Below are 72,089 nucleotides of genomic sequence, written 5' to 3'. Positions count from 1 at the left end.
GAAGAAGAACATATGTGTTTGATGTTCGGTCGTCTGAGGAGGAGAATCAGGTGTTTGAGTTGGGTTCTCAGATAGAGTTGCAGAGGGAAAGGGAGAAAGAGGGAAAGAAAGTGGTTTTCATTTAAGATGAGGGTAGGTTAGGTATTAGACAAATAGGGGGTATTTTGGGGATTATGAAAAAAATAACTAGACTCGACAGCCAAAACTAACAGTTGGGGCTGTTAGATAGCATCTTTTTCTTGTAGGGGAGGGTAATGATATTTTTGCAAAGTTGGTGGGTCCAGTTAATATTTCTCCTTAGTTCAGGGGAGGGGAGTGAAGTTTAGCCAAAAAAACAAAAAATCTTAATGATTTGAATATTATCTAACTATCTACGCTCTTTGAATTTTTTTTTTTTTTTAATACCGGCGTAGATCTTATTAATTTTAGTTTTTTTTTTTTTTAATGAACTAATAATTTCAGTATTTAGGGCTAAAAATAAAATGTGGTTATTTCCAAACTGTTGATTTACCAATATCAGTTGTACCAAAAAAGATTACCAATAGCAGTATTGTTTATGGGTAAGAGATCGCAGCCTAGCTTTGTAGCCTCTGACCAACATAGGGTCAATGAGAGTATGTTCAGGAGCACGGGGTTGGATGATAATTTCACATACTTTTATGTCTAAGTGTAGAATCTGTGTGACCAAGTAGTGCTATTTTCCTCTTTTTTTTTTTTTTTATTGAATTGAGTTTTCTTTAAGACATGGTGAGGGAAAAAGCCATTGCACTTGGAGGCATGAGGAACAATGTAGTGTATTTTGAAACTCCAATATATAAGAAGAGTAATGATAACAGTAGATTTGCGAGTGAAGATTTCAAATTAGAGATGGGAGGGGCATATTTCGATGGAGGGAAAACAATGGGATGGAGTGTTTAGGGTAGGAGTTAGGCAGTGGTAGAGGCTTGGGTTGTCAATCCTGAACCCCCCATCGGTAGGCCCGACTGAGCCCAACTTGGACCAGCCCAATTAGTAAATGTGTCCCGATACATTTATAAACGGGCATTCACAGTGCAAGTAGCTAGCCCGTCGGGCACCCGACTGAGCCCCGCACATTATGGTCCAAATTGAACCGATCCGTTGCAACCCGACTGAGCCTGACCCCCTTTAATACTATATAAAATTTCTATTCTGCAAGGGCCTCCCTTGTGATGTACTTGCTTTTCCAAGTAAGAAAGAAGAAAACACACGTTGACATATAATGATTATAACCCAACTCGGAGGTTCACAATTTCAATTCATGGAAATCTTGCTTAGAAATTGAGAAATTGCAATCATTATTTCTTGTGGAATTTAGTAATGTCAATTTTCTAATGGAAAATCTGGTGTTATAGTTCTTCGGGAGTAATGTTGATTTTCTAATGCGGTCAATTTATAATGACTTATATAATGATTTAATTTTCAAATTGAACTTTTCTGAGCCTTTAACCCCCTTAAGAAAAGAATTTTAGGGTCAGTATGTTTAAAGCCTGCTTTGAGCCTGTTTAGACTTAAATAGGTTCGTAGCCCAGCTAAGGCCCATTTAAGGTAGCTCAATTAAAGCCCAATACCGATTGGCTCGATAATAAACTGTAACATGCCCCCCAAAGCTAGGCCCGTTTATTTAAATGGGTATTTACGATACAAGGTTTCCAAGTGGTCAAGCACGACTAGGCCCGACCAAGACCGACCTGGCCCAACTGATTGAAGAATCCAATTGGGTTAGTAAGAAATCAAGGTGGGATTTAAAAATTTCATAGCCATTTTACTGGTTAGGATTCATGTTTTAGAAAAGTGGCACCATAAAAAATCAACCTAAGTCTTCACAAGATTTTTAAAATTTTATTAAGGGAAATTTACATCCACCTCTCCTATTGTTTGCCTTTATTACATCCACCCTCCTCGTGTTTCATTTATTACAAATAACCATGCGCAGTTAACACCATGAGTGAGGTGTTAGTTTTAAAATTGAAAAGACTATTTACCCTTATTACATCTTCAACCCTAAAATCTCAAACTTGGTCTTTTGAACCCTAGTCGTTGCCCCCTTCACCTTTGTCATCTTTGTTCACACCAGAAGAGGGTACCAAAAGAATCAAAACACAAGCCAGTTGGGGAGAGGTGACCTCAAATCTAAAACCCGATGACAACAACTGCGACAACGCCCATAGACCTATAAGTGGGAGCACTAACCGCGGAAGCATGGTGGCAACCTGCCGAGACCACTTATGTATGATGCATAGTATACACATTATCCTCTCACCCATACTTGTATTTCCCAAAATGATAAAAATCAACGGACCCCAAGAACAAATAACCGTTCTTCAAATGGAAGCAATCCACCCACTTTCTCTGTCAAAACAATACCTAAGAACCCTAACCTTAGTTCTTCACCAGATCCTATCCTGATATCATCACATTACCATCTGATACATAAAAAGGATGAAATAATCACGACCAACAAAGATACCCAATTGCCCAAATGCATAGATTATAAGAAAAACCCTGATTCCCCAAACCCCCAAGTGATAAAACCGATCGAAGCTTACAGGAAGTTTGAATGGTTGTTGTCAGAGCTGAAACCATAAGGGTTCAAGGTGCGAAGAATGATAGATAATCTACCCAATAAACACAGAAAAGGTACATGAGAGATTTCAGATTTAAGAAATAGGCATCCATATAGGCATATAAACAAACCCTAAGTTCTAGGTTTGGTGTCTTTGCTCTAAGCGATTGTTCCCTCTTTCGTTGTTTACCTATGACAAAATTTAATGATAAAACTCCATAAAGAAGGTGACAAAGAGAGAGAAAGAAGGTGAGGAGGAAAGTAGTTGAAGGTGAGTGTAAGGAACCTATAAAAATGGAAAGACTCGGTATTACGCAATTAAGACAAACAATTAAGTTTAAATTAGTTTGCTTGTTGAGATTAAACTCGCAAGCCACTATGAACAGAGACGATGAAGGTGAAAGAGGGCAGCAGATAGGGTTCAAAAGATCAAGTTTGGAATTTTAGGGTTGAAGATGCAATAAGGGTAAAATGATCATTGACTTAGGATGTGATAACCTACTTTCTAAACTCGGTCTAATTACTCGTATTGACTTGGTTTGATCATATAGGGGTTGAACCGGAGGGAACCAACACAGGTACCATATGGAATATGACAACAAGGGTGACCTTGAACTCGGGTTGGCCTGACATGACCAAGCGGATACCAAGTGTAATACGTGCACCCAAGCCTTGCACTTGCACGCATCACAAGACCTTGTACAAAAAGTAAAGGTACGTACTAGTAATTGTGGGTGCCAACGTAATTTAATATTATGTGGGAGTTAATTCCCATTGAAGCCCACCTAATATAGCCCACCTGAGATTTAGCCACCTTAGATATAGCCCACCTGAGATAAACTCACCTGAGATGTACCCACCTGAGATATAGCCCGCTTGAGATATACCCACCTAAGACAGCCCACCTGAGATAGATCACCTGAGATTTAGAAGATATTTTGGGGGCCCAGGTATAAAAGGGGAGACATTAATTGTCTTTTCCCTCATTAATGTTAGTTGGTCGCTGGGAGAGTAAAGAAGAGAGAGAAAGAAGAAGAAAGGAAAAGAGGAAGAAGAAGAAAGAAGAAGGAGGGGAAATCGACCGTAGAGCTTCACCGGAGCTGGGTCTTGGTATTTTGAACCCGGATTAATGATCAGTTTGCCAAGGTCTTCGAATTGAGGTAGGTATTGTATACATTCCAAAGATACTTAGGAAAACCCCTTTCTTAAACCTTCTTTTTTATTTTTGGGAAAGAATCCACTTGGATCTTACTATCTTGCTAATCCTACTTGGATAATCAAATCTAATGGGAGGTGTGCATAATGGTTTCGACAGATTTAGAAAGAGTGTTGGTGAAGATATAGAGTATTTAGAGGTTCTTGAGCAAAAGAAGTGAAATTTGGGGTTTCATTAGTGTTCATGAGAAAGAGGTAAGAACCTTCATTTTCTTTTGATTTGATCTTATATCTAGGTTAAGGATATATGATTGGACCTTAGATAAGTGGTTTGAATCACCGGATTATCCCCAAACAAGTTTCCTAATCTGGAGGAAAGTCGAGAATGATGTTGAAAAATTTTGCTTAAAGACTAGGGGGTATTCTAACCCCACCAGTCTTCTGGTTTTAGCCCACCTGAGTTCCCAGAACTCAGTTTCTAGTCTTTGGAGTAACTGGCGGGCTACATAGCCCATCGGTCTTCTAGTTTTAGCTCACCTGAGTTCCCAAAACTCAGTTTCTAGGCTTTGAAAAAATCGACGGGCTAAAACCGATAGGCTACATAGCCCATCGGTCTTTGGCTCTAGCCCACCTGTCTTTCTAGAATTCCCAGAATTGGACCAAATTTGATGGGTAACCCCCATTCATGATTCTAAAGCTGATTTTAGTGTTTAAAAATGATGATTTTGACCCCAAAATAGTGAAATGATAAACCATTATGTTTATGATAGGTTACACTCAATATGCGTGAACCCACACATCGGATCTTTTTCATACCGGATACAAGCATCGTGTACATATACAAGTAAATGAGGAGTAGATTCTGATTTAAATTCAAAATATTATGCATCATTTAACATGTGTTAGTTTAGTCATGTTATCATATTACTGTGTGTAGACTAGATATCACATATGCCATATCACGCATTGTATGTGCATTTACAGAACATGTTACGCTTTGCTTTATGATGAATATCCTTTACGTCTTGATGTATGTGATGAAAGAATTTCATTTGGGCATAACGTATATGCTAGATTTGATGCTGTAGTCAGCTTGGAAATGAGTGCATGGTGGCTCGTGGTATGGGATGCAGCGCCATCGTGTAATCGTATTATGCTCATGTAGAGGCATGTGGCTAGGCTATCATTTACCCTTGTGCTACGACCCTTCCCAGCAGGGGTTTACGTGTTAGGGGATCATTGGGGGAAAACATCAAGTTACGGTTGTTGAACTCCTGCAGTGGTTAGAAGTATGCATGGCTGATTGCTAGGACAGTCAGTAATCCCGGTGGTATATTCAAAGGGCCGATCGTACTGCTTTTATTTTGGGTGGAGTCATCCAATTACTTTGTCATTCAAATTTGTAAGGAGTTAGCTTGCATTTTAAATTCTGGTACCAATAGTGGGCCTTCTCCGATAATCCTATGGGCGTATCACGGGATGGGGTTCATGGCTCGTACCTGGGGTATACACAACTGTGGTTGTGAGTAGCACATAACTTATGACCTAGTAATGTTATTAGGCTAATAGGGTTAAAATGAATTGCATATAGATGCATTTGTGTTATGACTGTTCGTGTTGTTTGCCTTGTGTGGTCTTCCTTTCCATTTACTGGGCTAGTGAGCTCATCCCAGGTATACAACTATTTTTAGGTGATTTTGCAGGTTACCCGCCTGGTGATCAAGAGCTGGGCCCCACTGTGGAGTTTCCATCTGAGGACTAGTGGGTCCCTGACGAGTTCGAGCATGGTACTAATTGCACGTGCAAGGATTGTACTGCATGATAGTTGTGACTCCTGAGTGATTCTTTTGATTCTTTTGATGTACTCCCTTTTGTTACTTGATGCTTAAATTGTAATACCCTACTTTTTAAACCCGGTTTGATTTCGTGGTTGACCCGATTTAACCATGCAGGAACCGAACCAGAGGGAGTTAGAGCGGATTCCTTATGGGCTATGATGGCAAGGGTGACCTTAAACACCGGCTGGCCCGACAAGTCCGAGCCAGTGCCAGAAGAGTCGGGAGTGCCCAAGCCATGTACATGCACCTACCATAAGGCCATGTATGGATAAAGCAGGTATTATAGCCGTATTTTAAGGTATATATGTATGCTACATCGTATGCCAGCAGTGGGGTTCACGCCAGGCCCGAACTCGGTCAAAATCCCAAGTTTTGACCCTCAGGTGGGCGGACAGGTGGGTGCACCCACCCACCTGAGTGACCCATCAATGTGCACTATTCACTTATTTAGGAATTATATATATAGCATTTATGACTTTATTTTCTTTTCATTTATGACCCCGTACGTTGGTGAGAAGAGTAAAGAGGAGAGAGAAAAGAAAGGGAAGAAGAAAGGAAGAGAAGGAAGAGGAAGAAAAGAGGGATTTCAGCGGCGCCGAAGCTTGATCTTCCCATTCCGGCGCCGGAGGAGTGATCTTCAACTCTAGATCTACATTTGGAGGTAAGCAAAGTCGAGTTTCTTGAACATTCACCATACCCAAGCTTAAACCCTTGATTCGAGTAGGGTTTCTTGAGATCTTGTAAATCCCCTTTGAAATGATGAATCTTAGGTTTAATGGATGATTTATGTGTTGATCTTGAAGGATTTGAAGAGGTATTGACAAGGTGGAAGAAGTATTGTGGGTTTGAAGTGATTTGGAGGGTTTGAAGTGATTTGGAGGGTTTGAAGTTGTTCTTGAGCAAAGAAGGTAAGATGGTTTCCCATTCCTTGAATCTAACCTAGATCTAGGTTAGAACCATCCTATAAGACCTTGAAGGTGTGAAGAATGGATTGGGAAAAGCCCCCATTTGAATCTCCAAAGAATGGAGGAAGTTGGGAAGAAACGGTGGTTTTCTCGCCAAGACCGGTGGTTGCAACCGGTGGGCCCCTACCCGCCTGTGGGCACCCACCTGAGAGGGCAGGGGGCCTTCGGGCCCAATCGGCGGGCCACCCTACCCGTCGGTCCTAGCAGGGGCCCCTGGCCCAACCAGCGGGTGGAACCGACAGGCCCTACCGACGGGCCCCTACCCGCCGGTCCAAACCGGTGGGTAGGATCGGTGGGCCAGACTACCCACCTGTCTGACCCACCCGTGTGGCCCCGAAGGTGATTCTTACGTCCGATTGGACCCAAATCGGACGTGTGACCTTCTTTTGACGTTCTAAACATGATTTTTTCTTCGGATTTCATTAATTTTGATCCTAAAATGGTGAAGTACTAATCCCGCTCAATTATGTTAGGTTCACCAAATCCTACCCGATTCGCACCGGATCTCTCCCGTACTGAACGGGAATCCTTGTACGCTACAAGTAAGTGGGGAGAGGACGTTTGGCCTTGTTTGGAATTCATTTAATTATATCTAGTCTAGTCATGCCATTATGAATATGATATGTAGATTAGTCATTCCTCACATTGTTATGCATATGTGCTATGTTTACTTTCTAAATGCCAATTGAATGAGATGTTTATATGTGGAATGTGGACATCATGGTGCATGATGCATTGATAGACTAGATGCCGTAGTCGGCTTGGAAACGAGTGCATTAGTGGCCCGTGGAATGGGACACGGAGGCACTATGCAATCGTACTATTGTCATATAGGAGCATGCGGTATTAGGATTTTCACCATCCCGTGCTACGACCCTTCCCAACAGGGGTTAAGGTGTTGGGCTATCATTTGGGGGGAAGCAGTGGTCGCGGTCGTCGGGTCACTGTGGCGGTTAGACATAACTCTCGGTGGGTCATGTAGGACAACCGGCAACCCCGGTGGTACATTCAAGAGGGCCAATCATACTACTTTTAAATTGTTGGAGTCAGCACCTTTATTTTCAGTCATTTACATTTCTGTTGAGAGCCGGTGGACGGCATTGTCTTTACTTTTTCGAGTACTCACGGTGGGCCTTCTCCAACAGCCCTATGGGCGTATCGCGGGAGGGAGTTCGCGGCTCGTACCCGGAGTATACGCGCACTGTGGTTGTAGTAGCACTAAAACCAAGGACTTAGTAATGTTGCTTAGGTGGATGTGATTTAAAATGTACAGCATGGCATGTAGTGCATATGATGTGTTGTAATGTGTGGACTGCTGTGTGGTCCATCTTTCTACTTACTGAGCTAGTGAACTCATCTCACGTATACGCCCCTTTTTAGATGATTTTACAGGTCATACATCTGAGGAGCATGGGGTGGGTNAGGTTTGGTGTCTTTGCTCTAAGCGATTGTTCCCTCTTTCGTTGTTTACCTATGACAAAATTTAATGATAAAACTCCATAAAGAAGGTGACAAAGAGAGAGAAAGAAGGTGAGGAGGAAAGTAGTTGAAGGTGGATGTAAGGAACCTATAAAAATGGAAAGACTCGGTATTACGCAATTAAGACAAACAATTAAGTTTAAATTAGTTTGCTTGTTGAGATTAAACTCGCAAGACACTATGAACAGAGACGACGAAGGTGAAAGAGGGCAGCAGATAGGGTTCAAAAGATCAAGTTTGGAATTTTAGGGTTGAAGATGCAATAAGGGTAAAATGAAATACTTAGGATGTGATACCCTACTTTCTAAACCCGGTCTAATTACTCGTATTGACTTGGTTTGATCATATAGGGGTTGACCCGGAGGGAACCAACATAGGTACCATATGGAATATGACAACAAGGGTGACCTTGAACTCGGGTTGGCCTGACATGACCAAGCGGATACCAAGTGTAATACATGCACTCAAGCCTTGCACTTGCACGCATCACAAGACCATGTACAAAAAGTAAAGGTACGTACTAGTAATTGTGGGTGCCAACGTAATTTAATATTATGTGGGAGTTAATTCCCATTGAAGCCCACCTAATATAGCCCACCTGAGATTTAGCCACCTTAGATATCGCCCACCTGAGATAAACCCACCTGAGATGTACCCACCTGAGATATAGCCCGCTTGAGATATACCCACCTGAGACAGCCCACCTGAGATAGACCACCTGAGATTTAAAAGATATTTTGGGGGCCCAGGTATAAAAGGGGAGACATTAATTGTCTTTTCCCTCATTAATGTTAGTTGGTCGCTGGGAGAGTAAAGAAGAGAGAGAAAGAAGAAGAAAGGAAAAGAGGAAGAAGAAGAAAGAAGAAGGAGGGGAAATCGACCGTCGAGCTTCACCGGAGCTGGGTCTTGGTATTTTGAACCCGGATTAATGATCAGCTTGCCGAGGTCTTCGAATTGAGGTAGGTATTGTATACATTCCAAAGATACTTAGGAAAACCCCTTTCTTAAACCCTCTTTTTGATTTTTGGGAAAGAATCCACTTGGATCTTACTATCTTGCTAATCCTACTTGGATAATCAAATCTAATGGGAGGTGTGCATAATGGTTTCGAAAGATTTAGAAAGAGTGTTGGTGAAGATCTAGAGTATTTAGAGGTTCTTGAGCAAAAGAAGTGAAATTTGGGGTTTCATTAGTGTTCATGAGAAAGAGGTAAGAACCTTCATTTTCTTTTGATTTGATCTTATATTTAGGTTGAGGATATATGATTGGACCTTAGATAAGTGGTTTGAGTCACTGGATTATCCCCAAACAAGTTTCCTAAGCTGGAGGAAAGTCGAGAATGATGTGATGTGATGAAAGAATTTCATTTGGGCATAACGTATATGCTAGATTTGATGTTGTAGTCAGCTTGGAAATGAGTGCATGGTGGCTCGTGGTATGGGATGCAGCACCATCGTGTAATCGTATTATGCTCATGTAGAGGCATGTGGCTAGGCTATCATTTACCCTTGTGCTACGACCCTTCCCAGCAGGGGTTTTCGTGTTAGGGGATCATTGGGGGAAAACATCAAGTTACGGTTGTCGAACTCCTGCAGTGGTTAGAAGTATGCATGGCTGATCGCTAGGACAGTCAGTAATCCCGGTGGTATATTCAAAGGGCCGATCGTACTGCTTTTATTTTGGGTGGAGTCACCCATTTACTTTCTATCATTCAAATTTGTAAGGAGTTAGCTTGCATTTTAAATTCTGGTACCAATAGTGGGCCTTCTCCGATAATCCTATGTGCGTATCACTGGATGGGGTTCATGGCTCGTACCTGGGGTATACTCAACTGTGATTGTGAGTAGCACATAACTTATGACCTAGTAATGTTATTAGGCTAATAGGGTTAAAATGAATTGCATATAGATGCATTTGTGTTATGACTGTTCGTGTTGTTTGCCTTGTGTGGTCTTCCTTTCCATTTACTGGGCTAGTGAGCTCATCCCAGGTATACAACTATTTTTAGGTGATTTTGCAGGTTACCCGCCTGGTGATCAGGAGCTGGGCCCCACTGTGGAGTTTCCATCTGAGGACTAGTGGGTCCCTGACGAGTTCGAGCATGGTACTGATTGCACGTGCAAGGATTGTGTTGCATGATAGCTGTGACTCCTGAGTGATTCTTTTGATTCTTTTGATGTACTCCCTTTTGTTACTTGATGCTTAAATTGTTGTATTTTTGTATATATTCATGCCTTCGGGCCCAAATGTATGTAACTTTTATAACTCAATTTGAGTATCAAGTATTTGGGAAAAAATTACAGGTATTATTATGAACAGGTCTTCCGCTGAAAATACAGGTCTTATCTTAGGTTAGTGGATGTATGTTATATCGCAGTTACTGCATTATTGATCCTGGCAGATTTGTGAGTTAACCGGTGTTAACTCGGTCACTAGCTCAACTTTGTGCGGGCGAGGTGTGATATAGGATGATTTAGGTAACGATATCTTAAGGTTAAAATAGTCTTTTCAATTTCAAAACTAACACTTCACTCATGTGTTAGCTGGGCATGGGTTTATTTATAATAAGGGCAAACACTAGGGGAGGCGGATGTAAATTTTCCTTTTATTAACCACAGATAAATTAGAGGAAAGAGCTAAGTAGATTGGTATTTCAACAATCCCCAATAATAAAATCCTTTACCTTGCAGATGGATGAGAGTGGAGATAATTAGATATGCAAGTTATTAAGGGGAGAGTGGTAATTAGTTATCGGTGGATCATTCCATAAGTCAGTATTGCATCCATTATCTATATTACGCCATATTATTTTGGAGAGGGTGGGGAGGATACTTACAATATTATTCCATATGGCAAAGCCTCTCTTCTTCAAGGTTGGGGGATGAAAGTGGATATGTTAGGAAAAAATTTAGCAAATAAAAAACCTAAACCAATAAAGAGTCTTTTTCATAAAGTCTCTAGCCTAGCTTCAACAAAAAGGCTTTGTTTTGAGTATCTGAGGTCCTTAAACCTAACCCCCCCCCCCCCATAGATTTGCAGTTTCAAATTTGATGCCAACCGATCAAATGCATTTTTTTTATCCTTCATGATTCCATTCCAAAAATTTGAGTAAATAGAGCCAAATTTGCAAGTAAGTTTAGGAAAGGCAAAACAAGACATAAGGTAAGATGGGATGGATGACAAAACATATTGGATTAACACTGTATTTCCTATGAAAGAGAGTAAGTTAGCCTTTCGAGATTGATAACAAAAGTCCTACTTAACAGGAGTCCTATTTGATCGGTTCTCAAGTTTGAATTGGTCTCCTCAGAATGTTAGTTACACACAACAATCTCAACCCTTATCCTCTCAAGGGTTGAACGATTCTCGTGGGTATACGTTGTACACAACGGTCATGTATAGTATCCCTAATATCTTGTAACAACTCCTCAAAATATGTAACGTCCTACTCCTATATAATCAATGTAATCTAATACAAAAATCAAGGGATTCAAATTAAAAAACAATGCTCATTCTTTCATTGTATTAGAGCTTCAGGTTTCATATTAACTCCAAAGACTTAAACATGGCTTCTTCTTCTTCGTCATCTTCCTCTAGCCCCTTCCTGATCACAAATCTCTCCAATCTTATGGTAGTCAAACTCGAACTCAATGGAGACAACTAACTACTCTGGCATGATCAACTTGAATCCATTTTTATCAACAGCAATCTCCTTGGCCATGTCAATGGAACAATAGAAGCACCACCTCAAACAACATCAACAACCCCTCCAACACCAAATCCAGAATACCGTCTCTAGTTCAAAACTGATCACTTTATGCGAGTATGTGTTAATGCAACTCTTCATCCATCATTATCATCTTATATACATGACATCAAAACCGCAAAGGCAGCGTGGGATGCCCTTGCAACCCTCTTCCAATAGCAGTCTATGGCATGCAAGTCTTACGTTTGTTCTGAATTGCAAACCATTGCAAAGGGCTCTTCCACCATCACTGACTACCTACATCGGATCCAATCTTTGGTTGATTCCTTGGTAGCAATTGACAACTACGTACCTTATCAAGATCTTGTTGGTTATACATTAAATGGTCTTGGTTCAGATTACACCCAATTTATTATTACCATTGAGAATATGATCCAATCCATTTCCTTTCATGAACTTCGAGCAAAACTTCTCACACATGAACAAAGACTAAAATGTGGCTATAATACCCAAACCAGTCCCTTACCTAATACCCAATCACAAACAACTTTATACACCAATACCAAAACTCCATACCAATACCCAAAACAAAAGAACCGTCCTCCAACCCCTTCTCCACCACCATATCCTAACACCCCACACTGTCCTCCTAATTTGAACTCCAATTTTCAATATCAGCAGCCCATATTTCCTAATCTCTAGTAGTACACCCACCTAATCCCAACCCAAACCTAATTGTCAAGTGCCAAATTTGTGCCAAACAAGGATGTACTGCCAATAAGTGCTATTTTCGCTATTCTCAGAGTCAAAATAGTGCAAACTTAGCTCCTCCTTTTGCTGGACTTCACACATAGCTGCTAGATCATTCATCATTTATTCTAGCACAGCCTTATGCACCCAATCATTTGAAAGTCAGTGGATCGCCGACACTGTAGCTACATCACACATGACATTTGATCAATCTACCTTACATCATACTCTTCCTTATACAGAAACTGATAATGTCTTGGTTGGAGATGGTAAGACTATTCCAATATCTAGAATTGGTAATTCCCTAATCTCTTCCTCCAATACATAGTTGAATCTTAAAGATGTTTTGCTAGTTCCTTGTATTGCTAAGCCATTGGTTTCAATTTCCAAACTTACTAAGGAAAATAATGTATCTATTGAATTCTTTTCATGGGGCTTCTACATCAAGGATCTTTGCACAAGTCTAACCATAATGATGGACAACTCAAGGAAGACCTCTATCACTTTCCAGTCTCGACCGTCCCATTCAAGGCTTTCTTCAGCACAAGGTTACCTTCTACAATTTGGCATCAACGTTTAGGTCACACTTCCCAAGACATCCTCAGACAAATTAGAAGTCACCAAAGCATTTCTTTTCCTAGCTTTACTTAATTAAATAAACTGTGTATTGCTTGTCAGCAAGGAAAAAACCATAGGCTTCCATTTTTTCCATCCACAAAACCTTGTAACTCAGCTTTAGAGGTAGTTCATTGTGACCTTTGGGGACTATCTCCTTCAAAATCAATTTCAGAATTTAATTATTACATTATTTTCATTGATGAGTTTAGCCATTTTACATGGCTATACCCTCTTGCTTCGAAATCAGATGTTGTACACTGTTTCAAGCACTTCAAAGCAATGGTTGAAAACGTACTTTCTCACTCAGTCAAATATTTTCAAAGCAATGGTGCACTTGAACTCACTGCAGGGGCCTTCAAACGATTTCTTGATCAATCAGGTATTATGTCTTGCATTTCATGCCCTCACACCTAGCAACAAAATGGTATGATTGAGCGTAAACATCAGCATTTCACTGAGATGGGACTTTCACTGCTATTTCAAGCTCAAGTACCTCAAAAGTACTGCCTTTAAGCCTTCAATACTGTTTTTTACATTATAAATTGGTTGCCTACACCGATATTGCAACATAAATCCTCACATGAGGTACTCTTTGGAACAACACCAAATTACAGCTTTATGCGAGTCTTTGGCTACAGGTGCTTCCCATATCTAGGTCCATACTGAAAAAACAAGCTGGCCCCAAAATCATTCCCATGCATATTCCTTTGCTATAGTCTCCGTCATAAGGGATACAGTTGTCTCCATCAACCCACACAAAAAATTTTCATATCATGCCTTGTGATATTTGAAGAAACATGCTTCCCTTTTGCTCAACACCAACAACCCCAAAGCTCAAATCCACCACCCCCCCACCATGGTTATCTTATCAATCTCACCCACATTGAACACCAATACCACCACAACAACATACCTCCACCACCACTCTCCCCACGACTATCACAATCACCAACACCACCACCACCACCACTTCCAATACAACCGCCCCCATCTCCACCCCCCACCAACACCACCACCACCCCAACCCACCCATTATATGATAACCCGTAGCCAAACCGGTACTCACCCAATAAAATAACCCTTTTCCATTCTTCATACCTAGCATCCCATAACCCATGCATTCAACACCACCACTTCCGCTGTCCTCCCCTCCATGAACCAACATCCTTCAAGGAAGCAAGCAAAGATAAAAAATGGGTGAGTGTTATGGAGAATGAGTATGGGGCTCTTGTTTCAAACCAAACATGGTCTTTAGTACCTCATTCTCCTAACAAGAACATTGTAGGATGCGAATGGGTGTACAAGATAAAGACACATAGTGATGGATCCATTCAACACTATAAGGCAAGGCTAATAGCAAAAGGATATCACCAACAACCTGGGATTGATTTCATAGAGACTTTTAGTCCAGTTATGAAACCAGCAACAATCTGTATAGTTCTTACTATTGCAGTTTCATGTAGATGGCATATAAGGCAGCTTGACGCAAAAAATGCCTTTCTACATGGAACACTACATGAAGAGGTATTCATGCAACAACCTCTTGCATTTGTTGATCAAACGAGGCCATCACATGTTTGCCAATTGAATAAAGCATTGTATGGTCTTCATCAAGCACCCCGAGCCTGGTTCAAAAGGTTTAGTGGCTATCTCCTTCAAACTGGATTTAAACAAAGTGTGGCTGATACATCAATGTTTATATTCCACTCACCTAAAGATTTGATAATTCTCCTTTTATATGTCGATGATATCATTATTACAGGAGATAACACTGCCTTGATAGACTCAGTCATTCAAAATGTTAGCATAGAATTTGTAATGACTGATCTAGGAAAGTTGCACTATTTCTTGGGAATAGAAGTCCGCCGCTCTTCAGCTGGCCTTGTTCTTTCACAGACTAAATATGTTGTTGATCTTCTACAAAGAACTTGCATGACTGGATGCAAACTGTGTACCACCCCTGTTGTAGCAGGTTCCAAACTATCTTCCCAACAAGGAGAACCATTTATTGACCTCCACGAATATAGACAGATTGTTAGGGCTCTACAATACCTACCTATGACACGCCCTGACATTGCTTATGCAATCAATCAAGTGTGTCAACACATGCACTCCCCAAATTTTGATCATCTACAGGCGGTTAAAAGAATCATGCGTTATATCAAGCACACTGTGGGTGCAGGAATCTCATTCAAACCAGGACCACTGAAACTTGTCCTCACATTCTCTGATGCTGATTAGGTAGGATGCCCAGATACCAGATGCTCTACCACGGGATTCTATACATACCTTGGCCCTAATCTCATCTCTTGGGGATCCAAGAAACAGCCAACAGTATCACGATCAAGCTCAGAAGCAGAGTACAAAGCATTAGCTATTACTATATCAAAAATGCAATGACTCTCCTACCTATTAGATGACCTCAAGTTTATAGTGGAGTTTCAGCAACATATATGGCGACAAATCCAGTACTTCATGCCAAAACCAAACACATTGAAGTCGACTATCACTTTATTCGTGACTTGGTAATTAACAGCAAGATCAAGGTTAACTTTGTCCGCTCAAGCAACCAACTAGCAGATATCTTCACAAAGGGGTTACCATCTGACTTGTTTCACCATCATCGAAACAAACTGCTATGGTTACAACCATCATCAGTTTGAGGGGGGATGATAACAGAAGTCCTACTTAACAGGATTCCTACTTGACCGGTTCTCAAGTTTGAATTGGTTTCCTTAGATTTTCAATTACATAACAATCTCAACCCTTATCCTCTCAAGGGTTGAACGATTCTCGTGGATATACGTTGTACACAACGGTCATGTATAGTGTCCCTAATATCTTGTAACAACCCCTCAAAATATGTAACATCCTACTCCTATATAATCAATGTAATCCAATACAAAAATCAAGGGATTCAAATTCAGAATCAATACTCGTTCTTTTAGAGATGAGAGTTTTTTCCCCACTCTATCTACAATGTGTTGAAATCTATTACATTGAATATGATCGAAAAGAGATTGGTACCAAGGTAAGCAGAGTTGGTATCCATTTCCTTGATTCCACTCAAATTACAAATATTACATGAACTACTGATATTAGAGCTAAAGGCTAATCCACTTTTCCTAAGATTGATAGTCAAACCACAGAGGTCAGAAAAAATCTCTAAAATACATTTAATCAGTGAGACCTATTGATTGACGCAACGTCGATGCACGAGATGCTAAGTTTTATGGACACCTATTCGGGGTATAATTAGATCAAGATGTGCAACACCGATGTCCCCAAAACGGCATTCGTGATGGACAAAGGATTATACTTCTAAGAAGTAATGCCCTTTAGACTGAAGAAAGCAGGAGTGACGTACCACAAACTTGTTAATAAAATATTTAAGGAGATGATCGGAAAAACCATGGAGGTATATGTCAACAATATGTTAGTTAAAAGGTAATAAGCTGAGCACCACATCTCCAACTTAAACCAGGCCTTCTAGGTGCTCAGGAGGTACAACATGAAGCTAAACCAACCCTATGAAGTGCACTTTCGGTATGACATTTGGAAAGTTTTTGGGGTTTATGGTGTCGAAAAGGGGAATTGAGGCAAACCCTACGAAGATTTGAGCCATGTAAGAGATGACCTCCCCACGCATTATGAAGGAGGTGCAAGTGTTGATGGGTAGGGTGGTAGTATTGGGTCGCTTTATGTCCCGTTCGGCCTACAAGTACCTCCCCTTCTTCAAAACCCTTAAGGGGTCAAAGAGGTTTGAATGGACCAAGGAATGTGAGAAAGCTTTCGAACAACTGAAGAGATAATTGGCTACACCACCCTGGTTGACGAAACCAAACACGAGGGACATACTTCCAGCTATATCTTATAGTGTTGACTGTAGCAGTGAGCAGTTCTACTAAAGGAAGAAGGGAAGCAGCAAAGGTCAATATATTACATCAATTAGATGATGCTCAATGCAGAGATGAGGTATAGAAAAATGGAGAAGGTGGCATATTAACTAGTGATAACAACAAGGAAGTACAAGCTATACTTCTAGTCGCACACTATTTGTGTATTAACAGACCAATCCCTAAAGAAAGTTTTGCATAAACTAGACACGTTGGGTCATTTAGTCAATTGTGTTGTAGAATTGGGAGAGTCTGATATTTAATACAAGTTGAGAATGGTGATAAAGGCCAAGTCTTAGCTGATTTCATAGTAGAATCAACCCTCCCAGATGAAGTTGAACCAAAAGATGCACAGGATATGGCATGGACACTGTATGTGGATGGCACCTCTAATGCAGTAGGAAGTAGGGCTGGACTCATCCTCACTAGCCTTAAAGGATTCAAAGTGGAGTACGCCCTGCACTTTGATTTCAAAGCCTCAAATAATGAGACAGAGTATGAGGCATTGATAGTCGAGAATATTGGCATGAAAGTTAATAGTCGACTCCCAGCTTGTTGTCGCCAAGTAAATAGGGAATACAAAGCCCAAGAGCTGAGGATGATGGAGTACCTAAAGAAGGTACAAGAAAAGGTTGGTCATTTTGAGGAATTTGAGTTGTGGCAAATACCACATGTGGAGAATACCAGTGCAGATCCCTGTCACAACTAGCTACTTTGAACTTTGCAGAGCTCGAGTGAATGGCTTATGTAGAGGTACTCTATGCAGATCGAAGAAAGAATTGAAGTGCTGCGTATAGAAAGGGAGGAGTTATATTGGATGGATCACATAATTGGATACCTGAAGGAAGGAACATTGCCAGAAGATATGGATGAAGCAAGGAGGGTGCGGTTCAGGTCAGCACACTTCATTAGATGGTGAAACGTTATACAAGATAGGCTTCACAACACCCTATCTCAAGTGCCTCAAGTCCTCAGATGCCTAATATGCGCTTAGAGAAGTAAAAAGAGGGATTTGTGGACAACATCTGGGAGAGAGGGCACTAGCCCATAAAATTGTAGTAAGGTCTGTTCTGGCTGAAGATGCGACAAGACCCTAAGAGTTTCGTTAAAAAATGCATGAAACGCCAAATCTTCTCGTCAATGCCACAACAACTTGCAGTTGAACAATCGTCCCTCTTTAGCCCATTGCCCTTTGCCATATGGGGGATAGATATACTGGGCATTTCCTATAGGCAAGTAGGTAAAGGAAATTTGTTGTAGTTGTGGTGGATTATTTCTTTATACGGTAGAAGCTGAACCATTGGCAATTATAATTGAGAAGAATGTCCTGGATGTCTTCCAACGAGCGGCGATTTATAGGTTTGGCATGCCAAGGATAGTGATCACTGACAATGGAACCTAATTTGCCAACCCTATTTTTAAAGCATTATGTGACTCCCTCTACATCGAGCATAGGAAGACCTCGGTCGCATATCCCCTGACAAATGGTCTGACCAAGGTCACTAATCGTACCCTACTCCAAGGAGTGAAAAAGAGGCTCAATGAGAAAAAAGGGCATTGGGAAGATGAACTACAAAGTATACTATGGGCATACAAAATGACAGATAGGTCCACAATAGGAGAGACACCCTTCCACTTGGCTTACGGCACTAAAGCTGTGTTACCAGTTGAAATTGGAGTCATGACACATAGGGTCCAAAACCATGATGGAGCTACTAGTGGTGAGGGCCTATGAGCCACTCTTGGTCTATTGCATGAAGCAAGGGAAAGCTCACAAGAAAGGATGGCGGCCTACCAATAAAGGATGGCGAGGTACTACATCTCCAAGGTCAAGAACAAAGAGCTACATCCAGGAGACCTTGCTCTGCAAAAAATAGAGGTATCAGACCCAGGACACTGGGGAAAGCTAGCACCAAATTGGGAAGTATTATACAGAGTCACCAAGGTTATCAAATGCAACACCTACCACCTGAGACCACCGGGGGGGGGAGAGGATATCCCAATCATGGAACTTTGAGAATTTTAAGAAGTACTACTAGTAGCCAATAGCTATCTTTGTTTTTATTTCTATATTACCCCTTCTATTTGAAATAGTATTCCATTTCAAACTTTGGGAATTTCAATAAAAGTTGATTTTTTTTGGCAAAACATAGGTGTATAGATAGCAATACAAAATATATAATCCTCAGTTAGGACTCTTACCAAGGCAGAGCAGGTCTAACCGAGCGGTCTCTTAAAACATTGGTTGGGAGCTCGGCCAAGGCCGAGTAGACCTGATTGAGAAGATGCCAAATACCTTTGAGAAAAAGCTCAAGTCAAGGTCGATGCAAGGAATGACAATGGTATTTAAACAAAATTTTAAAAGTAAGACAAGGGCCAACACCCATAAACTATTTCCATTAGAAAACCCTAACAGGAAAAGTTACAAAAGGATCGACTATAACCAAAAGATAAAACAAAAAGCAGGAAGGCTATACCCCAACCACTATTAGTTTCTCTCTTCTCAAAAGGCTATGTCCTCTTTGAGGTTCAGTAGGTCCAGATGACCAGAACCACCATGATCAGGGGTGACAGGCAGTTTTTGAGACTGCTTGGCATCATCTTTAACTAGGTCTTCAGCCTCATCTTCGGCCACCTCGATCGTTGTTGGAACAAGGTTCATTGGCATATCATCCTCCAAGATGATGCCACTTCCCTCAAAGGAGATCTCCAACTAGTGGTCTCAAAGCCAGTCTCGCACCTCCGTACCCTAGGCAACATACCTGAGCGTAGCCTTGTCGGAGACAATCCTCCTACTTTGTTAGACTGCTTGTGCTTCTGTATATTTTTAGTTTCTACAGTCTAAAGCTTTTCCACAATCATAGCCTTTAGCTCCCAAAGCTTTTGGTCGTGTTCTTTGCGAACTCAACCCAAGTTAGTCTCCAAATGCTTCACCTTCTCTAGAAGCACGATGCACTCTTTATCAAGTGTGGACCTCTCACGTTTGGATCGCTCGAGGTCCTTGGCAGCTCTTTGACCTAAAGTGTGAGCTGGGCAACATGGTTGTTGGTCCACAAAACACCACTATACTTAGTCAAAATCATGAAGATGATTAAAAGAAGAAGAAGGGTTTCATTAAAGAATTACCCCTCTAACATGATGCAAATATTGGTAACCAGGGCCGAGGAAGCTTCTCCCTAGATACCAGCAATGTACTTCAGAAGGTGCCCCTTTTAGGTAAGCTCGCAAGCCACCCATCCGATGACATAAGTCTCCTCTGCCTTGATAGACCACTTGGGGTTGAAGCCCACCTCGGTCCTACTCTAACCCTTGTAGGGCTCTGAAGTTAAGTTTTTGTATTGAGGGGGACTTCAAAGAAAGGGATCCGTAATGACCAAAGACGGTGAACGCCTGGATAGCCATTGAGGAAGGATCAGTGACCTTCACTTTCTTCTTCTTCTTCTTCTGATGGTTGGTACTAGGACACTTCCTCTTCTCCCTCTGCTTCTCTCGTTGATTCTGCAACTGCTGCTCCTTCAACATAGCCTGTGGACGAGCTATGATGGCTTATAGTCAGATCTGGTGGGTTCCACTGTAAGGAAAAAGATGGAAGGATAAGTCACACAGAGAAAAGAGGAGAAGGTGGATAAAATAGGGTCTTGGGGGCGCCTAAGACTCACTCGAGCTAAGCCTGAACCCGGACAGAACATTCTCGGACTGAAGATGTGCAGATTCGATCAATGGATACTGTAGCTTATGCTTGGCCATCACCACTGATTCCGCATCTATCTTGAGGAGGGTAAGGGAGGAGTTACTGTCATCAGTTCAAGAAAATCCCTGACTATGATAAAGGGAAACCCGTTTGTTGATCCCACGAGGAAGAACTTAAACTTCCAACCATGGATCGAGGGGTGGTATCGGTTCAACAATTTAATGTCCTTACAAGGACTAATGTAATACAAGCCCGAGTCCTCTTGGCTAGAATGGAGGGCAAAGCAGTTAATGAAAAGAGGCAATATGAGAGCCTCTAATGCAAGGTAAAAAATAGAATAAAACTTAAAATTTGTTGGTACCCATTTGGCGTAAACTAGGTAGGGCAGACACCAGCCAAAACATTGGGGTGAAAAATTCATGAAATGGAAGCCGAAGCCTCATTTGAAAACCTCCTAATAGAGGCACAACTCTCTGGGATTCTTATAGCTGACCTTGTCAGTAGGTGCGACATCCCTCAAAGTAAAGGAGTTTGGGACCCCACAAAAGACCCTGATACATTTTTAACTCAAACTCGGTCATGATAGACATTCTCTCTCGGGGTGTCAATTTCAAGGGCATCATCATTATAAGCCCTAGACTTGAAGATATCTTCCCTTAGGATCCCATCATCCACACCCCCTAGGTGAGCGAGGGATGGACGTTTCTTCACACCAAGACAATGGGGAAGAAGAGTCATGAGACGATAGGGGCTCTGGGAAAGAACCTGAGAACATGCCTTGAACACTCCAAGGATAGCGTCTTCCATTGTTGAAGTAAGTCTGTTCAGAGGATGAGGACTCACCACGCGAGTAACTAAACATGGGAAGTTAATGAGGGAGAAAATTACTGCTAAGAAAACCGAAGGATGGCTAAAGATGGAAAGACTAATGGAGAAAAGGGAAGCTCTGTGAAACTCAAAGGATCCAGGAATGATGCAAATAAGGAAGGTAGCCCCACGTATATGAATGGTTAGAAGATCCGACTTCCCTTTGCATTTATGACTAAGTCATGTTAGGTGGCTAGGGGAGTACTCAAGGTAGCCTTACAAATCCTGAGACAGTTGCACATGTGAACAACCGTGAATGATATCTAGGTATGATGAGCCCTCGATCCAATTTGTGCAACCAAAAGTCACTCTTCTCACTTTGTACGCTTAGTTGGGGGTCAGGCTAAGGCTGAACAGATCTGACCGGTTGGTTACCCTTTACCGTTGGTTGGGAGCTCAGACTAAGGCCGGGTGGACCTGATTGAGAGGATACCCTTTATCCTCAGTTGGGAGCTCAGCCCAAGGTCGAGCGGACCTAACTGAGAGGCTACCTCTTACCCTTTATTGGGGGCTTAGGCTAAGGTTGAGCAGAGCTGATCAAGAGGTTACCTCTTACCTTAGGTTGGGGGCTTGGGCCGAGGTCGAATGGACTTGCTCGAGAGGTTACCTCTTACCCTAGGTTGGGGGCTTAGGCCATGGCCGAGCAGACCTAACCAAGAGGTCACCTTTTCATACCTTTGGTTGAGGAGGCATAGGCCACGGCTGAGTAAACCTAACTAAGAGAACTTTTCACACCTTCTGTTGAGAGGCACAGGCAAAGTTCGAGCATAGCTGATTGAGAGAACTTTTATACCTTCGGTTGAGGAGCTTTGGCCAAGGTCGAGAAAATCTGATTGAAGGGTCTGAATAGACCTTCGGTTGGGATCTCTAGTGAAGGCCAAGTAGATTTGATTGATGGGTCCGGATAGGCCTTCGGTTGGGATCGATGGCCATAGCCGAAGAGGCCAGACCGAAGGGTCTGGATAGGCCTTGGTTGGGATCTCTAGCCAAGGGCGAGCAGACTTGACTGAAGGTCCTGGAAAGGCCTTCGGTAGGGGCTCAAGTGAAGGCCGAATGAACTCAACCGAAAGGCCAAATTAGCCTTAGTGGTGGCCCAAGCCTAGATTGGGTTGCACATGCACCATAATAAATTTACTCCCTCATAAAACTCATCGCTTAAAGCAGCTGACACGTGGTACCTGACTAATCATCATCTTGCCTATAAGGAAACTAGGAAAATTCGTGAAAAGAAAGCAATCTTTGATCCTGAGATCCAAGGGAGATCTAACCTTTCTTTGACGTCAGAATCATGGGTGAACTCTCGATCTCTCAGTAAAAGGAAGGCTAATGCGATTCTCCTAAGAATGATGGATATTCCATACCAAAGAAGGAAGGTCGTAGGACACAATCGTTCAACCGCCTCAACTTACCAAATCAGGATGACGTCTCCCAGTAGGACTCTACTGGATTTGGTGCTATAAAGGAGAGGGGAGAGACTAGGTAGCGGTAAGTTCACAATTCCACTCACCATCGTCATCCTTACCTTACTACTATTGCATGAATCCCTGACTTGGGCGATAGAGGGTTAATCCCAGAGTCCGCTTCGGACCTCTTACCCCCTCTTTCACTGTGTAGGGTAGGCGCCACATCGCTGATGGATCTCTGGCAAGAACATAAGGTGTGTTTCGATAATGGGTGCATCTCAGATAAGAAATTTGAAACTATGTTTGTAATACCCTACTTCTTAAACCCGGTCTAATTACACGGTTGACCCGGTTTAACTATGCAAGACCCGAACCGGAGAAAGTTAGAGCGGGCTCCTTATGGACTATGATGGCAAGGGTGACCTTAAACACCGGCTGACCCGACAAGTCCGAGCCAGTGCCAGAAGAGACGAGAGTACCCAAGCCGTGTACATGCACCTACCATAAGGCCATGTACCGATAAAGCAGGTATTGTAGCCGTATATTAATGTATATACGTATACTACATCGTATGCCAAGGGTGGGGTTCGTGTCGAGGCCCGAACTCTGTCAAAATCCCAAGTTTTGGCCCTCAGGTGGGCGGACAGGTGGGCGCACCCACCCACCTGAGTGACCCATCCATGTGAACTATTTAGTTATTTAAGAAGTATATATATAGCATTTATGATTTTCTTTTATTTTCATTTATGACACTCGTTCGTTGGTGAGGATAGTAAAGAGGAGAGAGAAAAGAAAGGGGAGAAGAAGGGAAGAGAAGGTAGAGGAAGAAGAGAAGGATTTCAGCGGCGCCGAAGCTTGATCTTCCCATTCCGACGCCGGAAGATTGATCTTCAACTCTAGATCTACATTTAGAGGTAAGCAAAGTTGGGTTCCTTGAACATTCACCATACCCAAGCATAAACCCTTGATTCGAGTAGGGTTTCTTGAGATCTTGTAAATCCCCTTTGAAATGATGAATCTAAGGTTTAATAGATGATTTATGTGTTGATCTTGAAGGATTTGAAGAGGTATTGACAAGGTTGGAGAAGCATTGTGGGTTTGAAGTGATTTTGAGGGTTTGAAGGTGTTCTTGAGCAAAGAAGGTAAGATGGTTTCCCATCACTTGAATCTAACCTAGATCTATGTTAGAACCATCCTATAAGACATTGAAAGTGTGAAGAATGGGTTGAGAAAAGCCCCATTTGAATCCCCAAAGAATGGAGGAAGTTTGAAAGAAACAACAGTTTTCCCGCTAAGACCGGTGGGTAGGACCGGTGGGCCATCTGGCCCGCTTGTGAGTACCCACCTGTGAGGGCAGGGCCTTCGGGCACAACCGGCAGGCCAGACTGGCAGGCCAACCGGTGGGCCAACCTGCCCGCCGGTCCAAACCGGTGGGCTAGACAGGTGGGCTGTCTGACCCACCTGTGAGGCCCCGAATGTGATTCTTACGTCCGATTTGACCCAAATCGGACGTGTGACCTTCTTTCAACGTTCTAAACATGATTTTATCATCGAATCTTGTTAATTTTGATTCCAAAATGGTGAAGTACTAACCCTGCTCAATCATGTTAGGTTCACCAAATCCTATGCTTCTCGCACCGGATCTCACCCGTACCAAACGGGAATCCTTGTACACTACAGGTAAGTGGGGAGAGGACGTTTGGCCTTGTTTCAAGGCATTGTTTGGCATTCATTTACTTGTATCTAGTCTAGTCGTGCCATCATGAATATGCTATGTAGGTTAGTCATCCTCACATTGTTATGCATGTGTGCTATGTTTACTTTATAAATGCCAAGTGATGAGATGCTTATGTGATTGAATGTGACATCATTGTGCATGATGCATTGATAGACTAGATGCCGTAGTCGGCTTGGAAACGAGTGCATTGGTGGCCCGTGGTATGGGACATGGTGGCACTATGCAATCGTACTATTATCATATAGGAGCATGCGGTTTAGGATTTCACCTTCCCATGCTGCGACCCTTCCCAACAGGGGTTGAGGTGTTAGGTTACCATTTGGGGGGAAGCAGTGATCGCGGTTGTCGGGTCACTGTGGCGGTTAGACATAACGCCCGACGGGTCAATAGGACAGTCGGCAACCCCGGTGGTACATTTAAGAGGGCCAATCGTACTGCTTTTAAATTGCTGGAGTCAGCACCTTTAATTTCAGTCATTTACTTTTTTGTTGAGAGCCGGTGGACGGCATTGTCTTTATTTTTTCGAGTACTCACGGTGGGCCTTCTCTGACAGCCCTATGGGCGTATCGTGGGATGGAGTTCGCGGCTCGTACCCGGAGTATACGCGCACTGTGGCTGTAGTAGCACTAAACCGAAGACTTAGTAATGTTGCTTAGGTGGATGTGATTTAAAATGTAATGCATGGCATGTAGTGCATATGATTGTGTTTTGATGTGTGGACTGCTGTGTGATCCATCTTACCACTTACTGAGCTAGTGAGCTCATCCCATGGGTACCCCCTTTTTAGATGATTTTGCAAGTCATACATCTGAGGAGCATGGGGTGGGTCCCACAGTCGAGTTCCCTGAAGAGGACTGGTGGGCCCCTGAGGAGTTAGAGCACGGCATTGACTGCTCGTGCGGGAGTTGTGCTGCGGGACCGCAGTTCTGATGCCGAGTTGAGCTCCACTTCTGAGGCCGAGCTGAGCTCTACTATGTGATGCCGAGCTAGGCTCAACCCTTGATGCCGAGCGGAGCTCTAGCCCTTGATACTGAGCCGAGCTGTGTACTCTGATTATTTTGATGGTTTCCTTTATGTACTTGATATGTGAATTGTACTTTTATTGTGTAAATATCATGTCTTCGGGCCCACATGTATATAACTATTGTATCACAATTCGGGTATCGAGTATTATGGGATTATCCACAGGTAAAACTTAATCTTCCGCTGATCTGATGAGTTTTTATTAGTCGTGTGTATGCTGTGGTGGAATACAGTATCAGATGATTCCTGACAGGTTTGGGTTAACCGGTGTTAACCCGGTCACTGGCCCAGTTCAGTGTGAACGGGGTGTGACAATGTTCCTCGACCAGATTTCAACGCACTTGATCAAGGATTTCGACTAGTTTGTTAGTGTAGTACTCACTCAGGGATTCCGTTCTCGGGTATCGGTCGACTTCCGATACCAATTTAGATCGATCTGTGTTAGCCTTGATCAAGGATTTTTTTTTAGTACCAGCACTTGATTTGACCGATTCAATATCGATACTTACCCTGATACTACTTAAACTGTATATTCTAAATCACTAGTTTATAAAGGATGAAAAGTGTTTTCTATGGAGGAGTATGTCCCTTGCCACAATATGACCCTCTCACTCACATGAAAGAGAAAATGACTCTTTAATGAATGCTTCTTTGCTCCCATTAGCTCTCGCGCACATGTAAAAACCACACTCCCTCACAAAGAGCGCTTCCCTATGAAAGAGATAAAAAACATGACTCACCACGTTCGGCTAGATCAACTCACCAAATATGTAAGGTCAAGATTACAAGTGCACAAGCATGTAGAGTAAACCTTTTGCCCTTTGCAACAAAAAAAAAAAAAAAAAAAAAGTTTTGCCTTGACTTTTTCCATCTTCCAAATTGAGTCAGAACCGCCCTGAACCATATCAGACCAGAGTACCAGACCCATTTTCGGTTTGGTGTTCGGTTGAGTTGGAAAAGATATGAAAAGATATGGAACGAGACCTTTTGGAATAATTGTCATCAACAGCTTTTGGTATAAACTACAGGGCAAAGTGCCTATAACGCAATTCGGAGTAGCTTCAGAACATTTTTTTTTTTGGGTAGAAGTAGCGTCAGAACTCGATCACCACAATCTACAAGGCTTGCAGTTACGGGAGCAGGAGCAGATCAGCAGGCAGAGAGGAGACATGTCTCAGTCAATTTTCTGCATAAACCCTCCCAAAACCTTCAATAAGAGAACTTCACTATTGCCGTCCTCTGCATTCCCTTCTTCTTCTTCTTCTCCGTCTTCTCTATCTACGAGAATGCCAACGAAATACCCTATGTATCCACTTGAAATTGTCTCGTACCAACAGCCACCGTCTCTCGAAATCCTCACCAGAGGAGGCTCTCGTGACGAGGTACTTAACTCCATTCGGAGAGCCTTGCCTAACTGTCTCTCCGAAACCCACCTTCATGAAACCGTTCCTGGTCTCAAATCCAAGACCAGAGGCAAGGTATGCTTCGTTTATTACAGATTTGTCTCACAAAAAGTTATTTGGAACTCTTCTTCCTCTGCCAACCCTGAATCCGTTGAAAAATTAGGAACACATGATACCATTCCTTTAGATCTTTCTGATAGATTTTTGATAATTCGGATTGGTTTTTGCAGGTGAGGGATGTCTATGATGCTGGGGATTATCTCGTACTGGTCACTACCGATCGGCAGAGTGCTTTTGACAGAATTCTTGCTTCTATTCCCTTTAAAGGCGAGGTATGGTATTAATTTGTGGTCTCATCGCTTCTTTTTGTGTATTCATTGCTAGTATGTCACTTACTAGAGTCAAAATGAGCCATTTTGAAAAGGAGAAAGCCATAATGCAACTTATATTGAAGACCTCTAGGAACAGATTGTCGCCGTATGTGACAGGGCAATGGGGTTTGGTATCTTAATCCATTAGTTCCTGTTGATTTGTCTGATTTTGATTTTGTAATAACCAGCTTCTTAACCCCCCGGTATGACTTGCAGGTTCTCAATCAGACGAGTCTGTGGTGGTTTGACAGGACTCAGCACATCACTCCAAATGCGGTGGTGTCTGCTCCTGATAAAAATGTTACAATTGCAAAGAAATGCTGTGTCTTTCCGGTTGAGTTTGTTGGTGAGTTATGGTTGGAGTAAGGATCTGGTTTTATTAGTAGGATTAAGTCTAGTAGGTATTGGAGAGGTAAAATCTCGGTAAGTGCTTGGAAAAAAGGGAGGTACTTCCCTTTAAGAAGTCATGTACTGCAGTATAGACATATAGGTAGCAAAGGAGTGTCATTGTAGACTGAAACAAAATCACAGCATTTCATTCAATTATTCAGGCTGTGCATTGTTTTTTGCGTCAATAAGCTAACAAAATATGATTTCTGGGAAAGAAGCCAACATTTTAACCTACCTAAATTTTTTTTATGAAATTTAGAAGTTTAGTGACTGAAAATTATTTGTCCTTCGAACGCCTGGGACCTTCCAGGGTTAGATTGAAAGTTGAGAATATGCATTTTTTTTAGACCAAAGGATCTATTTGGATGCCTCTTAGTGATGCAGGTTGATTTTGGCATTACATCTTGGAAATTCAATGTTAATCTTCTTAATGCATAAGGGAAATTTGCATTGAGTGTAATCTATTGCTAATTAATTGGACATGAGTGTGCGTTCAGTTATGAATTGTATATTCGTCAAACTATGATTCTCTCTGATTCATGTTACCCTTGGATACTCGTATGTAGTTAGAGGTTATATAACCGGAAGCACCGATACATCACTATGGACAGTATACAACAAGGGTGTTAGGCAATATTGTGGCAATGTACTACATGATGGTGCGTTTCTGGGACTTAGATTGTTATATCTTTTGTTTTACCCTTTTCTTCCTCATATGGTTTTTAAATATATGACAGGGATGGTGAAAAACCAAAAGCTACCTGCAACTATACTCACACCAACTACTAAGGCCTCGTCTCATGATATTCCTGTAACTCCTAGTGAGGTTTGTTTACATGGTTTCTTTCTTACAGTTTGTAACTTTTGGTTTTCTGAATTGAATTATGGGTCTGCAAGTCTTAATAACCTTTGACTCATTGTTTGCCAAAGGAGACATTCTTCTTTGTTCTTTTTTTGATGATTGATTAAGCCCATCTTCTTCAAGGTTATTATGCTGGTGGAGCATCATTTTTTTTTGTATAGCCTGAAAATAAAGTTCTTGGTTTTGATGCTTTGATATTTGCTTCTGTTACTTGCGCAACAATCTATGTGGCATTTAATTGTTCTCTATTTAATTTAACTTTGGAAACGATTTTAATGGGCATAGAAGGTTGATTCGTTGAATTCCAAGTGACTTACACATTCACACATGCCTTTATAATATAAATAATATAATACAATGTTTTCTTCCCCCCTCCCCCTCAACACACAAAAAGTAAAAGATGTTTATAATTTAGGTTTTTGCTTATGATTTTGATGGGCACTTATATGCTAGCAAATAAGACATCCAAGAGTTTTATGAAAAGTGAGAAAAGTTGGAATAATTTTCTGCTTCTTTTGGTTTGCACTGGCTTTGTCAAGATAAGTTTCCCATGGTGGTTGATTAAATTTTTGTGCTTTCATCTAATGTGGATGGTTGAGTTGGTTTGCTTAAAGTTGATGCCTTTCTTGTGTCCAGATAATTAAACTAGGTCTCATGACGCAAGCTGAATATGATGAAGCAAGTAGGAAAGCATTAAGCTTATTTGAATATGGACAGGTGATCGTCTTTTACTCTTCACATATATGTTGTAATGTTGAACTAATATTTGTCTGTGTTAATCAAGAAAGAGCAAAATCAATTAAGCACCTATTCTATGTATATCCTCACAACAAAAGAATTAAAAAAAAGAAAAAAAAATCTTCCTAATGTGAAAAATCTGTATGTCTGTGTTCTGTTATTGAAAAAGAAAAATTACCTGCATAATCCATATTATCAGCATTTGCATTTTGGGGGTGGGGGTGGGGGGTTTCTTTTTTCTTTCTTTCTGTACTCCAGGTTCATTGCAGTCCTTTACATCATGCATAAAAATGTCCAGTTGCTATTTATGGTTCTAGAAAGGCTTAAACTTGTTCTTGTTGCCTCCTACTTGAATCTTGTAACAGCCACACCATTTTCCAGAACCATGTTGACACATCTCTTATGTGAGATATCTCAATATACTCCATGTAATTTTCTCGAGGAGCATTGGTCATCCCCCCTAAAAAAAAAAGGAAAGAAAAGAAAAGAAAAAAAAACTAAGGGGGGATTTTGTGTTCTTTGAAAGAACCTTGAAATAGAAAAAAATTAGAAAGGATTAGAAGTTCTTATAGTGTGAAATTCTATTGCTACCCCCATCTTTTGCTTTCATATTGACCGTCTGTGGTTGTCAATGAATATTTGAGACATTGGTCTTTGGCATGTAATTGGGAATGCCCATGTTATTAATGTCACAAACGTGTAATGTATGTGCTGAAGCATGGATGTTTATCGTTCTCATGATAATAGTATTATGCCTTCTCTTGGTTGTTTGCAGTTATATGCATATATCTGTTAGCATTGATTCATCTATGCATGGTCGTTGCAGTGTAAAAATTCTTACATTCAGTGTAAGTAGCTGGACGACATATATAGATCTCTTATCAAACTCATTAGTTGTTTTCTTCCTTTTAAATGCAGCGTGTAGCTATGGAACATGGCCTGCTATTAGTAGATACAAAGTATGAATTTGGAAAGGCACATGATGGTACCATTCTTTTAATTGATGAGGTGAGACATTATTTTCTCATAAGTGTCATGTTTGTTGTTGTAATTGAGAATCTGAGGTTAGACAGTTATAATATTTTCTTGTGAGTTATTATATCCATATTTTTTAGGTGCATACCCCTGATTCAAGCAGATATTGGATTGCACAATCATATGAGGAGCGCTTTCAAAATGGGCTTGAACCACAAAATGTTGACAAGGTACACTCTCTGACTTGTCTTTCCTGTCAATTACAGATTTTACCAATCTTCCTCCGTATACTGTTTGGGAATATTTAAAGTTTTTGCATTCTTGATGATTGCATATGAGTGTCATGGTAAATTTTGGTATTTTTTCTCCTCCATATTTTTCTGCCTATTGTTTTCTTGGTGATTTGTCCTCTTTGGACTACCACTTGTTCCTGACATTCAGATATATGATCTGTTACTAGGAATTCTTAAGGTTGTGGTTTAAAGAACATTGTAATCCATATGAGGATGAGGTAAGTCACACAAATAGTTTTTATTAACGCTCCCCTGAATTTTGCATGTGGTGCCATACATCAAATCTGATCCTGGTGGGCTAAAATGTGTAGGTTCTCCCTGATGCCCCTGAAGAACTTGTTTGTGAACTTGCTTGGCGGTACGTCATTTTCCTCTTATTTATTCCTCTAATTAGGTCATACTTGGAGAAAATGAAACAAGGACACTGAGGGAATGCTATTTTACTTTTATTTACCATATAACTGTTCTTTGATAACCTAGAAATCTTTCTTGAGAATTGAGTATTGATCTTATATATTTGTGACTGAGACCTGCATATTATGTCATATGGGGAGATTGGCTGTCTTTTATGTGGCTTTTATTTCTTCATTTATCCATTTTTTTATGTTTTCTAGTGGAGTTATGATTTAAGTTACTAAATCAGCTGTGCAATAGCTTTTACTAATGAAGAAAAAGGTACAAATAATTAAGGTTCTAATTATAAATTCAAAAGTAAAGGTTTGAAATAAAAAAGATGGGTCCTTCTGTACATCACTATGGAGAGTGAAGTGAAATGCTTTACTATATTTTACTCAACGTTGTTTTTTTACTTTGGACAATTGGTAAGAATATGGGTAAATATGTAATACCATATATAATGGAATATAAGTGGGTTCGAAGGTGCACAGGAGATGAGGCTGACGGGGGAAGGGCGGGATGGGGTAGGTGGTGGGGGGTTGCTCACGACAACTGTGTGCAGGGGATGGGCGGTGGGCAGGAGGAGGTGGGGAGATGATGGGAGATTGATAGTGGCTTTGGGTTTTAGGTTCAAGTGGGGAGTTCCGGTAGGGAATTTCAGAGGTTGCAGGTTTTTGCTGATGGATTCCGGTAGGTTTGTGCAAGGGAATCAAGGTGGGAGGTAGCAGAGTTGGTAAAGGGAGAGTGATCGAGGTTCCTGGGCAGGAGTGCTCACAGAAGTGGACCACCGAGTTCTATTCCTTGGAAGGTCAATGATGGTGCTGATTTGTCTGTTTGTCATTCCTTTGAAATCTGAATGTGGCCCGAATGAGCAATAGTGAATGTTTCAGATTGCAGGGAGTGTTTTTTTGTTATTACAAATGGCAGAAGAATTTTCTGAACATGCTTGTTGCTGGCCCTGTTTTATGGGAGGGTGCCTATGGCTCTGTGTAGAGAACTAAAAAAAAGAAAAAAAGAATTTTCAAGTCAGCCGCACTACAACTCAGCAAGAATAATTGTGAGTATAAACAAAATGATAGTAAACCAAGCTCGTTCACTGTTCATAGTGATGCGAAAACCCAAAAAAGATTGAACTTTTATAGGAAATACTAATAGGTTAAGATAGAATACTAACATACTATACCGTTTGTTAACAGAAAAACTACAGTAGAATGCTTGAATGACCAGAGAGGTCAGTTAAGCCTTTTTTTTATATTAGAGGTGCACAAAACAAATGAAGCAAAATTACAAGTTTGCCACCCCCTCTAGTTGACTCTCATTAATCAGAGTCAGTTAGAGGGGGAAAGCCCAAGAATGCCCTTGCGGCGCCCTCAAACACATATTCCAACACTCCCTCTCAAGTTAGAGCATAGATGTCACACATGCCTAACTTGCTAAACAAGGATGAAACAATTTTCCTCCTAATCCCTTAGTGAACACATCAGCTAACTGATCACTAGAATTCACAAAAGGAACATAAATTAATCCTGCATCTGACTTCTTTTTGATGAAGTGTTTGCAATTTCAATGTGCTTGGTATGATCATGTTGTATTGGGTTGTGGGTAGCAGCCTTGTTATCACAATAGAGCATCATGGGGAGATGAACAAGAGCACCAATATCTTCCAGTAAGGTGCGCAACCACAACAACTCACAAATCCCTTGTGCCATGGCACGAAACTCTACTTCAGCACTAGATCTAGCCACCACATTTTGCTTCTTGCTGCGTCAAGTGACAAGGTTTCCACCCACGAAGGTACAATAACCTGAATGGATTTTTTGTCAGGGGATCCAACCCAATCAGCATATGTATCGGCCTCAATTGTGAGGTGATCATGAGGTGATAAGAGGATCTCTTTTCCTGGAGCTGACTTCAAGTAGCACAAGATACGGAAAACTGCTTCCATATGGGAGGAATAGGGGCTTGCATAATATTTGACTCACCAAACTCAAGAGTCACGACCACAACAATATCAGGCCGTGTATGGCAGAGAGAGATCAATTTGCCTACCAACCGTTGGTAATGGCCTTTGTCAACAATTTCACCCTTCTTTTCCTTGGGCCGGGTACTATAGCTTCCATAAGAGTATTAGAAGGATGACAACCCAAAAAACCAGTCTTAGGCAACAAATCGAGGATGTACTTCATCTGTGAGAAAAAAATGCTTTTCAAAGACCTAGCAACTTCAATCCTAAGAAAGCAGCTTAGTTTTCCAAGATCATTTATTAAAACTAACGGCTAAAAAAACCTTTGAGGCGACCAATCTCAACACTATCATTTTCTGTCACCACGATGTCATCCATATAGACAATGAGCATAGTGATCTTATCACTAGACCTTGTTATGAATAATGTGTGGTCAACATTTGCTCTTCTTATACCCCACAGAAGTCATTGCCTTGTGAAATATCTCAAACCAACCTCTAGGTGGTTGCTTTAATCCAGAGAGAGCACGGTTCAACCTTCAGACCTTGCCTTGAGTTCTATCACCAAAGAATACTGGTGGAATATCTATATAAACATCTTCATCGAGCTCTCCGTAAAGGAAAGCATTATTCACATCAAGTCGTTGGAGATCCCATCCTAGATTTACAACACACAAGAGCAATACACTCAGACATATGTCTGAGTTGGAGCATTAATCTCTGTCACACTCTCTTTTGAACATGAGGACTTTCAGGGATAGTGGATCATTATCAAAGGATGATGGATACACTGGTGGAGCAATTAGAGTCAAAGTTACATCTTCACTATTAATACTAGACTCTCCGGTGTGTAGTAGCCAATGAATTCATGAAACACAACATCTATTGTTACCATAGTACGCGTAGTAGGAGGATGGTAACATTTGTATCATTGCTGTGTTGGAGAATAATCCAGAAAGATACATTTGAGCTGCGAGGTTCCAATTTCTTAGGGGAGTGATGGTCCCGAGCATAACATGGACACCCAAAAATCTGTGGAGGAACCAAAAAGGATGAAGTCCTTTGAAAAACACAATGAGATGGGAAAAAAGTAACACAACAATCAAAGATTAAGGTTAAATTTTGAACATGAAGAATAGGGTCCAAAGAAATAAAGGGGGTAACAGGAACGCGGCCCTTACCAGAAATGGAGGAAAGGAGCAATCGACAACCTTAACCTTGTCCCTACCAGAACAGATATTGTAGGAGTCGAAACATTGAGATATACCGGTCATATGGTTTGTGGCTCCAGAGTCAATGACCCAAGAAGAGGTACTGGAAGGGGCAGATGTAGAGACTTGTAAGGTGGTGGCCGAAGAAGCTGGTACTGTATGTGTAGAAGAACAATTAGCCAAATATGACAGAACTTGCGAAAAACTTCGATATCATTATGAGTTAGAGAACTGGAGTCTATCTCTAGTCCAGATGGATATTGATGTAGGGAGGGTGCCTAGACAACTAGGTTTCCTACAAGGGTCAATCCACTAGAGTAAGGAATACTCAATAGGTCTTGAATTTGGTTGGGTTCAAAGTTGCTCAGCAAAGTACAGATTTAACATGCAAGATAATAGACTAATCAACAGGGCAGCATCGGTCAATAATAATCTAAGCATGAAAAGCACTTAAACTACCCAAGCGTCAAATGGGGGTATGGGGAAGGGAACATGGCAGCAAATGTGTGTTAGGTTTAGCACAAATCAATCAAGACACTAGGCATAGTAAGCAACCTGCGCAGTTCTCTAAAATCAATCAACTAATAAGGTAAAACAGCAGGGATTTTTTTTTTAGGATAACAGAAAATAGATGGCTTGAAAAATAGAGATTAATTTCAGGTTTCAGTGGGGAGATAATGGGGATAATAGGCAGTCAATGGATGTGGGACAGGGGGGTTTTACTTACCTTCTTGCTGTCCTAATTTGAGGAGAACTGGAGAAGCCGAAGTCCTCCAAAACAGAGGTGCAGTCCACCTTATTTGTCGAGGAAGAAGGCCCAGCTTGATGATGTAGTGCTCAGCAGCAGCCTAGCTTGTTGAAGAGGAACTCAGCAGCAGCCCAGGTAGGATTTATTCGATGGAGGTGATCTCCAGTTACTGTGAACAATGGCTGCAATAGTGCAGCAGCAACAGAGAGAACAGAAACAGCAAAAGAGAGAGATGAAAGTCGAGAAAGAGAGAGGACGAGAGTGAGCAAAGAGAGAGAGAGAGAGACGTGAAAGGGAGAGAGACGAGATAGAGAGAATTGTGAGAGAGGGAGAGACGCTGCTTTTGGCTTTCTTTCATTCAATAATTTGGAACCGTGGCCAATGGCCTTACATAAATAAGAGACTAATTACTAAAAAGAAAAGAATATTCTAGGAATGCTATTTCATAAACAAAGAAACTTTCTAAAAAGAAATCAATAGGATATTTACTTAGTTTCCTAATTGACTTAAAGACTCAAATAAACAAAATCCTAGGAAATAAAACTACTAACATATTAGATTTGGTGGGGGCCACACAATCTTGCCAAAATCCTAGGAAATAAAACTACTAACATATTAGATTTGGTGGGGGCCACACAATCTTGGCAAAGAAAGGACGGAGAGGACTCGATCCAGCGTTGGGAAGGCTGGATCGAGCCTTGCTTTTTTTTTTTTTTTTCTTCTTCTTCTTTCTCCTTCTAATCCTCCAACCACAAAGAAGGTTGGGTCTTCTTCTTCCTTCGGTTTACGTCTTGATGTCCCCATCAACTCTCCCCGGCTTGGAAGAATTCACCTCCGGTGAATTAAAGCTCATGTAATACTCAAGTAGGTCTGGGTTAAGTTGGACTTCTTGCATTGTGATCCAGGTGTTGTCAATTTCCGGACGTCCACGCCACTTGACCAAGAACTCTTTAGAACCTCCAGTGTGTGTGGACACAATCCTCTCATCAAGGATTTCCTCAACTTCTTCAGTTCTTCTCGTGGCCTTAGGCACAGATGGTAATGAGGTGGGGGGAAGTGGTTGGCTTGGCTCAGAAGTCTCATCAATGTTGAAGGGGAAGTCTTCAAGGTCATCAGGATAGAAAGGGGTAAAGGTAGAGGTACCATGGTATGGGACTAGGTCTTTAACATTGAAAATATTACTGATCTCCATGCTAGCTGGCAGATCAAGAACATACGCATTGGCACCTATCCTCTTGAGTATCTTGAACGGACCTGTGCTACGAGTATGTAGCTTGCTCGCTTTTCCCCTAACAAAACGTTGCGGCTTGATTCTTACCATCACCATATCGCTCTCTTGAAACTCTTTTAGCCTTCTGTGCATATCTGCCTTCGATTTGTATTGCTCATTGCTCAGTGCTATCTGTCTTCTTATACCTGCATGCAAATCATGTATATGTTGAGCAAAAGATTCGGCTGACTTGGAGGTCCGGGAACTAGACACGACTAGGATAAGGTCTATGGGTGCCCGGGGCTGGTATCCTGAACAGATCTCAAAGGGGGACAGACCAGTGGTACGGTTCTTATAACTATTATATGCAAACTCAGCCTGGCTAAGGACTCGATCCCAACTGGTAAGGTGTTCTCCTATGAGGCAATGCAATAAATTCCCTAAGCTCTTATTGACAACCTCGGTCTGGCCATCGGTCTAAGGGTGGAAAGCGGAGGAGAAACGGAGCTTCGTGCCCATCATCTGCCATAGGGTCCTCCAAAAATGACTAGTGAACTTAACATCCTTATCGGACACTATGGTGAGGGGTAACCCATGGTACTTGACAACCTCATTAAAGAAAAGTTTGGCTATTATGGATGCATCGGAGGTCTTAGAGCATGGGATGAAATGGGCCATCTTCGAGAAGCGGTCCACAACCACATTAACAGAATCATGGCCTCTCGAAGTTCTTGGTAGACCAAGCATGAAGTCAGGCTAAGGTCCTGCCAAGGGGAATGGGGAACGGGTAGGGGAGTGTACAAACCCGTGTTTTGCTTTTGTTGTTTGGCGGTCTGGCATGGCCTACATTGATTCACAACTCTAGCAACATCCCTCTTTAGTCCTGGCCAAAAGAATCGGTCCTCAACGAGGGTGATAGTTTTATCGCGACCGAAGTGGCCAGCAACTCCCCCAGCATGCAATTCCCAGATTAGGAAATCTCGGAGTGAAGTCCTGGGAATGCACAACTTGCTTCCTTTAAAAAGAAAGCCCTCCCTAAGTAGGTAGTCCGAGCAGTTGATTGGGTTGCCTTCATTTAAGGAAGTGAACGGCTCACTAAAATCAGGACAGGTGGGGTATTAGTCCTTAACTCGCTCGAACCCTACAACCTCTACACTCATTGCTTGGAGTAGCACACTAGCCCGACTCCTAGCATTGGTGCGAATGAGGAACATGTTCACCCGGCTCAGTGCATCTGCAACAATATTCTCGACACCAAGTCTATACTTGAGTACAAAAGTGTACTCTTGGAGAAACTCAACCCACTTGGCATGCCTCTGGTTAAGTTTCTTTTGGGCACTCAGGTATCTCAGAGCTTGGTGGTCAGAGAATAGCAGGAATTCTTGCGGTAAAAGGTAATGTCGCCAATAGTGCAGTGATTGGACAACCGCATAGAATTTCTTGTCGTATGTGGAATATCGTTGCCTAGCTTCATTAAGCTTCTCACTAAAATAGGCAATAGGGTGGCCCTCTTGTCCTAGGACACTACCTATCCTAATACCAGATGCATCACAATTCACTTCGAAGACCTTAGAGAAATCTGGGAGGCGCAGGACTGGAGCTTCAGTCATAAGCTTTTTAATCTCATTAAAGGCCTTCGTAGCACTCTTAGTCCATTGAAACTCCTTTTTCATGCAATCGATGATAGGAGACATAATGGAACTAAACCGGTAGATGAATCTTCTGTAGAAAGTGGCTAAGCCACGAAAGCTTTGTACCTCATGAATGTTAGTTCGCTCAGGCCACTCTACAATCGCTTTCACTTTCTTAGGGTCAGCAGATACTCCCTGAGCTGACATAACAAATCCCAGGAAGATGACTTGATCACTCATGAAGGTGCACTTCTTGAGGTTGACATAGAGTTTCTCTTGTAAGAGCACATGAAAAACCTTCTGTAAGTGATCCAAGTGGGAAGACAGGTCTTACTATAGATGAGGATATCATCAAAGTAAACCACAAGGAAATTGCCAATGAATGGTTGAAGCACTTGATTCATTATCCTCATGAAGGTGTTAGGTGCATTTGACAAGCCAAAAGGCATGACTAACCACTCAAAGAGGCCATCCTTCGTTTTGAAGGCTGTCTTCCACTCATCTCCATGCCTAACCCTAATCTGGTGGTACCCGCTCTTGAGATCAATCTTCGAAAAGATCGAAGAGTTGGCCATCATATCTAACATATCATCAATCGTAGGGATGGGGAACCTATACTTGATGGTGATCTTATTGATGGCCCTACTATCAACACACACGCCAGGTGCCATCTTTCTTTGGCGTGAGCAAGGCAGGTATAGTACACGGGCTAAGGCTTTCCCTAATGAATCCCTTCTGCAACAGTTCATCCACTTGTCGTTTGAGTTCGGCGTGTTCTTTGGGATTCATTCGGTAATGGGGTAAGTTCGGGAGAGAGGATCCTGGAACTAAGTCAATAGCGTGCTGGATGTCACGCATAGGCGGTAACTCTCAGGTAGTTCCTCAGGGAATAATCTCTCGAATTTCCTCAACAAGGGTTGCACTTCTCTAGGAGCCTCAGTGAATAAGCATGACCTATCGGTATTACTCTGTACGGCAACTAGAGCATAAATCACCCCTGACTCGTGACACTCTCCTTCAAATTGTTGTTGATTTAAAATGTTGAGTGTTTTGGTGGGGTTGTGTTTGGATGTACTTCCCTTGTGTTCTGGAACCCTAACTTCCCTAGGGGCACTGGGGGTCAGTTTGATCTTCTTCCCTTTGAACTCAAAGACATAGGTGTTAGACTTCCCGTAATTGGTGACATCCCGGTCATATAACCAGGGTCTACCTAGAATGATGTGGGCAACATCCATCTCTAGGACATCACACCACACTCGATCCTCATATCCTGCAAAGTGTAGGGGAACTAAACACCTCAGATTAACGGGAATGGTGGACTGATCAACCCAGGCAACCTTGTAGGGCTTGGGGTGGGGTTCAGGTTTGAGGCCCATTCGAGCAACAACGCTCTTGGCGACCACATTCATGCAACTCCCGCTGTCTATGGCGACGCGGCAGTTCTTGCCCTGATGACATGTGTAAGTGATGAAAATATTAGTTCGTCGCCAATCATCACTACTCTTAGGTTGTGAGACCATGCAACGCACAATGCCGAGCTTGAGGTCACTGGCCTCCTTAGTGTCCTCATCAGATATGGTCTCATCTGGTCTATGGTCATCATACTCATGGTCCTGAAAACCCTCTTGGTCACTTTCTTCAGGGGTCTGCTCTCCTACATAAAGATTCCTATTGGGACACTCTCTGGAGAAGTGACCAAACCCACGACACTTGAAGCACTGTTGTTGCCCACTACTCTTGGGTGCTTCTCCCAAAATTCCTTTACCCTTGTTGTCAAATTGACGCTGTGGTGCAGCAGGGGGTTTTGGGAATCCAGTTGAGCCTTAGGGTGGTTTTCTAAATTGGGACTCCCCAGCTTGGAAGCTCTTCCTCTGAGAATAAGTTCTCATGGAGGATTCCACCTCAAGGGCTATCCTGAAGGCCTGTGGAACGTCTCGCACCAGGTGGGGTGCCATACGAGACTGAATTTCGGAGTTGAGCCCGGTAAGGAATCTGGATAGTGTCTGCTCAACATCCTCCCAAATACGGCTTCTAATTTTCAATTCATTGAACTTGCTCATGTATTCGGTCACAATCAACTTCCCTTGCTTTAGGGTATTCATTTCATTCAACAACTGGAGCCTATAAGTGATGGGCAAAAATTCCCTCTTGAGCCGCTCTTGCATTTCTATCCAGGTGGTGATTGGCTCAAGTCCTAGGTGGTCCTCTTGGTACTCTAGGTCTGTCCAGAAGTCCTGAGCAGCTCCAATAAGCTTGAACTTGGCAAATTGGTAGCGGGCTTCCTCTGGCATATCGTAGAAATCGAAGTACCTATCCATGTGCTTGATCCAATCCAGAAGGATCCTAGCATCAATCTGACCATTGTAGGTAGGGGCATCTACCTTAATCATCCGTCTGACATCAAAGCCCCTATCATGATGCTCATAACCCTCATCATCTCCATATTGGGTTTGGCGTCTTGGCGGTGGGCCTCGACCCCTACCCTAATCCTTACCACACCTTAGGCCTTGGAAGTTATCCCCTATCTGGTCATAACCATTTGTCTGGTTATTTTCGTTTACTTCCTCAGGGTTAGGGCCCCTGCCCCTGCCCCTGCCCCTGCCCCTAGGTTCAATGCTAGTTGTGTTACGGCCTTGCTGTCTATCAGGGTTTTGGGCACTTGTCTCGAGGGCAGCCAACTTATCGGTAAGGGCTTGGAGATGGGCAGCTTGTGTTTCTTGTATGGCTTGGACGGCTTTCATGAATTCAGCCAGTTGCTCAGATTGGGTGGAGGTGCTAGGAGGGTCAGACATATCTTGGTATACTCTACCACTACGAGTGGACATAAGGAGATGGGCAGCCAATGGTACGGTTGCCACCAAAGACTCAAGGTCTACTAAGAGTCTCCAATTGAGACAGGTAGTTAGCCCTCTCAATCTTGAGGTCAGAAATCTCCCTCTCAAGTATATGCTTTTGGAGGGAATATCGTCCAATGCTATTTGGTTCCGCCAACTTAAGAAAGAAAAGGGTGTCCTCTAATCTATGGTATCGCTCTCTTAGCTCGGACATGACCACGGACAGATGGTGACGGAGACTAGACCTCAAAAGGTAAGACATGTAAACAAGGGACAATAGTACCTAATTACCCTAAACCTAGACAAAACCATGCTCTGATACCAAGATGATGTAGGGAGGGTGCCTAGACAACTAGGTTTCCTACAAGGGGTCAATCCACTAGAGTAAGGAATACTCAATAGGTCTTGAATTGGGTTGGGTTCAAAGTTGCTCAGCAAAGTACAGATTTAACATGCAAGATAATAGACTAATTAACAGGGCAGCATCGGTCAATAATAATTTAAGCATGAAAAACACTTAAACTATCCAAGCGTCAAATGGGGGTATGGGGAAGGGAACATGGCAGCAAATGTGTGTTCGGTTTATCACAAATCAATCAAGACACTAGGCATAGTAAGCAACCCGCGCAGTTCTCTAAAATAGTCAACTAATAAGGTAAAACAGCAGGGATTTTTTTTTAGGATAACAGAAAATAGATGGCTTGAAAAATAGAGATTAATTTCAGGTTTCAGTGGGGAGATAATGGGGATAATAGGCAGTCAATGGATGTGGAACAGGGGGGGTTTTACTTACCTTCTTGCTTTCCTAATTTGAGGAGAATTGGAGAAGCCGAAGTCCTCCAAAACAGAGGTGCAGTCAACCTTATTTGACGACGAAGAAGGTCCAGCTTGATGATGTAGTGCTCAGCAGCAGCCCAGTTTGTTGAAGAGGAACTCAGTAGCAACCCAGGTGGGATCTATTTGATGGAGGTGATCTCCAGTTGCTGTGAACAATGACTGCAGTAGTGCAGTAGCAACAGAGAGAACAGAAACAGAAAAAGAGAGAGATGAAAGTCGAGAAAGAGAGAGGACGAGAGAGAGAGAGAGAGAGAGAGAGAGAGAGAGAGAGAGAGAGAGAGAGAGAGAGAGATGCTGTTTTTGGCTTTCTTTCATTCAATAATTTGGAACCGTGGCCAATGGCCTTACATAAATAAGAGACTAATTACTAAAAAGAAAAAAATATTCTAGGAATGCTATTTCATAAACAAAGAAACTTTCTAAAAAGAAATCAATAGGATATTTACTTAGTTTCCTAATTGACTTAAAGACTCAAATAAACAAAATCCTAGGAAATAAAACTGCTAACATATCAGATTTGGTGGGGGCCACACAATCTTGGCAAAATCCTAGGAAATAAAACTACTAACATATCAGATTTGGTGGGGCCACACAATCTTGGCAAAGAAAGGAAGGAGAGGACTCGATCCAGCGCTGGGAAGGCTGGATCGAGCCTTTTTTTTTTTTCTTCTTTCTTCTTCTTCCTCCTTCTAATCCTCCAACCACAAAGAAGGTTGGGTCTTCTTCTTCCTTCGGCTATACGTCTTGATGTCCCCATCAGATATCCTATAGATTCAACCTCAATCATCATAGTATGACTCTAGCCCCCCCTCTCCTGTAGCCAAACATATCTTGGGGACAGCCATAAAGTTCCCAACACCTGTCTCTGGTGTGTCCAAATTTTCCACAATGGTCACACCTGAACCCATCCTTGCCGTTCCTTAGGGATGGCCCTTGGCTTCTTCCTCTAATCTCAAACATAATGTAAAAAGAGAAATTGAGAAACACACACAAGATGGGGAGTACATAATCTACCCAAAAAACTTTCTTCCAAGTACTCAAGATCAAACCGAATAAGGGTAGTAAACACATAACACAAAAAAATCCAGATCAAATGCTCATTTCAAGGTGAACCATTACTCCTTTCCACCACAAGAGGCATTTCCGAAGCCGCACCCCCCCCCCCCCCAAAAAAAAAAAAAAAGGGGGGGGGGGGCGGTAACTTAAAAGAGGGAAAAAATTGAGTTGCAAGGCCAAAGGTCAACTCTCCCAAAACCGAGGGCATAAGGAGTTAGGTATGCCTAGGGTGATCCAAATGAGCTATACCTCACCTTCAAAGATGGCCAGAGGAGAGGAAAATAGAACTCCTGAGAAGAAGCTGGCATTAGACATGTAGGGCCCTATTTTTGATGATGTGAGCTCCGAACAGCTCTAAGCTTCTATTTCTTCATATGAAACTTCTTCTTAGGGTTGTTTCGAACTTCCTTTAAACTCATTTTACGAGTTCTTCAAGCTTTTCACATAATGGCCTCTTCCTTGGATTCCTTTTGCAATCTAGGGTTTCAAAAAAGGGAAAAGAAAGTGGGAAGCTTAAGGAATGACTCTTAGAGCTTGATACCAGGCATATATATTAAGGCAGTGAGGCGACAGAGGCATTTGAGGGTCTTTCGGAGTGCTTTGGGTTAGGGTGGGCATAAGGCATCACCTTATCGAATGAAGCGTTCTAGTATTGTTTTTTAATGTAACCATTTTATTTGGCACAAATAGCATATTAAAAATTATATAATTCTACTTATATGCTAAATACGATTAAAGATTCATACCATTACAATAATAGCAATCTCAATCAGTATACACTAACATATTATTATAGCAATAGCAATGTCAATCAATATATAGATTAAGTTATACTTTTTCACATATCATGCAATAGGAAGAAAGAACAAAGAATATAGAAGAATCAATGTGGAAGCAAAAGTGCCAAGCAGAGTGGATATTGGTTCCTAATCAACTAGAAAAGCCATTGAATTTGGCTTGTCAAAGTGCTTGCCTTTGATAGGAAAAATACATAGTCATGTAATCACAAAAATTGAAACTTATATCAACAGATTCACAATTTACTTTGAATCATAGACTTGCAACAACAGCAGCAGTGGTAGTAGCAGCCAAAGCCACTAGCCACCATTAGTAGAAGCCAGCCTAGCCACCATTACCACCACCAGCATAGAAGAAGGCAGAGTAGGAGATGAAAAATGGAAAGGGGAAAAAAACAAAGGACAGACGCGGAACAGAGAAAAGAAGAAAAATGAGAAGAATTAAAAAAATATTGCAGGCAAAAGGAAGGTTTCAGGGAGGAGATGGGGGAGAGAGAGGGCTTCAGTGAGGAGTGCCAGGTTGCCGTCAAATGGAGCCAGTGAGCCACCCAAGCATTGGAAGACGTATTAGAAGGGGGAAAAAAAAAGAGGGAACCAGAAAAGCGAGGGGGGGGGGCTGGAACAGGAAGAAAAAAAAGAGAAAAAAAAAAGTGGAGAAGAGACCTGAAGAAAAAGAAAAAGGGAAGCCAGAAACAGAAAAGAAGAAGAAGAAGAAGAATAGAAGGAAGAAAGATACCTGAAGAACCTATCTAATCATGGCAGCAGCATCTGAATCGGAGTCGGCATCAACCTCCATTGAGCTCTTCTTCAAGTTCTTCTTCAAACAGAGGAGAAGGAAGGAGGAGGAGGATGATAAGCAGCTGAAAAAAAGAAAAAAGGGAAGATAGAAGAAGACTTTAACACTATTTTACTTACCTTGCCGGAGCTGGAGTAGCCAGAGGAGGAATCACTGGAGCCATGGTAGCTGAAAAAATGTTGTCGGAGCCGGAAATGATGGAGATAATCGCTGCTGCCAAGGGTTTCATTTTCAACCCTAAGCCAAGGCATGTGAGACTATGAGGGTTCCCTTCGATTATTATTTCCTTTTATGTGATTCGGTGTGATGCAGTGTACAAGACTTCTGTAACAGGCCACTAGAAAAATATAGAAATGGAATATAAAATAAAATAAAAAAATTTAAAACAATGCATCACCAATAAGGCGACTCACGCCTTAACCCCCATAAAACGCATTAGCGCCTAGGAACTACTAAGGTGACGGCTTAATAACTATGATACCAAGTTAGAATGTAGGGAATGTAAGAGAGCAATGAGCAATAGAATAAGAGAATGAAAAGATGAGATGAGAAAAGAAGGTTGAAGGAGAAGGGAGAACAAGAGAGATGGTAGAATGTTGTGTGTAGAGAAAAGAGTTTGTACCCCATATATATTACTTCACTAACAATATGAAAGGAATTACATACACCTCCCTAGGGAGGTAAAATGGAAAAAATAGAAAATACAATAAGAGACAAGAATATAACAAACTTATTCCTAAAGTACCCTTATTTAACATTTTAGGAGGTCCACTTCCTCTTGTGAATCTTCAAGTCCTCCAATTTCAAAAGCCTCCGCAATAAAAAAACTTCTAATTGGTTGCCTATTACATAAGTTTCTCAAAGTAAAAATAGAAACAAACTAAAAGGAAACTAATGACTCATAACTTGTCTCCTAGGAAATAACGAAGACTAACATTAGTTAAACTAACCCAATGAACCGAACCAAACCAACATAAACAAACTACTAATCCCATATGCAGACATAATGCCTCTAGTTTAGGCCCATAAAAGTAGCCGATTACACACAAAAACATATGGACTGAAGGCCTGACACATATACAACCCAGCCCTAGACTTATTCCTAATAAAAAAAGCATAGTTTGGTGAAGAATCTGCATAACTAGGAAACATGTAGCTGCAGGTTTGAGGTTAAGAGAAAACCTGAAATTGGTGGAGAAAGGGATAATGGAGATTAGAGAGATAAATCAATAGGAATCCACCTGATTTACTTGCTGAATCTGATGCAGATCCGAGGTACAACATGCTGTATAGCCGTAGGTAGAAGTCCAAGTCCAAAACTAACCTGCGGTCTTCATTGAACCATTGGAATTTTCTGGCAATCTCAAAACCAGGTTGTGGGGTAGTTTTAGGGCTTCTGTTTTCCTATTTTTATTATTAATGCAGTTGTTTAATCAAGATGGAATACCAGTTATAAATTTCTTTATATTCCAGTCCTACAGGTAGTCAGTTTCATTATTTTTCTTAGTCATAGACACTGAAGGATTCTTCCTCGCAGCTTGCGAATGAGAGTTTCCTTCCCTTGTTGGTGTCTGAGGTCACTAAATTCAGCTCTATTTTATGGCTTTACTGGGCATGGCCCTCCCCACAATTACATAGTTGAATGGAATTGGCTTTTTTCGTTTGTTCTGTGAGATTCAGAATGCTTGCTGCTGTGGTGATTCAGTAGTGCCTGATGGTTTTCCAGGAGTTCTTGGTGTGATTTCAGGGTAGTAATTCAGGTGGTAATATTTAAATTAAACATATTCTCTTCTTATCTTATTTTTCCAATTGATTCTCCGGTCAGTTCTGAAAAATTTTCACCTTGTGCATCCATTGTTCTTCAGTTTTCTAGTTCTGTTTTACTTTAATCACTTGCTATGTTGTTCATACATCGAAATTGAGATCGTCAAGCAATCAAGAAATTCTTTTCCAACACATCGAAATTGAGGCTTATGAGATCGTCAAACACAAGTCAGATCAACCAAAAACCAACAATTTTCCTTTTTGAAGGGATTAAAAGTTAAGCTAAGAAGATTGAGGAGTGATTCAGTATTTCAGTATATGTAATGAAGAGCCAAAGAAAGTAATAGTACAACAAAATGGAGTATAAGAAGTTAAGAACTACAGCTTAACTACTAATAGAACTTAAATCCATCAATTCGGGAATGGAAAGTAGTTTGATTGCTTAGCACACACCTCCATTTTCTTGCTTAATCATGCAGTAGTTTGATTGCTGGGCCTGTTCTTTCTAATTCAACAAAAAAGAAAGAAAAAAAAGAAGAAAAAAAAGAAAAAAACAAAGGAGGGGCAAATCTTGTTTGAAATGGCGAAGGTTAGACCTGAGAAAGTATGAAAGTAAGTATGCTCACGAAGCCTTGTTCTAGCGTGCCAGCTTGCCTCCCAGTGGAAGGGAAAAACAAGAAAATGCAGTTCAGTCGCAGATATGATGGAAAATGACTAATCTTAAAGCTTTGAATTGATGAAGCAAGGATGACAAATGAGACGGTGAGAAATTGAGAGCTAAAATACTTACAATAAATCTCTAAGGCCAGCCAATCAAAGAAATATCCAAAATGTTGAAGAAATATTTGAAGAGTTGAATCTGTGGACTAAAAGACACCAGAATTGATGGTGATGGTTCCAAGCTCCTATTTTGATGGGGTGGGATGGGGGTGGGGCTGGCTCACGGTAGAGGGGAAGGCAGGGGTGAGAGGTGGTTGCAGAGCGGAGGGTTTATGAGAGATGCTGGAGAGAGGCTGTGGGAGTAGGGTGCCACTGGAGCGCGGAGGAGGAGGGGGAGGGGAATAGTGGTAATTTAGGAATTTAGAATTTGGAGTTTGAATAATTATGGGGTGAGTATAGGGGAGCGATAGAAATTTACTCTTTATTTAAAAATGCTGTAAACCAGCAAAGAAACAAACCCAAATGGACTCAACTCAACCCCTCCCATCAACCAGCTGATTTGGAGCAGTGATATTCTAACCAAACAAATTTAAATAATAAAGAAATAGGCTGAAATATAATATTCCTATCCAGTATAGCTAATTTCAATAAAACAAAAAGGAAGAAAATATCTGCTAAACTTTCTCCACTAAAAATTTGGACTGATGTGATCTGGACAGATTCAATGAAGGACGTGGACACTGGAGTGGTTTAGCTGATTGGACCAATCTCTTGGCCAAATCTCGGTCAATTCTTGGTTTAATTTTAAAAGTTCCAGAAAACTGATTCAAAAGAAGAACCACATGCTGCCTTGGCTGCCAGATTCTTCTCTTTCTTCTTCTCCTAGCATTGTTGCTGTTGCCTAAATTTTGCATCAAAAACCTCCAGCAGAACTTGGCTGCGAACTTCCCTTACCAATTTTCATTCTGTTTTCGCAGATGGAACATTACTTTATTTTCCATTATTGATTATGTTGCTACAATGGCCTGATTAAAGGAACTGTTATCAAAGGGGTGTATCCAGTGCACGAGGCTCCCACAATTGTGGGGTCTGGGGAGGGTCATAATGTACGCAGCCTTACCCTTGCTTTGCAGAGAGGCTGTTCCGACTTGAACTAGTGACCACTTGGTCACAGTGGAGCAACCTTACCGTTGCACCAAGGCCCATTAAAGGAAATGTCATCCTTAGAGATAAACACCTCATCAAGACAGGAAACCCAGAAAAGAATAATGGTTCCTTCAATATGTATTTGAGGAGAGCAACTAATACAAGCAAGCCTTACCCAAATTCAAATCTATAAAATTATTTTCTGCATTTCCATTACAAAGGCCATATCTTACTTTTCACAAGTGGGTTCCCCTCTAATTGGAATTCATGCATATGATAGACATTGATTTTCTTTGTTCTGAGATCAGAATACCATGGTTTACCAATTAGACTACCAATGATACTCAACCCCACATCAGTCCACATGTGTAGTGGAAGTGTCGGTAACTTAACCCAAAGCGGAAGAGATTTCAATGAATCAGTTTGCAATCGAACATGAGGAGACCATGGTTGAAGAAAGATGGTTGCTTAGCCACAAACCAACGTCCATAATTGTGAAGAGCATTTCATCAAAAGATTGAAACTTACATAAGAAGACCCCATTGTCAAGCATCTGAAATTTCACATCCATACAATTCTTCCATTGACATGACAAAGAAGCTTTCACAAGAGGGAAATGTGGTCTCTTACCAATGAAAAAACCAACTGCAGCAGTTACCCACATTGTAGAACCATCATTCAAAATCTGGTAAGGGAAATGTTTTTCAAGGGTTTACCATCTGGGGTGGTGGTGGATATATACTTGAGTTTGTGACCCTCTTCATGATATGAAGAATAATTTAACAAGGAAGACCACGATTGAGGAGGAAGAGTTTGGAAGGGTTTCATGATGCTGAGGGCTTGTAGGAATGGTAAAGTGGAGGGATTGAGATGTGGTAAAGGAGGAAGGGAAGGTTGTGGGTGAATGGGAGTAACCGGTTGAGGAGAGACAAAAGGGTATAGGGGAAGGTAATGGGAAAGTTTGCATGGGAGGAATAGTATTCTCAGACGAAGAGGGGGGTGGGGGAAAATCCACAGGATCCAGTTCTGCCATCAGTTCACCAGAGAAGAAACGACCCCATAAACAAAAGAACTAATAGAAAACTGGGTAAGAAGACAGAAAACCGGTTGAAGAGGAGCAAAGAAAACCAAAGAGCAACATAGAAAACTGGTTAATAGGACAGAAAATAAAAAACGCTAAAGGAAATACAGTATTGGAAAGAGACTACTGAAGACAGGGCAACTTACCCGAGATCAGATTCAGTAACAAGAACCTGAGAAGAAGAGCAAGATAGGAGAGAAGATACGAACAGATTCCCCCATCTTTCTGCGATAGCAGCTCAGCAACCATCTCAGCTGAACTGACCTTTAAAAGTCTGTGTTTATTGTATAGATATTCCCAAAAGTGTTGGTAATCTTTTCTTCTCTTTGATCACTGTTTTGACAGTCCATTAAAGGACTGTTGATGCAGGAGTGCTTTGATGTATCGACCCGAACCTGTTTGGGAACCTAGACCAAGAATGGGGTCTAATTTATTTTTGGAATCTAGTAGGATATTTAAAATTTTTATTTTATTTGGCAAAAATATGTAATCTTTTATTTTGGGTTATTTTGGGGTAGCTATTGCCTATTAGACAAGTAGGGACATTTCCATTTATGTTAGTTTGAGTTTAGGAAGTTATTAGGAGTCTTTGTGTTGTGGGTTTTATACATAGATGTGTGTTAACAGGAAGAATGGGAGAATGCTTGTGTGTCTTTAAACGATCACACAATTCTCCTATTTATAATATAAAATCATGATAGAGTCATGATAGAGTTTTGATAGGAGTACAAAACAGAAAATATAAAGTATTTACAAGTATACAATCCAGCCGCTCCAATCTAATTTGGGTCGGTCGAGGGGGAAAGCCCTAATGTGCCCCTACGACACACTAATCCTTATTCTAACACTCTCCGTCAAGTTGGTGCATAGATGTCACACATGCCCAACTTGACTAAACTAGGATGAAACAACTTTCCAACCAGCCCTTTAATGAACACATCAGCTAGTTGATCACCAGACTTCGCAAAAGGATCACAAGTCAAACCAGCATCCAACTTCTCTTTGATAAAGTGTCTATCAGTCTCCACGTGTTTGGTTTGGTCATGTTATACTGGATTATGAACAATACTGATAGCAACCTTATCATCACAGTAAAGCATCATCGGAAGACGAACAAGTAGACCAATATCATAAAAAATGTATGCAACCATAGTAACTCAAAATCCCTTATGCCATGGCATGAAATTCTGCTTCAGCACTAGATCTAGCATCTGCTTCTTGCTACTCCAAGTGATAAGATTCCCTCCTATAAAGGTACAATAACCTGAGATGACTTTCTGTCAGGTGAACCAACCCAATCAGCATATATAAGCTTCAACTCGGAGGTGATCATGAGGAGATAAGAGGATCTCTTTTCCTGGAGCTGACTTCAAGTATCGTAAGATACACACAACTTTCATATGAGAGGAATAGGGATCATGCATAATTGACTGGCCAAACTCACAGCCATAGCAATGTCAGGTCGTGTATGTGAGAGATATATCAATTTTCCTACCAACCATTGGTAGCGGCCTTTGTCAACTGGTTCACCCTCATTTTCCTTGAGCGGTTACTAGCTTCCATAGGAATATCGAAAGGATGACAACCCAACATACCTATGTTGAATAACAGATCAAGGATGTACTTCCTTTGAGAGAGAAAGATGCCTTTTGAGGACCTGGCAACTTCAATCCCAAGAAAGTACCTTAACTTTCTAGGATCCTTTATCTCAAATTATTTGCCCGAAAAATACTTTAGATGATCAATTTCAGTGCTATCATTTCCTGTTACCACGATGTCATCCACATAGACAATGAGTATAGTAACTTTTTCACCAGACCTCTTTATGAACAATGTGTGGTCAAAATTACTCTGCGTATAATCCACTGATGTTATAGCTTTGTGAAATCTTCCAAACCACTGTCTAGGTGATTGCTTCAAACTATAGAGAACACGCTTCAACTTACAGACCTTGCCTTGAGTTCTTGTGCTAGAGAAACCTGGTGGAATTTTCATATAAACTTCCTCATCGAGCTCTCCATGGAGGAAAGCATTCTTTACATCAAGTTGTTGGAGTTCCCAACCTAGGTTTACAGCACATGAAAGTAACACTCGCACAGAGGTCAACTTGGCAACTGGTGCAAATGTCTCTTGGTAGTCGATTCCATAAGTCTGAGTGAACCCTTTAGCCACATGCCTTGCCTTGCAGCTATCAGCGGAGTCATCGATCTTCTATTTTACCACAAACACCCACTTACAGCCAACAGGTCTCTTCGCAGGTGGAAAAGTCAAGTTCTCATGTAGCATTCCTTTTTAAAGCATCTATTTCTTCCTCCATTCCGGCCTTCCATTTTTTTCTACAAGAGCTTCTTTCCAATTCTTAGGGACACAAATAGATGAAAAAGAAGACACAAAAGCACAATAGGAGGGAGAAAGGGAATCATATGAAACAACATGATATATAGGGTGTTGAGTGCAGGTCCTTCCTAGTGCCTTTTCTGAGGGCAATAGGTTGGTCAGAAGGAGAGATTATACTTAAAGTATGAGGCTCAGTCGGTTCTGGATCCAGGGCTGGCAAAGGGATGCTCTAGTAGTGGTGATGGTATGAAGTTGCTTATTTTTGGTATGTCCACTATTATAAACTTGAAGAGTGGAGTCCTCAATTTGTCTCTGGATCTCACAATGGTTCTCTAAATTGAAGTTATCTCCCCCTGAGTTGGAACAATAGGTTCTGCCCACTCACTATCTTGTAGAGCATGAGGATCCTGAGGTGAAGATGATGGGTATACTGGTGGAGCATGCAAATTTAGAGTCATCTCTTTTTCACTAGTAACTCCAGACTCCCCCTGAAGAGGTGACTATGAGTAGTAACCAACAGATTCATGAAACACAACATCCAGTGTTACTATTGTACGTGGGGTAGGAGGATGGTAACACATGTATCCTTTCTGTGTAGGAGAGTAACCTAGAAAGATACACTTAGTACTTTGAGGTTCTAATTTTCCTGGTGAATGATGATCCCTAGCATAACAGGCACACCCAAAAGTTTTTGGAGGAACCAGGAAGGATGTAGTCCCTTGAAGAAACTCAACAGGAGTTCGAGACTTGAGGACACAAGTCGGCATATGATTGATTAGGTAGGCTGCTGTGAGGACAGCATCACTCCCATACTGAGATGGAACCTGTCTAGGAAACATCATGGCTTGAGCAATATCCAGCAAGTGCCTATTCTTGCATTCACCTCTCTTTATTTTCCCTTTGTCATAGAAGATGCAGTGGCAGCAGCTTAATGTATAATGGTATCAGGGACCATAGACAATGAGGCAGTTTAGGGTGGGGCAATCGATCTTGTAGGCGTGTTGAGGTAGCGCTCAATGCTTGGGATGGTGTCGATCGTATTGCCGGCAGCTGAATTGGGAGGAAGAGAGGTGGTTTGAGGAGTGAAGAAAGGGAATGTTGGAATAATTTGGGAAATTACATCAATGGGCGTTCTATTATAGTGCCACAATATTATAGAATGCGAGAAAACAGTCCGAGTCTGGTTACAAATTCTGTTTTTAATGCACCCTTCTCTAATTACAAAAATAAGAATTGGACTCTTAAAGATAAATCAAGTATAAAATGTATTTTACTTGCTCTTATTACAGTTGTAATTTAGAAAGAAAGAGTGTTCTTTTTCTGTAACCTCTCTCTTTGTCCCTAGTTACTTTCTCACTGTTATATGGGATCTAATGTAGGGTAAAGTGATAATTTGACATGAATACCGAAAAGCATTTGACATCTTCAAAAGATCGTCTCCATCGCATGTCAAAGGGGTAGAATCATAAAATTGAAGTTGACGATCTTAAAATAGGACTGTCCCACCCCCTTCCCTTCCCCTCCTCTTTTCATCTTTACCTTCTCTTTTCTTTTTTGGGGGGGGGTGGTGAAGTGGGGAAAAACGACGAAGTCTTGATAGTCGGAATATCAAGCAAAGTCTTCCCATGCTCTGTTTCTTTAAAGATCCAATCCCAAACTTGAAATCCAAGGAGATTAATTTAGATAATTCATGTTGCTGCTGCTAAGTTTTCTGTTTATACAGGTGGCCAAAGAAACGGTGACCTAATTTCTAGAATAGAGGCCTGTCTTCCCAGATTGTTCTGCACCAGGTTTCTTTCTAAGGACTTGCCTCTGTTTCCTCAAGGGTTCCCATGTATTTTTATCTGTTGTCAGATGTAGAGGTGATTCCCTAATTGCTGAAGGGAAATGATATCTGGATTCTGCCTATTGTACTTGTCTACTAAATCAGAATCGTTGTCATCATCTGAACCAGATACATAAAAAGCTACCGGCTGCTTAGTGCCTACTCGCAGTTCCCTCGGTCATTACTGAAGAGAGTCTTCATCAACATCAATCGATAAGTTAGAATGATTCATGATTCATGAAGACTTGAAAGCATTCTCTCTCTCTCTCTCACGTGCACGCTAAGCATGATGGCTTGAAATTTGAGACTCGAAAGAAGGCCCCCGTCCAAGTTCCAACTCACGGCAACGGAGTTTATTAGAATTATGACTTGTACAATGGTGCCAAAATTAGAATGGTTGCAGTGCTCAGAAAAAAAATGGTGAAGGATAGAGCACGTGAGAGATATTAAGACTAGAATATTGCTGGAATACAATAGCCATGGTTTTAATGTCTATGATTTTACACTAATACCCTTTATCAATAACAAATCAGGGTATTATCGAATTAATTTAAAACCCTATTTTACTCTTGATCCAAAGTTGAAATAAGACAAAGGGAAAATAAAGAGAGGTGACATTTCTAAGTACACCATTAGAGGTGTCATTCAGGCAGTCCCTATATATATATATATATTATATATATATATATATATATTGTGTGTGGAATGGGACTTATGTTTATTAAACATTAGTTAATTATTGCCATGAACACTAATTACTATGAATGTTTTGGTTTTTATGTTCACAACTTAGAAGAGTGTGGCAAGATGTAGCATAGCATGCACCTTGGAGCCAGGATAACTGATCTTTCTGAGGGTCCTGATTGTTAATGTCACTTTTTGTTTCCGACTTTCTGGTGTTAATTTTGTGTTTCTATAGCACACTGCATGTTTTACATTTATGTCTGTGTTGGTGCTAACTATTTATCTTTTTATGACAGATATCTTTTGTTGTTTGAGACAATCACGAACTCAAGATTTGAGCCGCCGCAAGAAGTGGTAGTATAACACTCAGCATACTGATATTGCTTAATGTCTGATATTGCTTTGATGTCTGATGGCTCATTGGGGATCCTCTGTGCAGGAGCCAATACATGACCGGATATCTCGGAATGTCTCTCTGGCACTGTCATCACTACAGCAATGAACATGCGAGCCATTAACAGTTGTACCAGATTCCCATGCAGAGCCCCTCAGTTTTGCCTGAGTTCCAATCTGGAATTGCTGGAACTTATTTTCTCGTGTTCAGTAACTTCAAGTGCAAGTTATGATTATGAATAGGTGAAACAACCAATCGACTATCTGCACTTACTGTCAGGAGACACTTCATTTTAGTTTCATAGACATGCAGTTAAAGAATTTTTAACCCTCAGCTTTAGGGACAGCAGTCATTAGGCGTGAAAGATTAGGATCTTCTAGGAGGCATAGTCTGAGGATTAATAGTAGCTGTTAAATGGCTCTTTTTATGGTTTGGCTTTTCCATAAGGTATGCTTATGCATAAAAACTAATTTTATCCTATCATCTATTTTATTTATACTGGCTAGTTGGCACTAAATTGGAAGAGCAGAATATTAGTTTTACCATGTTTCTATTCATGTCTCTTGAGTTGGAATCAACAAATGTTGTTCTGATCATATTACCATATTTAGGAACCGATGAACTTTGATGTAAAATTTGCCTCAAATAATGACCATGATGGCCAAAGACACTGGTTCTATAGCATTTAGGGTACGATGTTTTTTTGCTTTGTTTTTTGGTTTTTTGGTTTTTTTTGGTTGTTTGTTTTTGGTGATTATATAAGGGTATGATGTTATGAATATGAGAAGGGAGCAAGTTGCAACAGCCAGTTACTGAACCGTTGGACTTGGAACTTTGAAGTGAAGATGCGTAATCATTGATGGCACTCAAATGACAATTGAGCAGAAGTCCGGAACTACTCTATTGATGGGTAGTTGATGCCTGAAGGGTTGATTCAAAACACCAGCAGTGGCTCTCTAGTTGACATGTAAATATGATTGTTAAAACTGTAATCATCCTATCATGCCCCTCCCTTCAGGAGACTAGCTGCTTGGGGATGAGTAAATCTTTCCTTCATAATCTTTGAGGCACAAACAGAATTTGCTCATGCATTAAGATTGAAGTTGGCATGAGGCTTTTTCTCTTCTTAGAACTTGATTTTCCGACCCTTTCAAAAACTTCCGTTTGATTAATGTCTACAATCTACACCACATAAAAGTAAACACCATTCCACAGCCAAAAGACAAGACTACTAATAATCCATCCCCTTACAGACAAAACCGAAGTGTGTGAAAATCTGAGTGAGGCATGTGGCTCTTTCCTTATCTTATTTTATCATCCTGCTGGGTTCAGTTATTATTTGGAGCATTGATGTTGTAATTCCTGTGCCCCCTCTCTCCGTCAATGATTGTGGATTGTTGTGCTGTTTCGCCCATCTTTTTTGATATATTGTATTACGATGTGACCCATGATTCGTATGATGACCAAGGGTGTCGAGTGTTTAGGATTGCCATTTGTAAGACGGCTGAAGTCAATGTAGATAAATTAGGTGCTTTTTTTTGGGGGTGGGGGGTGGGGAAGGGTTCCTGATCAGGCTTAAATGAACTACAAGAAGTAACTTCTTTTATCCAGCATAAAACTGCTCGAGTGTTAAGTTTTTGGATTGTTCTATTGATTTTGATGTGTCAAAGAAGTAAGGCAACTTTTTTTTTCTGTTCTATGTAAGTGTGCCTATTTTGGTTGTAGTACATTAACACTTTGAATGATTCCTATAAGGAAATGTGCCAAACATCTCCGAAACAAGAACTAATCCACCATGCCAATGACAATTAAAATGAACCCACAAATTCTAACAGAAAAGAAGAGTCAGTGAAGAACAAGCACGAATTGGGAGGGTGGGCTCGACATGACTGCTACGACGAGGTAAGCAAACCACTCTATGTCTTCCTTCATAATCTCTTAGCCATGCGCTCTGAGATCGTAACCTCATCATGACTGTCTACCGTGATATTATCTTCTTCAGTACTACCGATTCCGTGGTTTTTTTCTTTCATAACATAGCAAAGAGTAATACTCACCTAATTCCTTTCCTGGAAAACACTGAGTAGAAGGCAAACGATGGGAGAAAAGAGCGCAGAGGAACTCATGACGGAATGGTTACTGAAATAGATATGCATGCATTATAAAGGGTAATTCAAATTATGAAGCATAAAGTAAGGATGTCAATACTTAACAGCTCTTTTTCACGGACAAGGGCAATTGATAGAATATTTCAGACTAGAGAGTAATATTTTTTAAACTACCTAGTTTTTTTTTTTTTTGGGGCGGGGAAGGGGGGGGGGTGGAAATGGTATTACGACAAAGTATAAGGGAGGGGAGTGACATTTCCTCTCATTTTTGTTGGTCGTCGGTAGTAACATTCAAGCATAGGAAGACAATATATGAGATAAAAGAAAAGAGAAAAATTTAGGGTCTTTTAAAGGATAGAAGAAAGGAGCTAGGTCAGAGAGCTTGACCGAGAGTAAAGAATTGGAAAGCTGTCATTCTAAAGACAATATATGAGATAAAAGAAGAGAGAAAAATTTAGGGTCTTTTAAAGGATAGAAGAAAGGAGCTAGGTCAGAGAGCTTGACCGAGAGTAAAGAATTGGAAAGCTGTCATTCTAAAGACAATATATGAGATAAAAGAAGAGAGAAAAATTTAGGGTCTTTTAAAGGATAGAAGAAAGGAGCTAGGTCAGAGAGCTTGACCGAGAGTAAAGAATTGGAAAGCTGTCATTCTAGACTCAAGATAGTGGGCATGAGAAGTATGGAGAGGGTTGGGCATGCCACTAGCTGTCGATCAGCTAGCGGCATGTACCAATCATAGGGCTAGACATATGAGGGTAAATGGGTCTCTTTCAAAGGGGAAGGGAGTGGATGACACATGCTGGGCACGGCAGTGTACCCAGCATGCAAGAGTGCTCAACATTTTCCTAAGAAGTACATAAAAGATCCAATAGTCATCCCTAATTATGTATAGTAGATGTACACTTGTTTAAGAATATACATAAAGATTCAACAACCCCAAGGGGGTAGTGGAGTTGGCAAGGGACATTCAAAGCATGTGGTTCTGAATTTGATCCCTAACCTAGATATCTGTTGTTAGCGAAAAACAAAAAACATAAGGGTTCATAGAGTTGAACTTGGCTAGTGGTGCAATTTGGGCTCTAATACCCGAGGTTGGGCCTAGCCCACCTAAACTTTCTCAATCTTGGGCTAGTAATTTCAGTCTCAAACCAAGGTCCAATCGGAAGGAGTCAAACTTAACGTTTCATGTTTTTTTTTTGGGTCAATAGAATATATATTCAACGAAGTGCAAAAATACAACGACGCCTAGAAGGGGGAAAGAGAAAAAAACACTGAAAAGAGGCCTCAACAAATAGGAGAGACCCCTAGGGGAGATTATAGGAAGAAAGGAGATTGGAAGGCTCTAACACGACTCATAACATGGTTCCTACAAGTATCTTGAACTGCTAGCAATGGAGAAGAGGAAGGGAGCTTGTCCTGAACACTATTGACCCTCCACTTGGATAGAAGACATACGTGTTGCACCTGCATCATGCCTGATCTGGCCACTGTACTTGGTGAGGAGAACCCCATGGGGGATGTCAGGGATGAAGTCATAGGAAGGTAGCATTACCATCATCGATGTTCGATTTAATCACACATCTTACAAGATACCTAAGCTTCAACATTTGCCTCCAAACTGGAGAAGAACCCTGAGCACAATCAAACAATCCATATCGAGTCTTGATGAAGATACTAATAAAAAATGGAGTCGACGTAGAGGCTAGGGATTCTAGACTTTGTAACACCCGCTGTACAAACTTCCTTTATCCTCGAATACCAAGACCTTCCTCTGACCTTGGCTTGCAGACTAAACCCCAACTTATAGTATGGAGGAATTTGTTGCTTTTGCTTCATTTCTAAAAGAAAGCACTCATCAAAGATTCCAGCTGTCGCGTAGTGACTGAAGGCAGCCCCAAATGATCTTGACTAGTAAATGAAGGAGGCCTGCACAACCGAACAAACCAATTCACTTTCTCCACATAGGAAAGAACCTTTGCTTTATCAAAGCATCAAGCATAAGGGTGCAGTAAGTCCGAGTTGTTAAAATGTGGTTAACTTTATATGAGACACAAACTTATCTGTTTGTAGCACTGAAGCAATAGGAGAGTGCATCGAACTTGAGTTGTTATTCCGAGACGATGCTAGAAGGATAAGATGTGCCACTTCTTGACACCCTTTTAAAATTAATATTTGTCCCCTTGTGGTGAAACCAAATTGTATGCAAAATTGGATCTAAGATATAACAACCCCTGGCTTCCGGCAGCAAAGATGCACTTGTTTAATGTGCCCCTTCAACTACTTTGGAGTAGTGCTGAAATTGGAATAAAAATTAACTAACACAATCAACAAATCAATGGCTAAAACATTTTTTTTAATGAAATATAAAAATTCATTAATTAAGAAAGATAAGGTATAACATCAATATCTTGGTTAGTGTTGTTAATGTAAAATCTATTGTTCATAGCCCTTGGGGCTAAATTCTGCATAAGGAGGATGATACCGTTATTAGGCCTGATGCAAAAAATTGTTTTAAAAAAAATATCATGGACATCTAACAGTAGGGGTATTGAGCTCCAAGCCCACGATTTGGTGTTTCCCTCAAAAATTAAATCTTCCATCTACTTAGCATTGTTCCAGATTTCTTCGATTCCCCAACCAATGTCTAAAGCTTACCTCATCCCAGAATTCCCCGAGCATTGACCTCTAAAGTTTGTCATATCATCATATAATTTGTATATAATGAGACGCATTTTCTTTTGTTTATAATGCAAGTAGTCCATCCAGCAATGTTTCTCCTAGGGTCACTGACCGCCGAGCATATCAATAATGTTGGCATAAAGCTCAGTATTAATAAAGTATGGATTATCTTATTTTGGTTAGGAGGGCCTGAGTCTTGTTTTACTTCCCCCAAATGAGAAGTCCACTCATGTACAAGATTTAGTACCAAGTAGGGATTTGGCTTTACCTTAATAAAATGACTCGGTTTTGATGTGACAAAAGAAATAGCATGCTAAAAAAATTGTTTATGTTATCGGTAGGTGTCTATTCATAGATTTAAACAGGAACATAATAAGAGATTGAAAGGAAGGTGTAGAGAAGAATTTAGTTCTGAGTCCCCAAGGACTTGCTGCCCATATGCTTTTAGTAAACTCACAGAAGATGAAGATATGCCATAATGATTTCCATTGATTATGGCACAAACCACATGAATGATCTACCTCAATCCATTTACCCACAATATCTTTTGTAGGTTCATGAGCAATTCTCTAGGAGTGGAGCTTAAATTTCGGGTGGATTCCGAGTGTTCAAAAGAATCGTCACCAATGGGGGAAAAATTGATAGGCAAGAACACTTGTTGGAGATTCCAAATGGAGTAGTAGACTTATTAGAAGTTAAAAAACCTATAGCCAACTTGGTGGTCAGTACCCCTTTCTTTGAATGATGGCACCTTCTTTGAATGATGGCACCACTAACTGTCAATGTTAACGGGAATTTGAATTTTTAAGATGTCATTGGCAGTTGGGAGAGGTAGTATAAAAGATAACAATCCATCATTCTGATCATTTCTACAGATAAAGTCACTAACTCAATTTGAAAGAGGAGATGTCTGACCTAGATTAATGTTCGAAGATAAAGTGAAATTGGGATAGGGAGGGATCAGGGGTTAGTCCAAAAAAAGGTATCAAATTCATTTCCGATTTTCCTGATCACCTTTTCTTTAGTAAAGGGAGTATACTTACAATATTATTCTAGGCTACAGATCCCCTCTTCTTTAGGGTACCAAGGTCAAAGATGGACTTGTATTGGAAATATTTTCTTTCTAAGATCTGAGTCTCAAAATTTTTCTCATTAATGAGACGCTGGCCAAGTTTCGGGAGAAGGGCTGCAGGTTTCTTAACTTCTTATACTTTAAATGGCTAATACATTTAAAGTATGAGATGGAAGGATGGAATTTTGAGCTTTGAGAACACACATTCACTTAAGAGAGTCACAAGCATACACTTCTTTTTGAGAGAGAGAGAGAGAGAGAGAGAGAGTGCTTGGGTATAATCATAATCATAATCATATCTCATTCGAAATAAATATGATTAAATTATTCAGGAAATTATCTAACACTTAATGCTATGAAATCAATTCATAGCCAAGGCATGCCAAACATAGGAAAGTATGCCAAAGTAACTAAAGCTAGCTTGTTGCTTTATAAGATTGATGATGATCAACTGATCCATTATATCTAATTTAAAATTAATAATATTAGAACTATATAAAAAAATTAATATTATTGCAGACTGCAACATAAAACGAGAATCTGAAAATTTAGAACTTACTAAAATTGGCAAATAGTTTTTCTTACACTGGAGATGATGATAATGGGGGATTGAGTCGAGGATTTTCTGGTTCTGGAATTTTATTTCTCTTTTTGCTTCCTTTGAACTCACCATAGAAATAGGAGGCAAAGCCCCATAATGACAGAAAGAGAGAAATCGCCTTCTCAGGTTTGAATGCCTCTTGGAAGATGAAAACGGCTAAGATCTCTGTGATTGGTAGTACGGTAGTGATTATGACAGCAGCGAGTAATGAGGAACCATAAAAGATGACACCAATTGCTCCTAAGAAGAAGAATTGCCAAATAATTGCACTAAAAGCCACCACCAAGTAGTACTTTGCTTCTCCAAGCTCATACTCTCTTGCCTCTCTTGGAATAACCTACCATTTCAATAATGTTACATTAGAGGCACAAAATTGCTATTTTTTTTCTTTCTTTTTTGTGTAGCAGAAGTTGCTAGTGATTTGACTCCTTAATCTTTTTTTTTTTTTTTTTTTTTGATGGTCTGACTGTGCGTTACTCCATTGTGTTTACACACCTCTGAAGGGGAAAAAATGATGTACAGGAAAATGATTTTCTATTGTTTTAATATTAAAATTTCCATGCAAAGGATATTTCGTGTTTTTTATATAATATATATATATATATTTTTTTTTAAATTATAATTTATAGGAAAATTTTCTTTTTCAATATTGGAAACCATACAAAGCCTATATATTTCTGAGAGGCTCCGTATTTAAACTCAAGGAGGAAGCTTTGATAATCATTATCCAACACATTTGTATAAACTACTTAAATTTCTTACCATATTTAGTGATGCTTCTTAATTAGATGTAATATTTATTTCCCCTTTTTTTTTTTTTGAAAATATTTATTTTACTTTTGATGCTAATTAAAAGTGATTTTTTACAATCAAATATAGAATGATTTAGTGTGGGGTCCGGTTACAAAAGTTTCTTTTCAAAGTTTTAAAATTTCATTTCCTACCCTTTAATTTCCCTTCTAACGAAACAGAGCCAAAGAAGGAAAATAATTTACTTGAAGCGTTATTATATTGCATTGCATGGGTGTTGCTTTGGCAAAAATGTGCAACCCTTAGGGTAGTACCACGAGAACTGAGTGGGTGGCAAGCTTGAGTGTGGTAGGCAACCATACGGGCCATGATGAACGGTTTAGACCAGACCAAGCCACCTATTCAGCCCAAAATGGGCAAGTAGGCTAGTAGCCGCTCGATTGACCGACTCTGCTAAAAGAGCATGGATTACTGAACGGCTGGCTGAACGCAAGCATAAGGAAAGTGGCGCAGATGTTCTGTTGTGTGGTAACCTAAACAACTCAACAAGCTCAATGTCACTAAGGTCATTACCGAGCGGCAGGCTCAAGACTCCACTAGCCAAGCGGTGAGCGACTCGTAACCGTCGTTTAGTTATATGTACAAGTAGTTCAGCAAACTGTGCTACCCAACTTAGGTTGCTTGGCAACTGGGCCACGAGATTGAGGTTACTCGGCAGCCAGAGCATGGAACCCAGGTCGCTCGGTGCAAGAGTTCTACAGATTCTGATACCCAGACACGCATTAGTTGGCACTCTTGACACGACACGTGACTCACAAGCAAGGAACTGACGTGCCCTACTACGAAAAGGATTCTCAAGGGGGTATCAAATTTTCCCTATAAAGAAGGGTATCTTGCCCTATCCTCTGGAATTTGGTCAATATGCGAAGATCCCATAACTGGAACATCTCTCATATTCACTTTCCTATTACAACTCTTGCCATATTCAGACTCTTACCAGCATTAGGAAGCTATCAAAAAGGGACTCTCACTCAATGGCCACCATTTTCCGCTATAAATACTTAGGTAAACCCCCTTCTAGGGAATCAATCATTTTTTATTCTTACTGAAATTATTTGTTTGCATAAAGATTTAACTTAGACATCGGAGAGTCCTCCATCGGATCAGCCCAACACTCACTCAATTGTGTTTTTCTCCCTGTAGAGATTTCACGACAGCTTAAGACGATTTCTTATCACAACAGATGTAAATATGACTCATGTTGCCTGTTGAATATATAGATAATTACTGACACGAACTCAAGACTCAAGAGACAACTTCAAAATTGGATTTTGAATTCCCTTGAAATGGTAGCTAATGAAATGGAATCTTCCATTTGTAATTTTAGCAGCTTAAATTATTTGAAAGCATCAAAATTTCCAAACCTGCTTATTCCATTTAGCCTAATTTTTTTTTTACTAGATACATTGAATTTTCCAAACCTTTGTTGACACACAATCGTGAAAATCTGACCAAAAAATAAAAAAAAATAAAAAAAAATAAAAAAAAAGAAAGAAAGAAAGAAGAGAAGCTGAATTTGTCTCAAGAAGAAAACGATCGGTCAAATCAAAGAAAACCTTGAAACCCAGCCAAACTGTCACATGGAAAATAAGAGAGTCAGGGACCAAGGCTATTTCCTTACCATTAGTGATTGAAAATATTTAATAAATGGGTGGGTTTAGGCCAAGAATGTGTTAGTATACCAATCCTTCTAACTTCCAACTCTCAACTCCCCTGGGAAGCGCTTCTTGATGTGGTGGTGGTTGAAATCATAATAGAGCTTTGGCCTAAGCCTAAGGAAAAGGTAGTTGGTTTTGATTTTCCTAATATCTAAAAAAAGAAAAAAAAAGAAAAGAAAAAGTTTTAATTTTCCCCATCAGATGCACTGTTAGTTAAAACGCGTTCGCCTTTTTTTGCCGTTTAAAACGCGTTTTGCCGTATGCTTCCATACAATACGGAAAAAAACGGAAACGGCAAAAGAATCCGTTTAAAACGGCCGTTTTAAACGCGTATCCGTTTTTTAAGGGTAAAATAGGAATTTTGTAAAAAAAAAATTAATTTAAAAAAAAAAATAAAATAAAAATAAAAATAAAAACCTATTAGTAAAAGTGAAGAGTGAAGACAATATGGTACTTGGTTTTTTATTTTTAACTCCATAATATTTATAGGAAAAAAATCTCATCTTCTTATAGTCCAATGAGTAAAAAGAAGCTAAAGCTAACATCTCATTTTCTTGTAACCCATTGGGCTATTTTATCTTGGGACTCCTAGAGCTTTTAGAATATTAGATGCATGTATACAGGTAATAATCTCTCAAATTGCATGAGTATACTACCGTTTTTTTGGTTTCGTTTTTTTGAAAACTACACGTTTAATACTCGTACCGTTCGTTTCCGTCCGTTTGCCGTTCCCTGTTTTTTTGACCGTACCGTTCAACGTTTTTATCTGTTTAAAACCCGTACCGTACGCTTCTGTTTTTTTGCCGTTCCCGTTTTAACTAACAATGATCAGATGTCAAGCGTCTCTTGATGTGGTGATGGCTGAAGTCACAATAGAATGCTGGCCTAAGTCCAAGAGAGCGGTTGTTGGTTTTGACTCTCCCCCATTAGATGTCAAATATCCTTATTCCTCCCCCTTTTTCCCTTTGGAGGATCAGGCTTGTCTTCAATTGTAGACGAGTTAAATCCCCATTTAAATCCGATTTCTCTTCAATTAATATGTCGTCCAATTAGTATCTAATTAGCCATCCAACGATTAAAAATATTTTAATACATATTCCAATACATCGGTGAAAATCTTCAGATTTACTTAACTGTTATATGACTAATTGGGTGGCTCAATGATTAGGGAGGATCTTTTCCCCCTACCTTTCCCTCCTTGGCCACCCAACCCTCTTAAAGATGGATGCCACCCTCCTAATTGACCTTTCGGGCTGTCATCCCTAGTGGTCTAAGGACCCTCGGTAGGGTCTGATTAAAAAAAATAAAAAATCCCAACTCAGCAACTCCAACCCATTAAATTATTGGGCCAGGGAATAATAGCTGGTGCTTCCCATATATTAGATGGGCTAATTTTGGTGGCAAAAGGCACACCGTACAGGGAGTGGGAAATCGAATTGTCCAGTACAGGGCTGTTTTAATAGAGAGAGAGAGAGAGAGAGAGAGAGAGAGAGAGTACCAACCTCGAAGTCTTTGTTGACGAGCATCCCTATTGTGCAGAAAAGAGTAGCAAAGATGGAAATGACCATCTGCATCTCCATGACGAGAGAGAACGTAATGGTCTGTCTGGCTTTCTTGTAAGTCAGCTCCACCATGGGTAGAACCAGCCCATACAACGCCGCCGCGGCGATGGTCATGAAGAAACCCATCAGATACTGCTTGTTGGACTCATTAGCCGGGCGGTCTCCGCTCGTATGGAGGCCGAGCACCACCCCTGCCACCGTTAATAAAGCGATCGCGTTAATAGAGTAAGGGGTGAACCTCTGCCCAACCAGAAGAAAAGCAAAGAATGCAGTGAAGGCCAGATGAGATGCAATTATGAGGGAAGCAGTGGAAACAGGTAAACGGGCCACGCCGGCGGCGTAGATGTAGTCATCCAATCCGGTGAGGATTCCGATAACGGCGCAGGCTACGAAGATGAAGGGCTTCATGAAGAAGAGTCTAGTGGTATCAGGTGAATCTCCTCCTCCCTTGCTAAGACGGCGGCGCAAGTAAGAAGCCGCGAAAGGGAATAAAATGACTGGCCAACCACCAGTCTCCAACCAGCTTGAGAACCAAATTCGTTTTCCACCGCGCACAAAGTAGAGCCGTAGCAGAAGGGGTCCGCCACAGTTGCCGATGCCCAACATGGCACAGTTTATCAAGAGGAGGACTCTTTTGAGGGCTTTGTTTATCTTTACATCTTCTTTCTTTAGAAATTGCTGATGGCTAACCTCCATGCCAGGCTGCATCTCCATGGAAATGGCTAGACAAAGAGAGAGAGAGAGAGAGAGAGAGAGCAAGTTGAAACAGCAACGATTTAAGGATTGGGGGTTATTGGATCATGGATGGTGCATGAGGGAATCTCACTTCTGACATAAAAATAATGGGATAAGTTTGAGTGGAAAATTGAGGCCCTTTTTGCTTTTTAATTTTTCCTGGGTAATCAAATTCTAGCTTTTTTGTTTGATTGTAGAACAGTCGCTATCAATCACAGTTAACTATTGACACCTATTTCTGTGTTTCTGTCGTGTGGGATATGGTTGCCGTCTAGCCATGGCTGGGTGATAGTAGTGGATAGTAGTGGATAGTAGTGGACCAGAGTTGGCCATGCGTTCAATATTTTGTTAAGGGCCACGGTGAGTTGTGGTAGATGTATAGCATTGCAGAATAGGATAGGATTCACCAGTTTAAGGCCCCAATCAGAGACAGTTTTGAGTACTCTTTATCATGCCATATAGATACTAGGGCCGCAACAAGGTCGGGTTGGGCCCGCGGGCTTTTGAAAACCCCAGTCCAACTCGGAGTTCCCTCAGCTAGGGCTAGGCCGGGCCAGGCCTAATTCAGAGATAGAACAATCTAACCCTGACTTGTGTTGGGCCGGGCCAACCCTAATTAGCCCTAAAATATTTATTGAAAATTCATTAAGTTGCCAACCCTAATTGGCCCTACAATATTTAACGAAAATTCATTAAGCTAGTGACCGGAAATGGAGTGAAGGTCAGATAAGAGATCTAAAATATTATTGATCATTGAAGTATGTAACTGCTGAGTAATAAATGGGTTAAGAGTGAAGACTGTGAGAGAATAGAGGAGAGCTAGAGTACCTTTGTTCCAAGGAATTGTCCAACTGAGTACAGAAGGTTCTACAGTCGGGGGGGGGGGGGGGGAAAGAGGGTGAGGCAGAGTACCTTTGTTGTGGGGGAAGCATCCAATTGAGTACATAAGGTTTCTAGTGGTCATTATATAGAATCAGGGTCGTGCCCAGCTCGAGGTCTCAACCCTAACCCGGCCCGACCCTAACTCAGGGCCAAATATTTCTAGTCTTGACCCTCCTTTAGGGCCATAAATCATAGCATAGGTCCTGTTCAGGCTCAGGTGGGTTCGAGCAAAGATACTTCTACACTTGTACTCCATACATATAGATGCCAACTTGCCTATTTAAATATTGAGAAAATTACGTGGACATCTTCCGCACTATTGCCAAATTGCTTGACACCCCAAAAGTTTGAAAAATTTAGTTGAACAATGCTTGCATTTAATATTTAATGCAGCTAATCCTTGTTCGTTAGTCAGTCACCATTTAGTGGGGAAGTCATGGGTTTGAAAACTTTTAAATACCCAAACTATCCTTTAAGGATAATGAATTAACCCTTTTACCTTGTCATTGAAACAAGGAAAGATGTCTTTCCTTTCATCATTCAACAACCCTTCACTCTCTCTCTCTCTCTCTCTCTACAGCTATTGCGGCGATTTGCAGGCACCGGAGAAAACGAAGCTAGCTCATGATCTCACATCCTACAGTCGGAACAAAAAAAATCATGAATAAAGCTATGCTGCTAGCGATTGTGCAACACCAGAAAATCTATTGGGTTTTTCTTTTCCCGTTAAAAGATCATGTATATTAAGAAGGAAAAAAAGTGAAAAATATGATACAAAGAAAGAGGCGGGCCTCAAAACCACACCTCAACATAGGTTGAAGAGGGGACTCACACTATCCACTTTCAGCATGGCCATCAACAAAAAGAGGTGACCACCAAAACAACCATCACAAAAAGAGGGAAAAATTACCTAGCACATTCAATATCTAGGACAACCAGAGGCATCCATGTCTAAGTCCATCTTCACCAAAGGCGACCAAGATGTAATTGGAGACGAAATCTCAAAACGAGTTGCTGATTTGGAAAGGAAGTCAGCCACAGAGTTTGCCTCACGGAAACAGTGAGTTATCTTCCATTCCACCTCTGCCAAGTAGGACATGCAGTTTATCCATCTCTGGTATGCTACCCAAGGAGGTTTTTTCTTTTGGAAAAGAATTACCACCGTCGACGAATCACATTCAATCTAAAGCCAGAGGATGCCCAGTTGCTGCGCCACCTCAAGACCAATCATTACAGCTAAGAATTCCGCTTCAAGATTTGTTCGAGTTCCTGGGAAGCTTCGAAAGTTTCCCACCACCTCGGCCTTTTCATTTCTTAGAACTCCCCCTACACCAGATTTTCCTGGGTTACCAATTGAACATCCATCTGTGTTAAGTTTCACCTAGCCTGATTGAAGGGGGCACCAATAAATTTCAAAATTTTCATGGTGCCTATGCCTTACACCTGAAAAACCCAAGCTCCTAGCACTTAAAAGATCCACAATGGATAGAGGCGAACCTGAATGCACCAAGGATTGGGAGCTAATATCGTTTCTCAATAGATCAAAGCACTGATCAACAGAGATACCCACTCTATCATATTTCCTTCTATTCCTTTCCAGCCACAAGAAATAAGGAATTAAAACAAAACCCTTTAGCCATACACCCTTAAAAGAAAGCTTTGAAGCTTGATCCTTCCACCAAACCATCAAGCAGTTATCAAAACTAGGCCAAATAACTCAAAGCACCCACAAAACTTCTGCCATAGATGAGCTGCAAATGAACACTCGAAGAGAGAGTGATTCCTAGACTCCTCATCAATGCCACACATATAACAAACCGAGGGCAGCATAATTCCACATTTTTTGACATTATCATTAGATGGAATTCTGTTTTTGATCATTCTCCAACCAAAAATCGATTGCCTTGGCTGAAGTTGGCACTTCCAAATCAAAGAGAGCCACACCACTTTTGGAGATTCCTTCCTCACCTTATCCCAGGCTGACCTCAAGGTAAAAACACCTGAAGATGACAATCCCCAATGGCATTTTTCTTCCAAGTAAGAGATCCTAATGCTCTTAACTTGATCAAAAATTTTCTCAAAAAATATGGATTCGGGATGGAGGAAATTCCACTCACCTTGCCTAATGAAATCTAAGACCCTTGCTTGTAGAGAGAAGGAAAGACCCAGTTGCAGATCAGCTAGCTCTTCAATAGATTTATTTCTTAACTAGCTATCTGTCCAGAAATTAATTTGATGACCATTTCCAATAGTCCACTACTCCTAAGATTCCATCCATTTTCAAACATTTTTGAGACTAGGCCAAATAGAGGAAGAGGGGTGACCAATTTTTAGAGATCTATCAGATTTCAAGAACTGGGCACGAAGAAAAGAGCTCATCAAGGTTTTTTCTTGTTTAATTTGCCATGCTAGCTTACAGAGGCTGGCAAAGTTAACATCACACAACCTCCTTATGCCTAGGCCTCCCACCCTCTTGGGTTTGCAGACTTCGTCCCACTTGACAACGATTTTTTTCCCTGACTCCATATCTTATGACCAGATAAAGTTATGCATCCACTTCTCCACCAGTTGAATAGAACTACCAGACCACCAATATATTTCGAAATTGTGAATCGGAATGCTAGAGATCACTCATTTTACAAGTTCGACCCTTCCCGCCATAGAGAGAAGTCTACCCTTCCATCCTGACAACCTTCTCTTGATTTTATCCAAGAGGGGCATCATGTAATCTCTTTTAACTTGGCTCTTAAAAAGCTCAACCCCCAAATATTTTGTAGAGAAACTGGCAGAAGCAATACTCAGATAATCACTTATGAAGTGTTTTCTGTGAGGAGCAACACTCCCAAAAAATATACTGCTTTTATCTAATTTAAATTTCTGACCTGAGAAGGCCTGATATTTAACAAGAAAAGCATGAATATTTTTTACATATTTTACCGAGGCATTTATAAAAATAAATATGTCGTCGGAAAATAATAAGTGAGTGGGAGTGGACACACCTTGAGGACCTGGGAGAGATTTTATCATCCCCTTTTGCATCAAATCGCTCAAACCTCTACATAGAACCTCCTCTGCTAAAATAAAGAGAACAGGGGATAAAGGATCACCTTGGCGAAGACCATGACCCACCTCAAGAAAACCCACATGACCTCCATTTACAAGTGCAGACACCCGAGAGGAAACCAAAATTTGGTGAACCCAAGAGATCCAACTTATAGAGAAACCGAACATCTTCAAAGTGGCGAACAAAAAATCCCAGGATAAGGAATCAAAAGCCTTCTGGACATCCAACTTCAACCCCATACCACCACCCCTTACCACCAAGTGCATCATATTGGAGAGCTCAGACACCATGCTAATATTTGCTAAAATGATTTTACCTTTCTAGAATGCACCTTGCTACTCAGAGATCAAGCGAGGTACTAAAATCTGAAGCCTAGATGCCATAATCTTAGTCAAAACCTTGCAGAAGAAGTTCCCCATACATATGGGACGGAACCTATCAAGGGATGCTGCCCCCTCAATTTTAGGAATGAGAGATATAAAGCAATTATTAATCCCTTTAGGAAGTTGACCAGCCTCAAAAATTTTTTTAACAGCCCTACAAAAATCGTCCTCAACAATCAACCAGCATTTTCGAAAGAAACTACCTGGAAAGCCATCTGGACCAGGTGAGATAGCTGGATCCAGGTCCCACGCCACCTACTTGATTTCATCCTTGCTTAGAATAGCCTCTAGATCTGCCACATCATCCTCTTCCAACACTCTTGGAATATTTTCTAACAGGTCACTGTGAACAACGATTTTAGAAGCTTCATGAAACCTTTGATAAAATTCAGAAATATAGGAAGCAATGTCATTCTGATCAGAAACCCATGAACCATCCTCCTTTCTCAAAGTGTTAATCTAATTTTTAGCACGTCTTAATTTCACAGATAGATGAAAAAATTTGGAGTTGCAGTCTTCGTCTTTTATCCATCTCAGTTTTTCCTCCTATGCCCACAGCTTTTCGTGCAACTGACTTGCTTTCAACAGAGCTGTCTTTGTGTCTGCTTCTTTATTGAACAATTCATCTGTTATACTAGCTACTTCAATCATATCCTGAACCTCGTTGAGGACCAGCCTGGCCTTCTCGAGCTCATCGTTCAAGTTAGGAAAAGTAGACCTCGCCTATGGTCTCAACATCTCCTTAGCTCTTTTTAATTTAGATGCCAGGATGAAAATAGGGTCACCACCAAACTGACTCCTCCAGGCGTCCTCCACCATCGAAATAAAACTTTCATTTTCCATCCAAAAACTGTGGAAGTGAAAGGGAATATTTCTAGGCTTTGGAATATCGTCTGAAGCTATTAATAACGGGGCATGAGCAAACACTGAGGACACCAAGACTTGCTGGTTCACATTCTTAAAGAAATCAAGCCACTTCTCATTGCAAAATCTACGATCCAGGACTGCCTTCACATTACCTCTTCGACGATTATTTGACCAATTAAATTTCTTTCCTAGAGAGGGAACAGGAAGCAACTCGCACTCATCAACCATGGCTTGAAATTCTGCTGTTGACCTAAGATTAAAAGCTCTAGGGCCTCGCTTCTCATGAGAGGCTAGAGTGGCATTGAAGTCCCCAATTACTGACTAGGGAATAAGAGCAGACACCTGCAACCCAGCTCTAAAGACAAATTCCTGCGAATGACTTTTAAAGAGCTCGCATGCATGAAAGAAAACCCCACACTACTCACAAGTTTATCAAAGACAATGGACAGATGTTGGTCAGACATGGCTACAACCACAAGGCGTTGAAGGCCTAACTTTCAGATCGCACAAAGACTAGGGACCATCCCATCCCTCTCATTATGAAGAAAGTCTACGTCATAACCCAATTTATTGAAAAATAAAGCTTGGAATTTACACACTTGAACCATGGGTTCAGCTAAAAAAATCACCTCTGGAGAGTGCTCCCTCAACATCAAACGAAGCGCACCTATACCAGCAGCCTTCTTGACACCCCGAATATTCCAATAGATGACCCGCATTGATCACCCATTTGAAGAGGTATTTTTGTCAGACTTTTTTACCTGACCTGCTCTTTTCTTCTTCTGCGTGGCTCCCATCGACGAAGTTCCAGGGTCTTTCTCCCTCAACCTTGCCGTCTATCCATTGCCATGACCTCAGAGTGAACGATGACATAGCTCACCTTTCGCGGTGTACTTTCGGCATGGATGAGACAATATGTTCCCCAATAATTGTTTGAGGGTGGAGGGAGCCGTGATCATCATCCCTACCCCTACCCAAGCGACGGGAAGGATATCATGATTCAGGCAGAGGCATGCCTCCTTCAGCAGCAGCGTTCAAGGATGTCTTCTCCAATCCCAAGGACGCCTGGTCTAGATCTTGGATCGGGTTTGCACTTGGGTCATGGGTAAACCCATTATCAGAGACTGCATCTGACCCATCCACCTCAGTCATCACACCTTCCATATTTAGAGGGAGGAGAATAAGCAGTGTTATTCCTTATACCATTCACAATCGGGCTATGCATGGAAGTTTCCAAAAAAAAAATGGATTCCTCCCTTAGCGCAAGGCTGGTTTGAATTTTGAATATTTGAAACCGATACTGGATCAGGATCAATATTTTGATTTGGTGTTGATTGACTCATAGCTGGAGACACATCAGCCGAGTTGCCTCCGCTTGAGTTGACTCCGTCTTCACAGTAGACTGCACTTGGAACCTGCGCAGACTTCTCCACCACAGACTACTTTTCGTCGTCTATCTTTCACTGCCTACAACTACCCACCAGATGCCCTACTTGCTTGCAATAGCGACATCTTTCAATATTGTCCTCGTAAATCACCTTCTGGACGAAACCA

At 41.1% G+C, this 72,089-nt stretch overlaps 2 protein-coding genes and 1 long non-coding RNA gene across 4 annotated transcripts; 2 read left to right on the top strand and 1 right to left on the bottom strand.

Annotated features, from left to right (window-relative positions):
* The first annotated feature begins 3,603 nt into the window (after positions 1-3,603).
* LOC122078577 lies at positions 3,604-5,728 on the top strand. The gene is made up of 3 exons (XR_006140120.1): positions 3,604-3,744; positions 5,431-5,600; positions 5,692-5,728. It is a non-coding gene; the product is annotated as an uncharacterized LOC122078577 (long non-coding RNA).
* Positions 5,729-26,715: 20,987 nt separating this feature from the next.
* On the top strand, positions 26,716-54,798 carry LOC122079368 (phosphoribosylaminoimidazole-succinocarboxamide synthase, chloroplastic-like). Its single transcript, XM_042645767.1, has 12 exons — positions 26,716-27,191; positions 27,347-27,448; positions 27,704-27,833; positions 28,444-28,536; positions 28,615-28,703; positions 29,376-29,456; positions 30,396-30,485; positions 30,593-30,682; positions 30,913-30,963; positions 31,057-31,103; positions 54,017-54,074; positions 54,160-54,798. The coding sequence occupies exons 1-12, from the start codon at positions 26,883-26,885 to the stop codon at positions 54,220-54,222; spliced, it is 1,203 nt and encodes a 400-aa protein (XP_042501701.1). The 5' UTR covers positions 26,716-26,882; the 3' UTR covers positions 54,223-54,798.
* A 2,590-nt stretch (positions 54,799-57,388) lies between these two features.
* On the bottom strand, positions 57,389-65,447 carry LOC122078664 (purine permease 3-like). 2 transcript variants are annotated; one of them, XM_042644749.1, is made up of 3 exons: positions 64,545-65,447; positions 60,559-60,911; positions 57,389-58,515 (listed from the first exon to the last, which is right to left on the bottom strand). In XM_042644749.1, exons 1-3 carry the CDS (start codon positions 65,316-65,318, stop codon positions 58,500-58,502), a joined length of 1,143 nt encoding a protein of 380 aa, XP_042500683.1. In that variant the 5' UTR covers positions 65,319-65,447; the 3' UTR covers positions 57,389-58,499. The 2 variants fall into 2 exon arrangements, with proteins under 2 accessions (XP_042500683.1, XP_042500684.1); XM_042644750.1 differs by having other exon boundaries at positions 60,644-60,911.
* Between the last annotated feature and the right edge of the window lie 6,642 nt (positions 65,448-72,089).

Source organism: Macadamia integrifolia, chromosome 5 (genome assembly GCF_013358625.1).
Source record: "Macadamia integrifolia cultivar HAES 741 chromosome 5, SCU_Mint_v3, whole genome shotgun sequence".
Lineage (NCBI taxonomy): Eukaryota > Viridiplantae > Streptophyta > Magnoliopsida > Proteales > Proteaceae > Macadamia > Macadamia integrifolia.
Note: the sequence above shows the minus strand (reverse complement) of the source record. Positions and strands in the feature narration are given on the sequence as shown.

Excerpts from the sequence above, each read along its gene's own strand:
- LOC122078664 (XM_042644749.1), bottom strand. The coding sequence starts at position 65,318 with ATGGAGATGCAGCCTGGCATGGAGGTTAGCCATCAGCAATTTCTAAAG. Across the intron at positions 60,912-64,544 it reads TCGTCAACAAAGACTTCGAG|GTTATTCCAAGAGAGGCAAG; the intron begins GTTGGTACTCTC and ends TTGAAATGGTAG.
- LOC122079368 (XM_042645767.1), top strand. The coding sequence starts at position 26,883 with ATGTCTCAGTCAATTTTCTGCATAAACCCTCCCAAAACCTTCAATAAG. Across the intron at positions 27,834-28,443 it reads CTTTCCGGTTGAGTTTGTTG|TTAGAGGTTATATAACCGGA; the intron begins GTGAGTTATGGT and ends ACTCGTATGTAG. Across the intron at positions 30,486-30,592 it reads CCATTCTTTTAATTGATGAG|GTGCATACCCCTGATTCAAG; the intron begins GTGAGACATTAT and ends CATATTTTTTAG.